General features: G+C 38.6%; 1 protein-coding gene across 1 annotated transcript; it reads right to left on the reverse strand.

Annotated features, from left to right (window-relative positions):
* Positions 1-30603: 30603 nt before the first annotated feature.
* On the reverse strand, positions 30604-32157 carry RTL3 (retrotransposon Gag like 3). The gene is given in 6 exon segments (XM_019823431.1): positions 30604-30733; positions 30735-31104; positions 31107-31469; positions 31505-31697; positions 31754-31895; positions 32036-32157. Coding segments are annotated over 6 exon segments (1320 nt in total).
* Between the last annotated feature and the right edge of the window lie 39932 nt (positions 32158-72089).

The following is a 72089-nucleotide window of genomic DNA, read 5'->3' on the forward strand; positions in this document are numbered from 1 at the left end:
CTTTGTATCTCTCAGAATTTCCTCGTGAAATGTAATTATCTGTGGAAGAGGAAGTACTTGGAATTCTAATCAAGTAAAACCTTGGAGAGAAGGTTGTAATACATTATACCAGAGAACACAACTTTATGGGGATGGAACACAAGGAAACTGCTTGCTCAAAAGCTGTAGATATGGAGGTTGTGGTAGACGAACAAAAACATTGTTGTTTTGGTCATAGTTGCAGTCTACCATATAAATCTTCATTCTAGTCCCTTTGGGTTAAGGATAGGTTAGGGTTAATTTTGAATACAAGGAGAAACATTACTAATGGGGTCAGTAGAATAGTTCAGAAACCCTACTGCGGTTGCCCCAATCTAAGCAAATGTAAAACAGCCCATCTAAGCCTCACTTTCCTACTGCTGAAGGTTCTTGTCCCTCTTTATCCTGTCTCATTTTCAGAGCATTGCTGTGTTAGGTATTAGAAAAGCAGCTTCAGGCTATACATCAATGTGAGTATCGCTAATAGTCCCCAGAGTGCATTTTCTTCTCTTTCTTTTCAAATTGATTCCTTACCTGAATGCTGAGTCCCCAGACTGATTTTGGTAGGCTAGCTTTTGGAGTTTGCAGGAGGAGGTAGGAACAGAACACTGATTTGCTTTCCTCTTTCACTGTTTTTTTTTTTTTCTATCTAAAACAGAGGACTAAACTATGTTGGTTTCTCTGGGCCATTTTCAGATATCAACTTCCATAGCCAAAGGGTGAGATCAGGATGCCTTATACCCAATGACTCTATGGATTTTATTGTCCACTCTGTTCTAGGTGCCAACATCTTGGAACTGGCCTGTGGGTTAGTGGAGACTGGGATTTCAAGAAAACCTTAACTAGAGGTGTTATCATTTATTATATATTTTCTACCTTGCAAACTCATATTATCTCATTTTTTCCTCCCAGTGAAGTATGATATTATTATTATTCAATATTTAGATAAAACACCTTTACTAAGGTTACCTAGCTAGTGGACCTAGGATTGGAACCTAAGTCTGTCAGACTCCATATTTCTAGCTTGGTCACTTACAATCCCTGGGGCTACAAATCTAGGTGGTTTAAGAACAGCTTCTCCCTTCTCCTAAGTGATTCTTTTTAAAAAAAAAATATTTAAATCCAAGTTAGTTAACATATACTACAATAATGATTTCAGGAGCAGAATTTAGTGATTTATCACTTACATATAACACCCAGTGCTCATCCCAACAAGTGCTCTTCTAATGATTCTTTGCCTGGGAGACTACAGATTTATGTTCTCTGCCTCCCTGCTCTTTCCCTATACTTTTATTCTCTTAGGGGCTGGGCTGTGTCTCATTGAGATAGATCTGGTCCCCAGTTTTCTGTTTCCTTGGGCAATTGCATAGGAGAAAGTTTGAGCCCCAGAAAGCTGCTTCTACTTTACTACCCCAAATAAATGATTAAAGTAGTATAGCTGTCAGCAGAACATCCTTGGGAGAAATGTAAAAGTTGTCATTTGTTTTTTATAATCACCTTACAGAAAAATAATGCTTGTGAAAACTATTAACCATTCATCGGATTGACTTTGTACTGAGTGTTTTTTGATTATAACCCTGAGCTCTGTCCGTAGAAGTTCAGTCTTAGTTTTTATTTGTTTGTTTGGTTTTTGTTCATTTGACATAGATGGAATTGCCTAAAGATATCCACAGAAGGTTTGTGGTGGTAAGAATCTTAGACATCATGTCATGTAATCCCTTCTCACTGAAGATAAGAAAAATAGGGGAAGATAGAACTTGCCCAAGGTCAGACACCAGTCATTCAGGCTTCCAGCTTTTTTTTTTAAATTTTAAATTTTTAAATATTCTTATTTTTGAGAGAGAGAGAGAGAGAGAGAGAGAGAGAGAGAGAGAATGAGCAGGAGAGGGGCAGAGAGAGAGGAAAACACAGAATCTGAAGCAGGCTCCAGGCTCTGAGCTGTCAGTACAGAGCCCAATGTGGGGCTGGAAATCAGAAACCAAGAGATCATGACCTGAGCCAAAGTCGTATGCACTTGTAATTTCCATCACCTATTTCACTCATACCCCCCAGTCACCTCTCATCTGTTTGTTTCTTTAGAGTTAAGAGTCTGTTTCTTGATTTCTCTCTCTCTTTTCTTTTGCTTGTTTGTTTTATTTCTTAAATCTCACATCCTATAAATTTTAGAATAAACTTGCTCATGTCTCCAAAAATCCATGCTGGTGCTTTTACAGAAATTGCATTAAACCTGTAAATCAATTTGGAGAGAATTGATATCTTTTTTATGTTGAGTATTCCACTTCATGACCATGATATTTAGGTCTTTTTTGATTTATTTAACCAGAATTTTATAATTTTCATCATATTGATTCCCATGCATATTTTGTTAAAAGTACACCTGAGCATTTCATTTTCTTTAGAGTGATTATAAATGATATTTTCTTTTTAATTTCAGTTTATACGTGTTCATTGTTAATATATAGGAATGTAATTGATTTTCATGTCTTTATGTATGAAAGTGTTGAATCACTAAATTGTACACCTGTAACTAATGTTACACTGTATGTTAACTAACTGGAATTGAAATAAAATTTTAAAAAAGAAAAAAGGAGATAAAGCTGAAATAAAAACAAAATGAAAAAGAAATAACAGCCAGAAAACAAAACAATTGAAATTAATAAATAAATTTAAATACATAAACTCAAAATGATTATTATCAACCAGCAACAACAAATTAGAAAATAAAATTAAATGAATAAAATCAGACTTGGGAAATGCCCATCTACAAGAAAGATGGGCCAATAAATTTACAAAATATCCAAAGAAAAAACTTCAAAATCAATATAAGAAAAGAACAAATGCTTCAACAAAAAAAGGAGCAGAGAATATGAGGAGCAAGAAAAGTGCAGAGACTTAGAAAAAAACACTAAATGTAGAATATTAAGAGCAATAAAAGTGTAGACTCTAAGAAAAAAACACTAAATTTAACTCAACTGAAGTTGATTATTTCAAACTAAGGGTGAGAGGATCCCCATGGGAATGGCAAAGACAGTGTTCCAGGAGGAAGTACTAGCAGGAGGGTGACAGTTGGGGCTGCTAAGACAGTTGGGGCTCCAGAATTGTGGGGTTCCTTTGTACCTGCTGCCCAAATTATCTCTGCTCACTCCTCCACCAGGTACAGACCCAAGTTACTGCCCACCCACCCTCATGTCAGAGAGGATTCTATTTGGCTGCATCTTCCAGGACTTCATGCATGTGAACTGCATCATACATAGGAAAACGTGTTTCTCTGATTTGTGTCCTGTTTGATCACTCCCAGTTCATGTCACTCCAAAAGATTTTGTCACCTTCTCCCCTCACCCTCCAGGGCCAAGACCCAAGAGTCCCTTCCTTGGGTGTGGTGTAAGAGAGCACTTTTGTCAATTGTCACATCTCATGGGGAAGCAGTCTTTTATCATCAACTACTAAAATAAAGGTAAAATGAAGTCACTCAAGATAAATAAAAACTGAGATAATCTTTTGCTAGAAGACCCATCTTACAAGTAATAGTAAACAATGTTCTTCAGATTGAAATCCAATGAGCTCATATAATAATATAAATGCACATTAAAAAAAACCAAGAGCACAATTAAAAGTTATTATGTCACTATAAGGCAGTATAAATGGATATTTGTTTTCTTAAATGATTTCTAAAAGCAATTATATTAAACATGTCAGTAATTATACATTGGGGGCACTAGCATTTGAAGAGACTTGTACAAATCACTAGCTAACCATTTATTTATTTATTTATTATTCTTTTTTTAAATGTTTATTTATTTTTGTCAACGTTTATTTATTTTTGGGACAGAGAGAGATAGAGCATGAACGGGGGAGGGGCAGAGAGAGAGGGAGACACAGAATCGGAAACAGGCTCCAGGCTCTGAGCCATCAGCCCAGAGCCCGACGCGGGGCTCGAACTCACAGACCGCGAGATCGTGACCTGGCTGAAGTCGGACGCTTAACCGACTGTGCCACCCAGGCACCCAAATGTTTATTTATTTTTGAGACAGAGAGAGAGCATGAACAGGGGAGGGTCAGAGAGACAGGGAGACACAGAATCCGAAACAGGCTCTGGGCTCCTAGCTGTCAGCACAGAGCCTGATGCAGGGCTCAAACCCACAGACGGAGAGATCATGACCTGGGCCGAAGTCGGACGCTCAACCGACTGAGCCACCCAGGCGCCCCTACTTATTATTCTTAACGTTTTATTTATTATTGAGAAACAGAAAGACACAGAGCATGAGCACGGGAGGGGTAGAGAGAGGGGAGACACAGAATCTGAAGTAGGCTCCAGGCTCTGAGCTGTCAGCACAGAGCCCGATTCGGGGCTGAAACTCACAAACCATGAGATCATGACCTGAGCCGGAGTTGGTAGCCCAACCAACTGAACCACCCAGGCGCCCTCACTAGCGGACCATTTAACTAGTGGAATGGATAGTTCAATGGACATGCATGATCAAACATATAGTCTTTACTAAAAGAATAGAAAAACAAACCTATGATCAACAATTAGTGAAAGAAGAAAGAAAGAAAGAAAGAAAGAAAGAAAGAAAGAAAGAAAGAAAGAAAGAAAGAAATGAAGGAAAGGGAGACAATCTGCTTTCCAAAGCTACCATATTGTAATATTCGAAAACATCCAATTTTCTTTTTTTATTACAATTCCAGTATAGTTAACATACAGTGTTATATTAGTTTCAGGTGTTCAATATGGTGATTCAACAATTCTACAGATCACCCAGTGATCATCACGATAAAGGTACTCCTTAATTTCCATCACCTGTTTCACTCATACCCCCACCCACCTCACATCTGTTTGTTTCTTTATAGTTATGAGTCTGTTTCTTGGTTTCTCTCTCTCTTTTCTTTTGCTTGTTTGTTTTACTTCTTAAATTTCACATCCTATAAATTTTAGAATAAACTTGTCCATGTCTCCAAAAATTCTTGCTGGTACTTTTATAGAAATTGCTTTAAACCTGTAAATCAATTTGGAGAATTGATATCTTTTTTTATGTTGAGTTTTCCACCTCATGATCATGATATTTAGGTCTTCTTTGATTTATTTAACCAGAATTTTATAATTTTCAGCATACTGATTCCCATGCATATTTTGTTAAAGGTATAGCTGAGCATTTCATTTTCTTTGGAGTGATTATAAATGGTATTTTCTTTTTTTTTCTTTTTTTTGATATAATTATACTTTTTTTTCTTTAAAAAAGTTTTGAGGTTTCTTTTTTTTAATTATTAACTTGTTTTATTTTTTATTTTTTATTTTTTAAAATTTACATCCAAATTAGCATATAGTGCAACAATGATTTCAGAAGTGGATTCCTTAAGGGGCACTAAGGTATTTTCTTTTTAACTTCAGTTTCATTGTTAGTATATAGGAATGTAATTGGTTTTCATTTCTTTATCTTATATCTTGTGATCTTGCTGAATACACTTATTAGTGCTAGAAGTATTTTTTAGATTCCTTGGGATTTCTTTTCTTTTTTAAAAAAAATGTTTTTTAAATGTTTATTTTTGAGAGACAGAGAACAAGCAGGGGAGGGGTAGAGAGAGACAGAAACACAGAAACGGAAGCAGGCTCCAGGCTCTGAGCTGTCCACACAGAGCCCGATGCGGGGCTCAAACTCACCGACCATGAGATCATGACCTGAGCCGAAGTCAAATGTTTAACTGGCTGAGCCACCCAGATGCCCCCCTTGGGATTTCTATAAAGACAATAATGTCTGCAAATAGACACAGTTTTATTTCTTCTCTTCCAATTTGCCTTTTATTTATTTTCCTTGCCTTATTGCAGCAGATAGATCTTCCAGCGTTATGTGAAATAAAAGTGATCAGGGTGCATATCTTTGCCTTCTTCCTGATCTTAGAGGAAAAATATTCAGCCTTTCATCATTAAATATGATGATACCAGTAAGTTTTTTTGTACAGTGGGTGAGATAAAGATGTACTTTATCAAGCTGAGAAAGTCTCTCTCTTTTCCTATTTTTCTGAGTACTTTTATCATGAATGGGTGGTACATACGTGATTTAAAATTCTTTAAAAGCCTTATAAAAAGTTTTTTTAAAAGTAATACTAATTGTAATTACTTTATTTAACCCTGTATATACAAATTTTTGTTTTTTATGTAAAAAAGTATAAAATTATTAATGAGATATTTTATAGTTTTTGTACTAAATCTTAGAAACCTGGTGTATGTTTTAAACTTACAGCACATCTCAATTTGGACCAGCCACATGGTGGCTCATAGATGCTATATTGAACAGTGTAGGTCTAAAGTGGTGACATCTTAGGGAAGAAGCAGTTTTAGAATCTTTTTAACCAAGAGACTTAAGTTGATCTATTTTATTTTTTTCTATTTAATCTTTATGAAAATCCCATGGTGAACAGGATGGCATAGCCCATCTGAACATTGTGCATTTTCAATTCAAACCAAAAATACAATACAACAATTTTATGCTTTGAAAAATGTAGATCTTTTCACTTTGATATTCAGGAAATGAATAGACAGAGGAATTATTCTTGGTGGCAATATTTTATTCATATGAGCAACTAATATAGCTACAGTCCCTGGATTAACAACATGAGCATGACCTAAAATTGTAGGATAACAGTGGAGTCGGAAGGGTGTCGAAATCTAAAATTACAGATCTCACCAAACAGTCATGTGATCTTGGATAAATTCCTTGACTTCCATGGACATCAGGTTACCTATATGAAAAATAAGGGCCCTATGTTCTCTTCAAATTCCAGGACTATAACAGAACTCTTTGATTCATGCTTTTTATCAATAAATATATGTGAAAGCTCTGTTATGTGGCAGACTCTGTATTAGCATTTGCATATAAACGAACTTTGTTCTTTACTCTTGGCTTTATTGGAGCTTATACTCTACTCAGAAAGATGAGATTAAAGAAATAATTACAAAAATGTTAAAGTGATGAAAATGCTGTGAAGAAAAAATCTAAGATTATCTAACCTACTTGGAAGAATGTGGAGATCAAGAAATGATTTAAGGAAAGCATGGCAGTCATCAACTTTTGTCCCATTGTTAAACCCACTTATGCTAAAAACTAAAATGTCAGTTATTTTAAGCATATTTAGTGATCATATTCTAAATGCCAATTAGGTGGCACAAAAACAGACACATAGACCAATGGAATAGAATAGAAACCCCAGAACTAGACCCACAAACGTATGGCCAGCTCATCTTTGACAAAGCAGGAAAGAACATACAATGGAAAAAAGACAGCCTCTTTAACAAATGGTGCTGGGAGAACTGGACAGCAACATGCAAAAGGTTGAAACTAGACCACTTTCTCACACCATTCACAAAAACAAACTCAGAGTGGATAAAGGACCTGAATGTGAGACAGGAAACCATCAAAACCTTAGAGGAGAAAGCAGGAAAAGACCTCTCTGACCTCAGCAGCAGCAATCTCTTACTCGACACATCCCCAAAGGCAAGGGAATTAAAAGCAAAAGTGAATTACTGGGACCTTATGAAGATAAAAAGCTTCTGCACAACAAAGGAAACAACCAACACAACTAAAAGGCAACCAACGGAATGGGAAAAGATATTCGCAAATGACATATCGGACAAAGGGCTAGTCTCCAAAATCTATAAAGAGCTCACCAAACTCCACACCCGAAAAACAAATAACCCAGTGAAGAAATGGGCAGAAAACATGAATAGACACTTCTCTAAAGAAGACATCCAGATGGCCAACAGGCACATGAAAAGATGTTCAGCGTCGCTCCTTATCAGGGAAATACAAATCAAAACCACACTCAGGTATCACCTCACGCCAGTCAGAGTGGCCAAAATGAACAAATCAGGAGACTCTAGATGCTGGAGAGGATGTGGAGAAACGGGAACCCTCTTGCACTGTTGGTGACAATGCAAACTGGTGCAGCCACTCTGGAAAGCAGTGTGGAGGTTCCTCAGAAAATTAAAAATAGACCTACCCTATGACCCAGCAATAGCACTGCTAGGGATTTATCCAAGGGATACAGGAGTCCCGATGCATAGGGCCACTTGTACCCCAATGTTCATAGCAGCACTCTCAACAATAGCCAAATTATGGAAAGAGCCTAAATGTCCATCAACTGATGAATGGATAAAGAAATTGTGGTTTATATACACAATGGAGTACTACGTGGCAATGAGAAAAAATGAAATATGGCCTTTTGTAGCAACGTGGATGGAACTGGAGAGTGTGATGCTAAGTGAAATAAGCCATACAGAGAAAGACAGATACCATATGGTTTCACTCTTATGTGGATCCTGAGAAACTTGACAGGAACCCATGGGGGAGGGGAAGGAAAAAAAAAAGAGGTTAGAGTGGGAGAGAGCCAAAGCAGAAGAGACTGTTAAAAACTGAGAACAAACTGAGGGTTGATGGGGGGTGGGAGGGAGGAGAGGGTGGGTGATGGGTATTGAGGAGGGCACTTTTTGGGATGAGCACTGGGTGTTGTATGGAAACCAATTTGACAATAAATTTCATATATAAAAATAAATAAATAAATAAATAAATAAATAAATAAATAAATGCCAATTAGGTAAATATAGTACTACAAGACAGAGGACTTTTTGTGTACAGAAACTATATGATATTATTATTATTATTATTATTATTATTATTATTATTATTTTGAGGAAAACAATAATTCTGTGGGGCTTTTAAAATATGTCTATTACATAACTCTCAAAGGGACTTGGTCTGTTTAATCTGGAGAAGGCTTGAGGTTTCAGTGGAATAGGGGATACAGTATATTTATTCAGAGAGCTGAAATGTTATCATAGGGCAATGACAACAGTTTTGTTCTATGTAATCCCAAGAATGAAGACACAGAAAGAAAAATATAAGCTAAATCTAAGAAAATCCTTTCTAATAGCCAGAGGGATGCAGTTAGGGTGAGGAGATTGAGGGAGTTGAGGGAGATTAAAATTTCAACATGTGGACTGAATTTGATGACCTTCATAGCTTCTTTGAACTTTGAAATTCCACTAAATTCAACATCATTTAGAAAGATGAAAAAACAAATCCAAACTGGAATATTGACAAAATACAGATATGGGGTAGGAAAAAATAAGAGGTGGAATTTAAAGATTAATAACTCAGAAAACCCTGGAAACTATCTAAAATCTCAGGATACAGATGGCTGAAAGTAAAAAAAAATACTAGAAACTTGGGGAAAAAACAAGCAACCACAGCATAACTATCTAGTGAAACCAGAGAGGCTAAGGCAGGAAGAGAAATAATCTTTTAAAGACTGTAAAGACAGTCAAAATATGGGGAACTGGGAATCAAACAACTTGTAAAGCTTGAGGTGGGAATTTCTAGGAATCCAGGATGCCATAGGGGTTGGAACAGGAAGACTTCCAGATGAGACACAGAATTTAGGAGCGTGGGGGTTTGATCCAGGGAAGGAGAGATAAATGCTTATCTCTGTCCTTTGTTTTATCATTCCAATTTTTTATTGTTTCATAATTCACCAATCCTTGTGTTCCTCCATCCAAGTATATCTCTCTTTCAATAAAACTGTGTTATTATTTTTACATTTATTTTAAGAAAACTTTGTTTTCTAAACTTAAAAAGCAGAGGAATTGAACACTTGCTCACTACTCTTCACAAAACTTGAATTAGTAAATATAATTCTGACTTGTATATTGACTTCCATTTAATTCCCCCCAACCACTTGAGTCAATAACACTTGATACAAAAAGTTTTCCTAGTTCTGTTTTAGTGCTACAGCCAGACTGAGATTATCGTTGATCAGGGTAAGAATGGGAAAGGCAGATAATCAAAGGTCTCTATTCCTCTAGCCTGTTCATAGTGGTGGTACCCATTAGTTTCATAGTTCCTCAAATGAGAAGGGTGTCTAGAAAGTCAGTTATCTGCTTTGGAATGATAGTATGGGTGAAAAAGTATTTGAAGAAGGACACCAAGAAATCCCTTGCTTGACTGGAAGAAAATGAGTGGATTTTCAAGAGATTACTTTATGAACCTGCAATAGTTGTATTTATGCTTTATTCAAAACTCAAGAAGAGTAATTCTTAAGTCTTCCTCCCTTCCCTAATCTCTCTTTAGTGGCACCCTGGAATGGAGTCACTTCTTTACTTAAGACTTCATATAAACCATTCGTTTTTATAGCTAAGAATTGAAGCTATGTTCAAAAGAAGTTATAATCAGCAAAGGTTCTCTATTAGTAGGATGTATTTAATATTCTTCCCATAAAATGGAATGAAGGATGATGCAAATAATTAAATTATGATCAGACATGGTTGTGCAACATTCCCAAACTCATTCATCAAATCCCTTGCTGATACACTTGTTATTTCACTGGTAAATGGCTCACCCAAATATTGGCAGCTTGAAGATTAGGGAATAAATCTCGCCATTTGAGATTTCTCTACTTGATTTAACTTTGAGCAATTAATTATTAAAGGAAAATAGTGACCAGACAATATTGGTATTATTGCCACCAGATTTGGACACTTATAGGCATTCAAGGTCAAATGGAAGCCATCCCACACCATCCAGGTGTAGAACCGGGGGGAGTGGGAGCTATTTTGTGTTCTCCAGCTATTTCAGGAGGTAGAAATTCAGATTTTTTTGAAGGTTTACCTGGTCAAGCATGGGAACTTGCTTCTCAATAAGTATAAATGGCCTAATACAAAAAAATTGACACCATTGTACTCAAATTAAGATGCATGAAGGCAATTTTTTCACTACCAACCGTTAATTAAGGAGAACTATCTATCCTGCTACTGGAAGTCAAAAGAAAGCTGGAGTAGCCATACTTATATCAGACAAACTAGACTTTAAATTAAAGGCTGTAACAAGAGATGAAGAAGGGCATTATATAATCATTACAGGGCCTATCCGTGAGGAAGAGCTAAACAATTATAAATGTCTATGCGTCGAATACGGGAGCCCCCCAAATATATAAAACAATTACTCACAAACAGAAGCAACCTTATTGATAAAAATGTGGTAATTGCAGGGGACTTTAATACTCCACTTACAACAAATGATAGATCATCTACACACAGAATCAATAAAGAAGCAAGGGCCCTGAATGATACATTGGATCAGATGGACTTGACAGATATATTTAGAACTCTGCATCCCAAAGCAACAGAATATACTTTCTTCTCCAGTGCAAATGGAACCTTCTCCAAGATAGATCACATAGTGGGTCAAAAAACAGCCCTTCATAAGTATACAAGAATTGAGATCATACCATGCATACTTTCAGACCACAATGTGATGAAGCTTGAAATCAACTTCAAGAAAAGGTCTGGAAAACCTCCAAAAACATGGAGGTTAAAGAACACCCTACTAAAGAATTAATGGGTCCACCACGCAATAAGAGAAGAAATTAAAAAATATATGGAAATAAATGAAAATGAAAACACAACAATCCAAAAGCTTTGGGATGCAGTGAAGACAGTCCTGAGAGGAAAATACATTACAATCCAGGCCTATCTCAAGAAACAAGAAAAATCCCAAATACAAAATCTAACAGCACACCTAAAGGAAATAGAAGCAGAACAGCAAAGACAACCCAAACCAAGCAGAAGAAGAGAAGTAATAAAGATCAGAGCAGAAATAAACAATATGGAATCTAAAAAATCTGTAGAGCAGATCAATAAAACCAAGAGTTGGTTTTTTGAAAAAATAAAAAAAAAAATGATAAACCTTTAGCCAGGCTTCTCAAAAAGAAAAGGGAGATGACCCAAATAGATAAAATCATGAATGAAAATTGAATTATTACAACCAATCCCCCAGAAATACAAGCAATTATCAGGGAATACTATGAAAAATTATATGCCAACAAACTGGACAACTTGGAAGAAATGGACAAATTCCTAAACACCCACACACTTCCAAACTCAAACAGGAAGAAATAGAAAGCTTGAACGGACCCATAACCAGCGAAGAAATTGAATCAGTCATCACAAATCTCCCAACAAATAAGAGTCCAGGACCAGATGGCTTCCCAGGGGAGTTCTACCAGACGTTTAAAGCAGAGATAATACCTATCCTTCTCAAGCTGTTCCAAAAAAAAAAAAAAAAAAGAAAGGGAAGGAAAATTTCCAGACTCATTATATGAAGCCAGTATTACTTTGATTCCCAAACCAGACAGAGACCCAGTAAAAATGAGAACTACAAGCCAATATCCCTGATGAATATGGATGCAAAAATTCTCAATAAGATACTAGCAAATCGAATTCAACGGCATATAAAAATAATTATTCACCATTATCAAGTGGGATTCAGGGCTGGGATGCAGGGCTGGGTCAGCATTCGCAAATCAATCAACGTGATACACCACATTAATAAAAGAAAAGAGAAGAACCATATGATCCTGTCAATCGATGCAGAAAAAGCATTTGACAAAATCCAGCACCTTTTCTTAATAAAAACCCTTGAGAAAGTCGGGATAGAAGGAACATAGTTAAACATCATAAAAGCCATTTATAAAAAACCCACAGCTAATATAATCCTCAATGGGGAAAAACTGAGAGCTTTCTCCCTGAGATCAGGAACACGACAGGGATGTCCACTCTCACTGCTGTTGTTTAGCATAGTGTTGGAAGTGCTAGCATCAGCAATCAGACAACAAAACGAAATCAAAGGCATCAAAATTGGCAAAGATAATTTAAACTTTCACTTTTTGCAGATGACATGATATTATACATGGGAAACCTGATAGACTCCACCAAAAGTCTGCTAGAACTGATACATAGGTGTAAAAAAGGATTCCTTTTCTGGATCTATACTTCCAGGGCAAAGGACTCACTTTACATACCAGATTCATCTTTCACTGGATTGGGTTAGGCCTACCATTCACAATAGTGTGTGTGTGTGTGTGTGTGTGTGTGTGTGTGTGTTTAAAAAAATGAGTTGGTAAGGATAGGTTTAAGAACAATACATCTGCACCCATCTTGAGCTTCCCAGGCATGGGTGCATGAAGAAAGACTAAATTTCTTAACCTGTATAAATTCTGGGCTTTTCTTGGCTTCCAGAGATAACTTTATATATATATATATATATATATATATATATATATATATATATGAAATTTATTGACAAATTGGTTTCCATACAACACCCAGTGCTCATCCCAAAAGGTGCCCTCCTCAATACCCATCACCCACTCTCCCCTCCCTCTCACCACCCATCAACCCTCAGTTTGTTCTCAGTTTTAACAGTCTCTTCTGCTTTGGCTCTCTCCCACTCTAACCTCTTTTTTTTTTTTCCTTCCCCTCCCCCATGGGTTCCTGTTAAGTTTCTCAGGATCCACATAAGAGTGAAACCATATGGTATCTGTCTTTCTCTGTATGGCTTATTTCACTTAGCATCACACTCTCCAGTTCCATCCACGTTGCTACAAAAAGCCATATTTCATTTTTTTCTCATTGCCACATAATATTCCATTGTGTATATAAACTACAATTTCTTTCTCCATTCATCAGTTGATGGACATTTAGGCTCTTTCCATAATTTGGCTATTGTTGAGAGTGCTGCTATGAACATTGGGGTACAAGTGGCCCTATGCATCAGGACTCCTGTATCCCTTGGATAAATCCCTAGCAGTGCTATTGCTGGGTCATAGGGTAGGTCTATTTTTAATTTTCTGAGGAACCTCCACACTGCTTTCCAGAGTGGCTGCACCAGTTTGCATTGCCACCAACAGTGCAAGAGGGTTCCCGTTTCTCCACATCCTCTCCAGCATCTAGAGTCTCCTGATTTGTTCATTTTGGCCACTCTGACTGGCGTGAGGTGATACCTGAGTGTGGTTTTGATTTGTATTTCCCTGATAAGGAGCGACGCTGAACATCTTTTCATGTGCCTGTTGGCCATCTGGATGTCTTCTTTAGAGAAGTGTCTATTCATGTTTTCTGCCCATTTCTTCACTGGGTTATTTGTTTTTCGGGTGTGGAGTTTGGTGAGCTCTTTATAGATTTTGGAGACTAGCCCTTTGTCCGATATGTCATTTGCGAATATCTTTTCCCATTCCGTTGGTTGCCTTTTAGTTGTGTTGGTTGTTTCCTTTGCTGTGCAGAAGCTTTTTAATCTTCATAAGGTCCCAGTAATTCACTTTTGCTTTTAATTCCCTTGCCTTTGGGGATGTGTCGAGTAAGAGATTGCTACGGCTGAGGTCAGAGAGGTCTTTTCCTGCTTTCTCCTCTAAGGTTTTGATGGTTTCCTGTCTCACATTTAGGTCCTTTATCCATTTTGAGTTTGTTTTTGTGAATGGTGTGAGAAAGTGGTCTAGTTTCAACCTTCTGCATGTTGCTGTCCAGTTCTCCAAGCACCATTTGTTAAAGAGGCTGTCTTTTTTCCATTGTATGTTCTTTCCTGCTTTGTCAAAGATGAGTTGGCCATACGTTTGTGGGTCTAGTTCTGGGGTTTCTATTCTATTCCATTGGTCTATGTGTCTGTGTTTGTGCCAATACCATGCTGTCTTGATGATGACAGCTTTGTAGTAGAGGCTAAAGTCTGGGATTGTGATGCCTCCTGCTTTGGTCTTCTTCTTCAAAATTACTTTGGCTATTCGGGGTCTTTTGTGGTTCCATATGAATTTTAGGATTGCTTGTTCTAGTTTCGAGTAGAATGCTGGTGCAATTTTGGTTGGGATTGCATTGAATGTGTAGATAGCTTTGGGTAGTATTGACATCTTGACAATATTTATTCTTCCAATCTATGAGCAGAGAATGTCTTTCCATTTCTTTAAATCTTCTTCAATTACCTTCATAAGCTTTCTATAGTTTTCAGCATACAGATCCTTTACATCTTTGGTTAGATTTATTCCTAGGTATTTTAGGCTTCTTGGTGCAATTGTGAATGGGATCAGTTTCTTTATTTGTCTTTCCGTTGCTTCATTGTTAGTGTATAAGAATGCAACTGATTTCTGTACATTGATTTTGTATCCTGCAACTTTGCTGAATTCCTGTATGAGTTCTAGCAGACTTTTGGTGGAGTCTATCGGATTTTCCATGTATAATATCATGTCATCTGCAAAAAGCGAAAGCTTGACTTCATCTTTGCCAATTTTGATGCCTTTAATTTCCTTTTGTTGTCTGATTGCTGATGCTAGAACTTCCAGCGCTATGTTAAACAGCAGCGGTGAGAGTGGGCATCCTTGTCGTGTTCCTGATCTCAGGGAAAAAGCTCTCAGTTTTTCCCCGTTGAGGATGATGTTAGCTGTGGGCTTTTCATAAATGGCTTTTATGATCTTTACGTATGTTCCTTCTATCCCGACTTTCTCAAGGGTTTTTATTAAGAAAGGGTGCTGGATTTTGTCAAAGGCCTTTTCTGCATCGATTGACAGGATCATATGGTTCTTCTCTTTTTTTTTTGTTAATGTGATGTATCACGTTGATTGATTTGCGATTGTTGAACCAGCCCTGCATCCCAGGAATGAATCCCACTTGATCATGGTGAATAATTTTTTTAATGCTGTTGAATTCGATTTGCTAGTATCTTATTGAGAATTTTTGCATCCATATTCATCAGGGATATTGGCCTGTAGTTCTCTCTTTTTTACTGGGTCTCTGTCTGGTTTAGGAATCAAAGGAATACTGGCTTCATATAATGAGTCTGGAAGTCTTCCTTCCCTTTCTATTTCTTGGAATAGCTTGAGAAGGATAGGTATTATCTCTGCTTTAAACAGCTGGTAGAACTCCCCTGGGAAGCCATCTGGTCCTGGACTCTTATTTGTTGGGAGATTTTTGATAACCGATTCAATTTCTTTGCTGGTTATGGGTCTGTTCGAGCTTTCTATTTCCTCCTGATTGAGTTTTGGAAGAGTGTGGGTATTCAGGAATTTGTCCATTTCTTCCAGGTTGTCCAATTTGTTGGCATATAATTTTTCATAGTATTCCCTGATAATTGTTTGTATCTCTGAGGCATTGGTTGTAATAATTCCATTTTCATTCATGATTTTATCTATTTGGGTCATCTCCCTTTTCTTTTTGAGAAGCCTGGCTAGAGGTTTGTCAATTTTGTTTATTTTTTCAAAAAACCAACTCTTGGTTTCGTTGATCTGCTGTACAGTTTTTTTAGATTCTATATTGTTTATTTTTGCTCTGATCTTTATTACTTCTCTTCTTCTGCTGGGTTTAGGCTGCCTTTGCTGTTCTGCTTCTAGTTCCTTTAGGTGTGCTGTTAGATTTTGTATTTGGGAATTTTCTTGTTTCTTGAGATAGGCCTGGATTGCAATGTATTTTCCTCTCAGGACTGTCTTCGCTGTGTCCCAAAGCATTTGGATTGTTGTATTTTCATTTTCGTTTGTTTCCATATATTTTTTAATTTCTTCTCTAATTGCCTGGTTGACCCACTCATTCGTTAGTAGGGTGTTCTTTAACCTCCATGCTTTTGGAGGTTTTCCAGACTTTTTCCTGTGGTTGATTTCAAGCTTCATAGCATTGTGGTCTGAAAGTATGCATGGTATAATTTCAATTCTTGTAAACTTATGAAGGGGTATTTGTGACCCAGTATATGATCTATCTTGGAGAATGTTCCATGTGCACTCGAGAAGAAAGTATATTCTGTTGCTTTGGGATGCAGAGTTCTAAATATATCTGTCAAGTCCATCTGATCCAATGTCTCATTCAGGGCCCTTGTTTCTTTATGGACCGTGTGTCTAGAGGATCTATCCATTTCTGTAAGTGGGGTGTTAAAGTTCCCTGCAATTACCACATTCTTATCAATAAGGTTGCTTATGTTTATGAGTAATTGTTTTATATATTTGGGGGCTCCGGTATTCAGCGCATAGACATTTATAATTGTTAGCTCTTCCTGATGGATAGACCCTGTAACTATTATATAATATCCTTCTTCATCTCTTGTTACAGCCTTTAATTTAAAGTCTAGTTTGTCTGATATAAGTGTGGCTACTCCAGCTTTCTTTTGGCTTCCAGTCGCATGATAAATAGTTCTCCATCCCCTCACTCTCAATCTAAAGCTGTCCTCAGGTCTAAAATGAATCTCTTGTAGACAGCAAATAGATGGGTCTTGTTTTTTTTATCCATTCTGATACCCTATGTCTTTTGGTTGGCGCATTTAATCCATTTACATTCAGTGTTATTATAGAAAGATACGGGTTTAGAGTCATTGTGATGTCTGTATGTTTTATGCTTGTAGTGATGTCTCTGGGACTTTGTCTCACAGGGTCCCCCTTAGGATCTCTTGTAGGGCTGGTTTAGTGGTGACAAATTCCTTCAGTTTTTGTTTGTTTGGGAAGACCTTTATCTCTCCTTCTATTCTAAATGACAGACTTGCTGGATAAAGGATTCTCGGCTGCATATTTTTTCTGTCTAGCACCCTGAAAATCTCGTGCCAATTCTTTCTGGCCTGCCAAGTTTCAAAAGAGAGATCAGTCACGAGTCTTATAGGTCTCCCTTTATATGTGAGGGCACGTTTATCCCTTGCTGCTTTCAGAATTTTCTCTTTATCCTTGTATTTTGCCAGTTTCACTGTGATATGTCGTGCAGAAGATCGATTCAAGTTATGTTTGAAGGGAGTTCTCTGTGCCTCTTGGATTTCAATGCCTTTTTCCTTCCCCAGTTCAGGGAAGTTCTCAGCTATTATTTCTTCAAGTACCCCTTCAGCACCTTTCCCTCTCTCTTCCTCCTCTGGGATACCCATTATGCATATATTATTTCTTTTTAGTGTATCACTTACTTCTCTAATTTTCCCCTCATACTCCTGGATTTTTTTATCTCTCTTTTTCTCAGCTTCCTCTTTTTCCATAACTTTATCTTCTAGTTCACCTCTTCTCTCCTCTGCCTCTTCAAGCCGAGCTGTGGTGGTTTCCATTTTGTTATGCATTTCGTTTAAAGCGTTTTTCAGCTCCTCGTGACTGTTCCTTAGTCCCTTGATCTCTGTAGCAAGAGATTCTCTGCTGTCCTGTATAGTGTTTTCAAGCCCAGCGATTAATTTTATGACTATTATTCTAAATTCACTTTCTGTTATATTATTTAAATCCTTTTTGATGAGCTCATTAGCTGTTGTTATTTCCTGGAGATTCTTCTGAGGGGAATTCTTCCGCTTGGTCATTTTAGATAGTCCCTGGCATGGTGAAGACCTGTAGGCCACTTCCCCTGTGCTGTGGTGTATAACTGGAGTTGGTGGGCGGGGCTGCAGTCAGACCTGATGTCTGCCCCCAGCCCACCGCTGGGGCCACAGTCAGACTGGTGTGTGCCTTCTCTTCCCCTCTCCTAGGGGCGGGATTCACTGTGGGGTGGTGTGGCCCGTCTGGGCTACTTGCACACTGCCAGGCTTGTGATGCTGGGGATCTGGCATATTAGCTGGGGTGGATAGGCAAGGTGCACAGGGGCAGGAGGGGCAGGCTTAGATCGCTTCTCCTTAGGTGATCCACTTCAGGAGGGGCCCTGTGGCAGCGGGAGGGAGTCAGATCCGCTGCCGGAGGTTTGGCTCCGCAGAAGCACAGAGTTGGGTGTTTGAGCAAGGGACTGGTTCTCTTTGGGATTTTGGCTGGGGGATGGGCAGGGGAGATGGCGCTGGCGAGAGCCTTTGTTCCCCACCAAACTGAGCTCTGTTGTCTGGGGGCTCAGCAGCTCTCCCTCTCTTTGTCCTCCAGCCTTCCCGCTTTCTGAGCAGAGCTGTTAACTTATGACCTCCCAGACGCTAAGTCGCGCTTGTTGTGGGAACACAGTCCGTCAGGCCCCTCCGCTTTTGCAAGCCAGACTCGGTGGCTCTGCTTGGCCGGGGAGCCACCCCTCCGCCCTGGCTCCCTCCTGCCAGTCTGTGGAGCGCGCACCGCCTCGCCGCCCTTCCTACCCTCTTCCGTGGGCCTCTCATCTGTGTTTGGCTCCAGCGACTCCGTTCTGCTTATCTTCTGGTGGTTTTCTGGGTTATTTAGGCAGGTGTAGGTGGAATCTAAGTGATCAGCAGGACGTGCGGTGAGCCCAGCGTCCTCCTAAGCTGCCATCTTGCAAAAAAAAAAAAAAAAAAAAACTTCCAGAGATATCTTAAACCATGTCTTCTTTGTGGTGCCCAGAGTTAGTGTTCTGCCCTGCTGCATCAGTGATTAGTGTAGTGGTAGCTAAAGGAGAAAATAAGGTTTTATTTACATGCTGTGAGATCACCACAAACCTACCTTCCTGTATTGAAACAGGGCAAATGCAATAGAACACACTGGGTAATGGGTGTCTGATCTTGTGTTCTTTTCTCTCCCAATTGCTGCCCCCTTCTAGTTATGGTATTTGTCTGAGTTTTGCAAGACTTCATTAATGTCTGATTGTTAGGTAAGATTGCTAGGTGGCCTGATTTGTGTAAATATAATGTGTTGTTTTTTTTTCCATGTTATTTTGGGATTTTATCGTTTACAAACTTCTTTTTGTATTGAGAAAAATAGCTAAATCATCTTTAACAAAAAGTTCTGCACCAGGAAAAGAATCTGAAACACAGCTTGGTGACCCCTCTTGAAGTGTGGACATCTTGAGCCATCCTTTCTTGTGTGTTCCCATTCTCTTCTTTCCTATTTTGGGCCAGATCTTCTGTCCTAAAAACTTGACTCCTACCATATCCTCTCTTCCATTCCCCTTCCCAATAAAAGCCCTTACACATACATATTTGATTTGTGGGGTATCTTCCCACCACTCTTAAGTAATTGGTGCAAAAATCCTGAAGAAGCTAACAACACTCCATCCCTTGTTCCCAGTGTCTGGTGTCAAAACCATTCCTTTATGTGATTTATACTAATACACTTGTATTTGGGTGGACCAAACCTATGTTAATCTCTAATCTTAGGGTTGAGAGAAGCAGAATCAGTGAGGGAGGTGTTTCCATGCAGAAAGTAGGGTCAGGTGACTAAGAAAGAGAAGATGAATGTATATCCAAGTCACTCAAGAACTTAAAAGTTTCACCTATTTCACCCATTTCATTTATGAAATGGGAATAATAATACTTGCTTTATCTACCCAATGAAGTTAGAGGAAGTATCAAATGAAAAAAAAAACTCATGTTAAAAAACCATCATGAAAGTTAAAAATGTTGGTTAAATAAAAATATTATAATATCTTATGTTTGTAACGATGACCCCAAAGACCTTCATGGTACTAAAATGTCTGCTCCAAGCTTCCAGTTAGGGAACGAATCAGTCATAGGAATAAAAGACACAGCATAGGGAATATAGTCAATGATAATTTTATACTGTTGTAAGGTAGCTATGCTTGTGGTGACAATAGCATAAGGTACAGAGAAGTTGAATTACTATGTTGTACACCTGAAACTAATGTAATATTGTGTGTCAGCTCTACTCAAATGAAAAAAAAATTAAATAAAGTAAAGCAATCAACAGAACAATAATTTTAATAAATATGACAAAAGTTAATATTAGTTATATGGAGTACATAACATTGTTAAGACAATAAGATCTACCTCAATAAATGGATGTACAAAAGACCATATACAAAAGAAAATGCCATTAGAAAATAAACGAATAAGAATTTAGCTCATAGTAATAAATACATATTTAATAATGAAAAAATAAATAAAATACCTGTTTAAATTAATTTGAATTAATTAATTTAAATCACAAACCTCTGGTATTTGTTATCCATCAGGTATTCTATATTGTCAATCAAAGCAAGATCCGATAAAGTTTTATATAATTGTTTTACTGAGTAGCCTTGGTATAATTATAATCAAATTATTTGAAAATAGAAATAACAACTTTGGCATATATATTTATATTTGGCATATATAGATTTATATTTTTCAAATATATGTATTATATAATACATATATATGTAATATACGTAAGCACTCTTTATTAGAATGTTACATTATTTATTTTATTTATTTATTTATTTATTTATTTATTTTTCAATATATGAAATTTATTGTCAAATTGGTTTCCATACAACACCCAGTGCTCATCCCAAAAGGTGCCCTCCTCAATACCCATCACCCACCCTCCCCTCCCTCCCACCCCCCATCAACCCTCAGTTTGTTCTCAATTTTTAACAGTCTCTTATGCTTTGGCTCTCTCCCACTCTAACCTCTTTTTTTTTTCCTTCCCCTCCCCCATGGGTTTCTGTTAAGTTTCTCAGGATCCACATAAGAGTGAAACCATATGGTATCTGTCTTTCTCTGTATGGCTTATTTCACTTAGCATCACACTCTCCAGTTCCAACCACGTTGCTACAAAAGGCCATATTTCATTCTTTCTCACTGCCACGTAGTACTCCATTGTGTATATAAACCACAATTTCTTTAGCCATTCATCAGTTGATGGACATTTAGGCTCTTTCCACAATTTGCTTATTGTTGAGAGTGCTGCTATAAACATTGGGGTACAAGTGCCCCTATGCATCAGTACTCCTGTATCCCTTGGATAAATCCCTAGCAGTGCTATTGCTGGGTCATAGGGTAGGTCTATTTTTAATTTTCTGAGGAACCTCCACACTGCTTTCCAGAGCGGCTGCACCAATTTGCATTGCCACCAACAGTGCAAGAGGGTTCCCGTTTCTCCACATCCTCTCCAGCATCTAGAGTCTCCTGATTTGTTCATTTTGGCCACTTTGACTGGCGTGAGGTGATACCTGAGTGTGGTTTTGATTTGTATTTCCCTGATAAGGAGCGACGCTGAACATCTTTTCATGTGCCTGTTGGCCATCCGGATGTCTTCTTTAGAGAAGTGTCTATTCATGTTTTCTGCCCATTGCTTCACTGGGTTATTTGTTTTTCGGGTGTGGAGTTTGGTGAGCTCTTTATAGATTTTGGAGACTAGCCCTTTGTCCGATATGTCATTTGCGAATATCTTTTCCCATTCCGTTGGTTGCCTTTTAGTTGTGTTGGTTGTTTCCTTTGCTGTGCAGAAGCTTTTTAATCTTCATAAGGTCCCAGTAATTCACTTTTGCTTTTAATTCCCTTGCCTTTGGGGATGTGTCGAGTAAGAGATTGCTACGGCTGAGGTCAGAGAGGTCTTTTCCTGCTTTCTCCTCTAAGGTTTTGATGGTTTCCTGTCTCACATTTAGGTCCTTTATCCATTTTGAGTTTGTTTTTGTGAATGGTGTGAGAAAGTGGTCTAGTTTCAACCTTCTGCATGTTGCTGTCCAGTTCTCCCAGCACCATTTGTTAAAGAGACTCTCTCTTTTCCATTGGATATTCTTTCCTGCTTTGTCAAAGATGAGTTGGCCATACGTTTGTGGGTCTAGTTCTGGGGTTTCTATTCTATTCCATTGGTCTATGTGTCTGTGTTTGTGCCAATACCATGCTGTCTTGATGATGACAGCTTTGTAGTAGAGGCTAAAGTCGGGGATTGTGATGCCTCATGCTTTGGTCTTCTTCTTCAAAATTACTTTGGCTATTCGGGGCCTTTTGTGGTTCCATATGAATTTTAGGATTGCTTGTTCTAGCTTTGAGAAGAATGCTGGTGCAATTTTGATTGGGATTGCATTGAATGTGTAGATAGCTTTGGGTAGTATTGACATTTTGACAATATTTATTCTTCCAATCCATGAGCAGGGAATGTCTTTCCATTTCTTTATATCTTCTTCAATTACCTTCATAAGTTTTCTATAGTTTTCAGCATACAGATCTTTTACATCTTTGGTTAGGTTTATTCCTAGGTATTTTATGCTTCTTGGTGCAATTGTGAATGGGATCAGTTTCTTTATTTGTCTTTCCGTTGCTTCATTGTTAGTGTATAAGAATGCAACTGATTTCTGTACATTGATTTTGTATCCTGCAACTTTGCTGAATTCCTGTATGAGTTCTAGCAGACTTTTGGTGGAGTCTATCGGATTTTCCATGTATAATATCATGTCATCTGCACAAAGCGAAAGCTTGGCTTCATCTTTGCCCATTTTGATGCCTTTGATTTCCTTTTGTTGTCTGACTGCTGATGCTAGAACTTCCAGCGCTATGTTAAACAACAGCGGTGAGAGTGGGCATCCTTGTCGTGTTCCTGATCTCAGGGAAAAAGCTCTCAGTTTTTCCCTATGGAGGATGATGTTAGCTGTGGGCTTTTCATAAATGGCTTTGATGATGTTTAAGTATGTTCCTTCTATCCCGACTTTCTCAAGGGTTTTTATTAAGAAAGGGTGTTGGATTTTGTCAAAGGCCTTTACTGCATCGATTGACAGGATCATATGGATCTTCTCTTTTTTTTTGTTAATGTGATGTTTCACGTTGATTGATTTGCGATTGTTGAACCAGCCCTGCATCCCAGGAATGAATCCCACTTGATCATGGTGAATAATTATTTTTATATGCTGTTGAATTCGACTTGCTAGTATCTTATTGAGAATTTTTGCATCCATATTCATCAGGGATATTGGCCTGTAGTTCTCTTTTTTTACTGGGTCTCTGGTTTAGGAATCAAAGGAATACTGGCTTCATAGAATGAGTCTGGAAGTTTTCCTTCCCTTTCAATTTCTTGGAATAGCTTGAGAAGGGTAGGTATTATCTCTGCTTTAAACGTCTGGTAGAACTCCCCTGGGAAGCCATCTGGTCCTGGACTCTTATTTGTTGGGAGATTTTTGATAACCGATTCAATTTCTTTGCTGGTTATGGGTCTGTTCAAGCTCTCTATTTCCTCCTGGTTGAGTTTTGGAATAGTGTCGGTGTTTAGGAATTTGTCCATTTCTTCCAGGTTGCCCAATTTGTTGGCATATAATTTTTCATATTATTCCCTGATAATTGTTTGTATCTCTGAGGGGGCAGGAGGGGCAGGTTTAGCTGGATTCTCCTTAGATGATCCACTTCAGGAGGGGCCCTGTGGCAGCGGGAGGGAGTCAGATCTGCTGCCAGAGGTTTGGCTCCACAGAAGCACAGAGTTGGGTGTTTGCGGGGAGCGAGTAAGTTCCCTGGCAGGAACTGGTTCCCTTTGGGATTTTGGCTGGGTGATGGGCGGGGGACATGGCACTGGGGAGCGCCTTTGTTCCCACCAAACTGAGCTCTGTAGTCTGGGGGCTCAGCAGCTCTCCCTCCCTTTGTCCTCCAGCCTTCCCGCTTTTGGAGCAGATCTGTTAACTTATGACCTCCCAGATGCTAAGTCCTGCTTGCTGTCGGATCACAGTCAGGCCCCTCTGCTTTTGCTAGCCAGACTCGGGGGCTCTGCTTGGGCGGCGACCCGCCCCTCTGCCCCGGCTCCCTCCCACCAGTCCTTGGAGAGCGCACTGCCTTGCTGCCCTTCCTACCATCTTCAGTGGGCCTCTCGTCTGCGCTTGGCTCTGGAGACTCCGTTCTGCTAATCCTCTGGCGGTTTTGTGGGTTATTTAGGCAGGTGTAGGTGGAATCTAAGTGATCAGCAAGACGCGCAGTGAGCTCAGCGTCCTCCTACGCTGCCATCTTCCCTCTTCCTCCTACATTATTTAAAATGCTACCTCTTTCCTGAGGTATATCACCTAAGTGATAATTTTCTAAAATTGGCCTGAGCTTATTTCTTCATCTATTTAGCTCAACCTAAAGGAAACAAGTCTGAACAGACTAATTTTCATGTCCCACCAAAAGAAATTAAATTAAAAAGTAAAACTCATAAGACTGTCATATTTTCCATTTTGAATTTATTTCTATAATTTCTAGGTAAAAACAATTGACAGTTAAAAGGTCAAACTTAACTGGCCTCTGAGTAAGTCATAATGTCTACAGAAAACAACTACCATCATCATTTAATATGATTAACAGGGCCATTACTTTGGTTATTATTCTGCCTCAAAATAATTCAAATATGTGAGAAAGTTTGGTGAAGTGTTTTAGTTTGGAAAATGTGTTACATATTCCAATCAGGTTGATAGTGGGGGTGGGGAACAAATGCTAACAGTAGTCAAAATGTGCCTGGCTTGGCTCAAATGGGAGAACCATTATGTATTCTGATATAGATGAAAATGGGATATTACACAGCAACACAAAATAGTCATATGTACACAGGATATCTGGTAACCTAAAATTTGCATGGGAAAAAGAAAGCATGAAATTTTACAACCACACAGAACAGAATGTCTGAAACTCTACACCTGAGCTCACTGTTTTTCTTAGCCTTTCACATTGCTTTTTCCTGTCAGTTATACCACAAATACCACATAATAAGCAACGAATGAACCAGCTGTATTGCCAGTGAAGCTCTTATGGTTATTCGAAAAAAGGCAGCTGAACTCCAACATTATTTAAAGGCATTCCCCAAAAGGTAAATGCCAAAGGGAATTTCCATATTTCAACTTCTTTTTAACACTGACTTTCATTGTAAAATTGTACTTGTGTCCGAAATAATGAGAAAGAGACCAATTAGGGACAAGGCAAAATAAAATCACACTTAAGAATTAACAATTTTGAATGGAAAACTATTAATATGTTCCAGTATTTTTATTTTTTAATCAATAAGTTTTTATTTTTTCATTGTATTTTCCCAGGGTACAGAGAGAAGGGAAAAGGGTCAGTATATGTGTTACAAAATAATAGCAAGTTAGAAAGGAAGTACCCAATGCAGCAAAATTAACCTTCAAATAAACACTCCCTAGTGGTGGACTCAAGAAGGACGAAGGGGGCTCAGTCTCCTGCAGTTCAGAAATGAGAGGAAGGGATGAGGGAAAGAACAGATAGGTACAAGTTTTCGTACCCACTCACTGTCCTAATAAATTTCATGATTTCACACAAAGGTTTGGTTTCTAGCAGTAAACAAGGAGTTATATTTGTCTGTCTCCTATTAAACAATCTTGTGGCCACTTTGACATAAGTTTCTTGCACCTGCATTTATGCATTTATACAAATATAAATCTGTATATGCCAAATATAAATATATATGCCAAAGTGAAATGAAAATGAAACAGGTCATACAGCAAGTAAGCAATGAACTCAGAAGCTTAATCCTGACTTCTAATTCTCTGATCCTTATATTACTTTTGTCATTTAATATTTGATATCTAGTAATATGCTAGATGTCAAAGTGTATTACAGTAGGATTTAAAAAAATCATCTGTCCCTACAAAATATTTATTTATTTATTTATTTATTTATTTATTTATTTATGTTTTTATTTTTTTAATATGTAATTTATTGTCAAACTGGTTTCCATACAACACCCAGTGCTCATCCCAACAGGTGCCCTTCTCAATACCCATCACCCACCCTCCCCTCTCTCCCACCCCCCATCAAACCTCAGTTCTCAGGTTTTAAGAGTCTCTTATGTTTTGGCTCCCTCCCTCTCTAAACTACAAAATATTTTAAAAAACTTTTAGGGGCATCTGGGTAGCTCTGTCAATTGAACATCTGATCTTGGCCTAGGTCATGATCTTACATTTCGTGAGTTCAAGCCCCACATCATACTCTGTGCTGACAGCTCAGAGCCTCAAGACTGCTTCAGATTCTGTGTCTCCCTCTCTCTGTGCTCCTCCCCCTCTCTCTCATGCTCTATCTCTCTCTGTCTCTCAAAAGTAATTCAACATTTAAAAAAGTACAACAATAAAATACTTTTAGAAATGCACAGGTTCTTTAAGGACATGGTTTTAGAAATATACAGACCTTTAGAAATAAACAGTTATTTTAAGGATATATAAATTCCTCCATAGAATGACCATGACTACTTCAGGTGTACTTTGATAGCATGAAATATGAAATATTTTTAAGGAAACAAACCAGGAAGAGAGGCTACCAAAAGATATAAGGATTATTTTTTCTATTAAAGTTTAACAGTAGAAAACTTAGCTAAATAGGGAAACAGGGAACTATTTTCTTTGTATCTGTGCCAATATTGCAGAATATATATTTTTTAGAAAATTCTTTCCATTTAAAATCTTTAAAATTTGAAATGCCCAAATGGAAAAGCAGTTTTTTATAATTCATGAACTTTTTATCCATTATTAGACTATAAATTTTTGTGATGGTTGGGATATCCTGCAAATGTGTGTATATACTTCAATGTCTTGCTCATACTAAGGACTCAACATAAATATTTGAGGAAAATTAAACTTAATTTATTTCTAATTCTTTGTCTTTGATGGTTTGAGCCCATCTTAATAAAATCTAAGAAAGTAAAAAATAATGGGGGTACTTTATCACTTTGCCTTTTATTTTCTACATTGCTATGAAATTTCTAAAATATATATGAGTCATGTTTCTTTCTATTTAAATTCTAATTTGTGAGTTAAGGGACATATTATTTTTATGTTATAAACTTCTGATATATATGAATTTGTTACAATGAATGTGTATTACTTTGCCACAAGAAAGGAAAAAAAAAAACACAAATCTAATGCGGGGGGGTGGGAAAGACAGGAAAAAAAAAGATTTCAAATTGCCCATAGGATAAAGTTTAAATGCTTTATCCAGGTAGATAGGTCTTTTACCTGAGACTTCCAACTTTCTTGTTAAGTGTCATCTCCCCACTGGCACCCACCACTCACCCTGTACATATGTACACATATCCCTACTCTCCAGTGAAATGAACTATCTTTTCTAATGACACTATTATTTTTCCTTCCAACTTGTTTTTTGGTGAGCACTTTGTTCAATCTAGAAAAACATGCTCTCCCTTTTGTTTTCAATGAGATTCCTTCAAGACCCAGCTCAAAACACACTTTTTAGTCCACAGCAAAATTAGTGCTCTCTTCTGTATACCAGAAGTGCTATATTGCACAACAGCTTCCCCTGTTAACTGTGGTCAGAGCAAGAACTGTGAGTCATATACATAAGGCATCTTTGTGCTTCTCTTCCTTTTCCTCGATGCCTGTGCCTGGCACACTACAAGCATTCAGTAATGCTTGCTAAGTGAATAAATAAATGCACTAACAAATTAATATCTTTTTTCTAAAGTAATAGAAATCATGTCTAGTGAATATTGTTAAAGTGGTTAATAAAGAGTAAAGTTTACTTAGCCTGAGAAGTAGTGCGGTGTATTGGGTAGAATTCCAGCTTTGAAATGAGACAGATCAGGGTTTGTTTTTAGAATCCACTAATTCCTAGCAGTGTGACCTTTGGCAAGTGACCTCATCTCAGTGGGTTTCACTTCTTTGATTTATATAAAGAGGCCAATAATATCTACCTTGCAGCCATTTGAAAATACCCGAATCACTTAGTCCAATGTCTGGCAAAATCCAAGTGCTCATTAGATGGTAGTTATTACTGTTAATTTTATCATCTTGTACAGAGTTTCAGTTTGGCTTATTTGTTACTGTCACACATTTTATTATCTATGCTAACTGTCTGAAATGAACATTCAGCTGTGTCATTAGTTTAACAAAAGGAGATCTTCCAAGAGATGAAATAAGAAGTTTGGGAGTTAATGGGGTGGTGAGGGGATTGGGGGTGAGATCAAGGGAACAGGAGAAACATAAATACTACCCAAATGGTCCCTGAAATTTTTATTCTAAACCCCACCCTACCTTTTTAGGTTTATCTCAATTAGCTCTCTGCTGCAACAATCTTATTTGGCCCTTACACCTCCCCATTAGGGACACTAGCATGCTGTAGGAAAAAGGGCACAGGCTGTGAAGACCCAACAGGTCTCTGCTACTTACTAACTTTGTGACTTTAGGCAAGTGAACTGGCCTTGTTGGGACTCTGCTCATTGACAAAATAGGAGCAAACATACTTTCTTCACTGGGTTATTCTGGGGCATAAGTTAATGTGTATGATATGCCTAATATTGTAGCTGGAACATATTAGGGGCTCAATGAATGGTAGGCTCCTCATTTATCTCATTCTAGGGTTATGACTATGTATTTGATTATTTGTCTAAGTCAGAATCTCCTTCAAGTGGCCTTAGAAAGAGACCTTCAAAGGAATGTTGAAAACACAGAGGAAAAGCATTAGAGTTTACTTTGATCATTTTTTTATATCTTACCTAAAGCTCCCACCCTGGATTCCCCTCACCCTGTAGTTTGTGGGAATGTGTATGTTTGTGTGATTTTAAGTTAGGACACTACCCCCTCTCAGGCCCATAAGAACATAAGTTCCTTTCATTGACTTGGCTCTCTGTGTGTCATGCAAGCAGCATGGTTAGCAGGGCAGAGCAACCTGTATATGTAGAGAGGTATAGTTGGCTACTAATGAACTGCATGTGTTGAAAGTTGATCCCTGCCACCTCATGTCTATGCATCAGCAAAAAGAGATTAACAGTCTTGAGCCCTAGGGCAAATTTCCCTGGCGCAGAGAATAAGAACTTGTCACTTTACTGAGAAATTTGGGTCACTGAGGGGCCTCACTACCTTCTTCAGTGCTTTTGTTTGGTTAACTTATGAAGTCCAAAAAATTTCTTTAAAAGCTGCTCAATATCTCTGTTTATGCCCCCTTTATTTTTGTAGGAATTTCCCCTTCCTGTCACCCCTGCCCTCAGCACCACCTAGCTCTCAACTGAAACCTTTCCAACTTTTCCTCCCAATCTTCCCTAAACCCTCTTCTCAACTTCCCTCTACCTTTCCCCTAAACCCTCCATACCTTAACAAATTTCCATTTACCACAACTATTCCCCTACTCTCTCCATTGCCCCCTACCCCATCACCCACTGATCTGACTATTCCTGGAATATTCAGAACCTCACCCAAACGTTAAGCCTTTTCCAATCCCCTGTCTCCCAATTTACTTGTCCCTTTCCTCTTCCCTCAGCTAAGCCATGAAATAATTCAAACAGCATTAGAAATTGTCAATGTTTATTGTGTTTTTAAAAAATATCACTTGCAATTTTATTTTCTTCATTGAGAAAATGTTGCAATTGTTGTGCTAAAGAAAATCTTGATAAAAAGTCAAGTCAGGCTAACAATTACACTTTTTCAATGTTAGTTTCTAACATTTATTTTCATGCATATTGTTAACATCAATTATAATTAAAACAGCCCCACATTAACACAGGGTTCAAGGTGGGGGCATGCAGAGTTGGTGAAAAAAAAACACAGCTCAAAGTCATCAGGTTTATTGCCTGATGTGATATCATTGCATGATCAGAGAGGCAGTGTCATTGCACAAGTACCTTATTTCATTCTTAGAGATTCAGTGGAAGATTCTGAGAGCAGCAAATGCTGACGACAACTGAGGTATCAGAAGACAGGTCATTAGGAGCAGTCACTAGGACACAAGATCTATTCAGCACTTATTTCATCATGACATCTTCTATGCCACCTGTGTCTGAAGCAATTGTAGTGACAATAATGGGATGGAAAGGACACAATGCACTCCACTCAGTATTTGGATCATGTGTTTCAAGCCAGTGAGTTCCAAGAATCAGAGGGTACCATGGCACATGAATAATGGCAAACTGGAGCTCTTCAACATGGTTTACAATTTTAACTTCCATAGTTGGTGTTTCCTTGGTTATGGGTCCATTAATCAGTGGACGCTCATTTACCATTTCAAGCATCAGAAGGAAGATATTATTGCAGATGGGCAGCTTCTCTCTAAGAACCACAAAATGGTCAATGCTGTTTCTGTAGCAGCCTGAATCCACCATTGCTTGCTCAAAGAACTGTCGTCTTCCCAGTAGGATTTCAACAGTAAGCCATAGGGTATGAGACATGGATATTGGAAGTGAGGGGGATGCATATTTGTAGATTGGCCCACTGGGGTTCCCCCTTACTGCTGGGCCTCAAATGTTTCCTGCCTGCTGTGCATGATGAAGCTTGACAGGACAATCTCTGGCAACATGACAAGGATGACCACAGCAGAGGCACAAGTGGGCTTCACAGCAGTGGGCCTGTTCAGCTTCACTGAGGTGTGCAATTGCTTGAAGGTTGCACAGGCTGGTTTTCAGCTAGTGAGCTTTCAGGCCCAGGTCTCTCCTCAGAGTGCCTTGCTCCTTGTGGATTTGGATCAGGCTTACAGCTTAGCTTATCTTCTAGGCATTGAGTGATCAGATTAGATAGGACAGTGGCTGGGCTTGTGTGAGACAATTCATCTGGTATAGGATTGTCAAGCCCTTCCTGAAATTGTATGCAGAGAGTGCTTTCATTCCAGTTTAGCTCTTGAGCAATGAGATGGAAGTGGATCACATACTGATGTGCAGGATCCTCCCTTTGGCAGAGCTGATGGATGCAGTGACTGACATATTCCATGTTTTCTGGATTGTAAAAAGTATCCTGGAGCACTGTATGAGATTTTCAAATTGCTCCAGCAGGGGGCTTTGTATATCTAGTAAGGGCTGAAATCACATCCCTGCCTCATCTGAGAAGCACTTGCCAACAAAGCTCATCACAGATGCTTCAGTAGGTTACATGTAACTGACTCTCATGTAACTATTCAATTGAACCAGGAACTCAGAAAGCTTCTAGACATCTCCACTGAAGGCTAAACAGTATTCTAGGGAGAAAGCTTCAGCCTCTAGCTCACTGGGTGACTTTGGGAACTCTGAACCTGCTGATGTCAAAGCAGCTATTAGACACTTTAGGGACTCCTGGAGTGTGGAGGGCTCTAGGAATTCTTGGGCATCTAAAGGATCCAGGGGCTCATGGAGCACTCTAGGTTCCAGTAACTCCTGGAGAGTTGGAAGCTTAGGGGTTCCAGGTGCGTTGCGGTTTCCTGGTACCTCCTGGGGCTCCTGGAACTTGGAAGATCTTGGTGCTCTGAATTCTGGGCCTTCTGGGCCACTGGGACATCCCGGGTATCTGGGAGCTCCTGGGCCTTCTTAACTTCTAGGGCTTTGTAGGCCTCCTGGGCCATTGGATGCTTCTGGAGCTTTTTGACCTGTAGGAGATTTTGGAATTTCAGGCTGCTGAGAGCTCATAGACCACTGAAGGTGCCTGGGACTCATGAGTTCCTGGAAGCTCCAGGGACTCTGGGGCTGCTGAGGGTTCCAAAGTCTTCTTTGTCTCCTGTACCACTGGTGTTTTCTGATGCTCCTGGGAAGCTAAGGGCTCCCAGGCTGGGAGCTTCTGGGGGTCTCTGAGATATGAGGGATCCTCAACTCCTGGGAATTCTTGGTGCTCTCAGACTGTTGGGAGGTCCAGGGGTTCTGGGGGTTCCTAGGATCCTGGGTCTCTGAAGGATTCTGGAGTGGTTGAACCTCCTTGGTTGTTCAGGGCTTCTGGAGCTCTGGGATCTGAGCCTATAGGACAACATTTTGTTCCATTGGCCACTGCACTTGGGCCTTCAGAATTTCATTCTTGAACTTCAAAGCAATACAGGAGGCTGCTAAGTCCACCATCTGTGGAAATGGGCTTGGTTTGGCAGTTTGTTACCAAGGGAAAATTGGGTAGTTCTTCTAAAAGCTCCTTTTAGAAAAAGATCCTTTCTAAAAGATGTCAGGATCTGTGAATTTTCCAGGCGGTAGGGATTTGGGCCCCAGCATGGTTGATTTCCAGGTCACCTGGAGCCTCCGGTGGTCAGCAAAGAAGGTGTGAAATACACTGTAAAGAGAGTGGGATCTGAAGATGAGAAACTGTGGAAGGCACTCATGAGGAGGAACAAAATAAATCAGAACAAAGCCTGCCTAACAATGCTGGGTTTCTGTTACTACAGGTTCATATTCATGAGGTGAGTCATATATGCTGGTTCTGACCCCATGACATTTTAAGTACAACATCTGATCCAGACTGTGTATGCCAATTTGCATTCTTCTTTTAGTTTTTAATTTTTAAAAATTTGTTTAAAGTTCATTTATTTTTGAGAAAGAGAGAGAGAGAGAGAGAGCAGGAGAGGGGCAGAGAGAGAGGGAGATACAGAATCCAAAGAAGGTTCCAGGCTCTCAGCTTTCAGTACAGAGCCTGATGCAGGGCTTGAACTCATCAACTGTGAGATCATGACCTGAGCTGAAGACAGAAACCCAACTAACTGAGCCACGCAGGCACCCCTGGCCTTCTTCTTTTAAAATTTAATATTAGAATCAATTTCACCATAATCTTTTCTGTTTTACACAGTCTTTATTATATCTGCTTAATATCCCAATATAATATTTGTTTTTTAACAGCTGCTTTTGGTGATTAAATCAAATGTTGGAAGATGTGGAGATTTTAGGTTCTGTGGTGGGCCAACCCAAGAGATATTTTTGGGTGGCTGAGGTAGAAACTCTTTCTGACACCTCAGAAATCATACCACATAAGTAACCACACAAGACCAGCCTCAGGAGAAAATAAGCAAAAGTTGACTAAATATATATATGCGCTTAGCAGACACATGCATATTATTTATAAAATGCCTCAAACTTAGTCCAGGAGCTCGGCTATCTGTGTACCCATCGTTGAGGAGGAAAATGTTTAAATGGCTGTGGAGGCTTGCCTTTCCTGCACACACTGAACTAAACCAAATACACCCACTACCAGAACACATTCCAACTTCCCTCTGTAACCTAGCTATTTAGAATGTGGAAGAGGTTTTTTTGTGTTTGTTTGTTTGTTTGTTTGCTTGTTTGTTTTTCATAGTACCTCACAGTTTAGGACCACAGGGAAAATGAGATGCTGCACTGATGTGAGGTAGCCTGATATACTCTGTCCTTGGTTAATTTAATAAATATTTGACTAGGAAATTGGGAATAATACCACAGCCCCTGTAAAAAGTTGCAAACATTTCTGAATGACCACAGTGGTTTGGGACATTATTTTTTATGTCTGTCTCATGTAACCTCCCCTTGATCCATCCACACTAGGCCATTTGTTTAATTCTTAGAGTGCAGCCTAAAGTCCCTCAGCCCCTTCCACATCCCACCTACTCAGTCCCTAGGATCCCTTCCTGACATGTTTTCTTGGGATCTTTGCCATGAATAGATCTAGGCAAGGTATAATAGGGTAAGATTGTGGATGAGGCCAATTCTGTTGTACTTGTTGCAGTCTTGCAGGGATCCTGACTTATTCTGAATGTCTTGGCCCAGGGTTCTCATTCTTTCCTGAGCCACTCAGGTGCACCAAACAAACCCCAGGTACCCCAGGCCTCTTGAGAAGTGACCTTCTTTTCTCATGACAAATTATAATCACATCCTGAATCTGGGCCACGTGACCATTTTAGGTTGGGCAATGGGAGAGATATTTTTGCCCTAGTAAAGAGTAGGGTTGGGGATTGACTTTGCCAACTTCAAATCACACATCTAATCAGTCATGTTCCCAAGTCTCCTTTTAAAATGGTCGGTTCCGAAGATGGCGGCTTAGGAGGATGCTGGGCTCACCGCGCATCGTGCTGATCACTTATATTCCACCTACACCTGCCTGACTAACCCAGAAAACCACCAGAAGACTAGCAGAATGGAGTCTCTGGAGCCAAGCGCAGACGAGAGGCCCACAAGAGGGTAGGAAGGGCGGAGAGGCAGTGCGCACTGCACGGACTGGTGGGAGGGAGACGGGGCAGAGGGGCAGCCCGCCAGCCAAGCAGAGCCCCGAGTCTGGCTGGCAAAAGTGGAGAGGCCAGACGGAGTGTGTTCCCACAGCAAGCAGGACTTAGCGTCTGGGAGGTCATAAGTTAACAGCTCTGCTCAGAAAGCGGGAAGGCTGGAGGACAAAGGGAGGGAGAGTTGCTGAGCCCCGGGATGACAGAGCTCAGTTTGGCGGGGAACAAAGTCGCTAGCCAGCGCCATCTCCCTTGCCCATCCCCCAGCCAAAACCCCAAAGGGAACCAGTTCCTGTCAGGGAACTTGTTTGCTCTGTGCAAACACCCAATGCTGTGCTTCTGTGGAGCCAACCCTCCAGCAGCGGGTCTGACTCCCTTCTGCTGCCACAGGGCCCCTCCCCAAGTGGATTACCTAAGGAGAAGCGGGCTAAGCCTGCCCCTCCTGCCCCCATTCACCTTGCCTACCCACCCCAGCTAATACGCCAGATCCCCAGCACCACAAGCCTGGCGGTGTGCAAGTAGCCCAAATGGGCCACACCACCACACAGTGAATCCCGCCCCTAGAAGAGGGGAAGAGAAGGCACACCCCAGGCTGACTGTGGCCCATCGGTGGGCTGGGGGCAGACGTCAGGTCTGACTGCGACTCCGCCCACCAACTCCAGTTATACACCACAGCACAGAAGTGCCCTGAAGGTCAGTACCGCTCCAGGGACTATCCAAAATAACCAAACGGAAGAATTCCCGTTAAAAGAATCTCCAAGAAATAACAACAGCCAATGAACTGATCAAAAAGGATTTAAATAATATAACAGAAAGTGAGTTTAGAATAATGGTCATAAAATTAATTGCTGGGCTTGAAAACAGTATACAGGACAGCAGAGAATCTCTTGCTACAGAGATCAAGGGACTAAGGAACAGTCACGAGGAGCTGAAAAACGCTTTAAACGAGATGCAAAACAAAATGGAAACGTCCACGGCTCGGCTTGAAGAGGCAGATGAGAGAATAGGTGAACTAGAAGATAAAGTTATGGAACAAGAGGAAGCTGAGAAAAAGAGAGACAAAAAAATCCAGGAGTATGAGGGGAAAATTAGAGAACTAAGTGATACACTAAAATGAAATAATATATGCATAATTGGTATCCCAGAGGAGGAAGAGAGAGGGAAAGGTGCTGAAGGTGTACTTGAAGAAATAATAGCTGAGAACTTCCCCGAAGTGGGGAAGGAAAAAGGCATTGAAATCCAAGAGGCACAGAGAACTCCCTTCAGACGTGACTTGAATCCATCTTCTGCATGACATATCACAGTGAAACTGGCAAAATACAAGGATAAAGAGAAAATTCTGAAAGCAGCTAGGGATAAACATGCCCTAACATATAAAGGGAGACTGATAAGACTCGTGACGGATCTGTCTACTGAAAATTGGCAGGCCAGAAAGGAATGGCATGAAATCTTCAATAAGATGAACAGAAAAAATATGCAGCCGAGAATCCTTCATCCAGCAAGTCTGTCATTTAGAATAGAGAGATAAAGGTCTTCCCAAACAAACAAAAACTGAAGGAATTTGTCACCACTAAACCAGCCCTACAAGAAGTCTTAAGGGGGATCCTGTGAGACAAATTACCAGAGACATCATTACAAGCATAAATCATACAGATACCACAATGACTCTAAACCCATATCTTTCTATAATAACACTGAATGTAAATGGATTAAATGCACCAACCAAAAGACATAGGGTATCAGAATGGATAAAAAAACAAGACCCATCTATATTCTGTCTACAAGAGACTCATTTTAGACCTGAGGACACCTTTAGATTGAGAGTGAGGGGATGGAGAACTATTTATCATGCGACTGGAAGCCAAAAGAAAGCTGGAGTAGCCATACTTATATCAGACAAACTAGACTTTAAATTAAAGGCTGTAACAAGAGATGAAGAAGGGCATTATATAATAATCACAGGGTCTATCCATCAGGAAGAGCTAACAGTTATAAATGTCTATGCGTCAAATACCGGAGCCCCCAAAATATAAAACAATTACTCACAAACATAAGCAACCTTATTGGTAAGAATGTGGTAACTGCAGGGGACTTTAACACTCCACTTACAGAAATGGATAGATCATCTAGACACACGGTCAATAAAGAAACAAGGGCCCTGAATGACACATTGGATCAGATGGACTTGACAGATATATTTAGAACTCTGCATCCCAAAGCAACAGAATATACTTTCTTCTCGAGTGCACATGGAACATTCTCCGAGATAGATCATATACTGGGTCACACAACAGCCCTTCATAAGTTTACAAGAATTGAAATTATACCATGCATACTTTCTGACCACAATGCTATGAAGCTTGAAATCAACCACAGGAAAAAGTCTAGAAAACCTCCAAAAGCATGGAGGTTAAAGAACACCCTACTAAAGAATGAGTGGGTCAACCAGGCAATCAGAGAAGAAATTAAAAAATATATGAAAACAAACAAAAATGAAAATAAAACAATCCAAATGCTTTGGGATGCAGTGAAGGCAGTCCTGAGAGGAAAAAAATATTGCAATCCAGGCCTATCTCAAGAAACAAGAAAAATCCCAAGTACAAAATCTAACAGCACACCTAAAGGAAATAGAAACAGAACAGCAAAGGCAGCCAGATGGCTTCCCAGGGGAGTTCTACCAGACTTTAAAGGAGAGAAAATACCTATCCTTCTCAAGCTATTCCAAGAAATAGAAAGGGAAGGAAAACTTCCAGACTCATTCTATGAAGCCAGTATTACTTTGATTCCCAAACCAGACAGAGACCCAGTAAAAAAAGAGAACTACAGGCCAATATCCCTGATGAATATGGATGCGAAAATTCTCAATAAGATACTAGCATATCGAATTCAACAGCATATAAAAAGAAGTATTCACCATGATCAAGTGGGATTCATTCCTGGGATGCAGGGCTGGTTCAACATCCGCAAATCAATCAACGTGATACATCACATTATTTAAAAAAAAGAGAAGAACCATATGATCCTGTCAATCGATGCAGAAAAGGCCTTTGACAAAATCCAGCACCCTTTCTTAATAAAAAACCCTTGAGAAAGTCGGGATAGAAGGAACATATTTAAAGATCATAAAAGCCATTTCTGAAAAGCCCACAGCTAATATCATCCTCAATTGGGAAAAACTGAAAGCTTTTTCCCTGAGATCAGGAACACGACAGGGATGCCCACTCTCACCGCTGTTGTGTAACATAGTGTTGGAAGTTCTAGCATCAGCAACCAGAAAACAAATGGAAATCAAAGGCATCAAAACTGGCAAAGATGAAGTCAAACTTTCGGTTTTTGCAGATGACATGATATTATACATGGAAAATCCGATAGACTCCACCAAATGTCTGCTAGAACTGATACATGAATTCAGCAAAGTTGCAGGATACAAAATCAACGTACAGAAATCAGTTGCATTCTTATACACTAACAATGAAGGAACAGAAAGACAAAGACTGATCCCATTCACAATTGCACCAAGAAGCCTAAAATACCTAGGAATAAATCTAACCAAAGATGTAAAAGATCTGTATGATGAAAAGTATAGAAAGCTTTTGAAGGTAATTGAAGAAGATATAAAGAAATGGAAAGACATTCCCTGCTCATGGATTGGAAGAATAAATATTGTCCAAATGTCAATACTACCCAAAGCTATCTACACATTCAATGCAATCCCAACCAAATTTGCACCAGCATTCTTCTCGAAGCTAGAACAATCAATCCTAAAATATTAATGGAAACACAAAAGGCCCCGAATAGCCAAAGTAATTTTGAAGAAGACCAAAGCAGGAGGCATCACAATCCCAGACTTTAGCCTCTACTACAAAGCTGTCATCATCAAGACAGCATGGTATTGGCACAAACACAGACACATAGACCAATGGAATAGAATAGAAACCCCAGAACTAGACCCAGAAACATATGGCCAACTCATCTTTGACAAAGCTGGAAAGAACATCCAATGGAAAAAAGACAGTCTCTTTAACAAATGGTGCTGGGAAAACTGGACAGCAACATGCAGAAGGTTCAAACTGGACCACTTTCTCACACCATTCACAAAAATGAACTCAAAATGGATAAAGGACCTGAATGTGAGACAGGAAACCATCAAAACCCTGGAGGAGAAAGCAGGAAAAGACCTCTCTGACCTCAGCCGTAGCAACCTCTTACTCGACACATCCCCAAAGGCAAGGGAATTAAAAGCAAAAGTGAATTACTGGGACCTTATGAAGATAAAAAGCTTCTGCACAGCAAAGGAAACAACCAACACAACTAAAAGGCAACCAACGGAATGGGAAAAGATATTTGCAAATGACATATCGGACAAAGGGCTAGTGTCCAAAATTTATAAAGAGCTCACCAAACTCCACACCCGAAATACAAATAACCCAGTGAAGAAATGGGCAGAGAACATGAATAGACCCTTCTCTAAAGAAGACATCCGGATGGCCAACAGGCACATGAAAAGATGCTCAACGTCACTCCTCATCAGGGAAATACAAATCAAAACCACACTCAGATATCACCTCACGCCAGTCAGAGTGGCCAAAATGAACAAATCAGGAGACTATAGATGCTGGAGAGGATGCGGAGAAACGGGAACCCTCTTGCACTGTTGGTGGGAATGCAAATTGCTGAAGCCACTCTGGAAAACAGTGTGGACGTTCCTCAGAAAATTAAAAATAGATCTACCCTATGACCCAGCAATAGCACTGCTAGGAATTTACCCAAGGGATACAGGAGTACTGATGCATAGGGGCACTTGTACCCCAATGTTTATAGCATCACTCTCAACAGTAGCCAAATTATGGAAAGTGCCTAAATGTCCATCAACTGATGAATGGATAAAGAAATTGTGGTTTATATACACAATGGAGTACTACAAGGCAATGAGAAAGAATGAAATATGGCCCTTTGTAGCAATGTAGATGGAACTGGAGAGTGTGATGCTAAGTGAAATAAGCCATGCAGAGAAAGACAGATACCGTATGTTTTCACTCTTATGTGGATCCTGAGAAACTTAACAGAAACGCACAGGGGAGGGGAAGGAAAAAAAAGCGGTTAGATTGGGAGAGAGCCAAAGCATAAGAGACTCTTAAAAACAGAACAAACTGAGGGTTGATGGGGGGTGGGAGGGAGGGGAGGGTAGATGATGGGTATTGAGGTGGGTACCTTTTGGGATGAGCACTGGGTGTTGTATGGAAACCAATTTGACAATAAATTTCATATATTGAAAAAAAATAAAAAATGATTCACAAAATAAAAAAAAAAATAAAATAAATAAAATGGTCGGTTCCACATTAGTCAGCATAATGGATAAACACTGTTGATGGAATATGCCCCAACCACAGCAAAATTCCTGGACTAACTGGATCAGAATACAGAGGCTTTGACAAGGAAAGTAAAATACTTTGCAAATCAGGTTATATTCCCTCTCCCTTTCATGGTTTAGTCTTTAGAAACACACCACAAATTAAAAATACTACCGTTATCAGGGAATAATGCGTTCTATTTTTATGACTTTTTCAGATAACTTAAGACTTCCTTTTGAGAATCCAAAGCACACAGTTGAGATTTACCTTACCAATTAAAAAAAATAAAGAAATATTTATAGCATGCATTGCACTTCTTTCTCCATTCTTAACTAAATGCTTCCGAACATAATTTAATTTATTTTTAATGGTTTGGGGGTCATAGTTACACAAACCAACTCCTTTACTTGTTTTGGTCCACCATGTTACCTTCTGAAACCTGTTGAGAGGTATAAAGTGGTCTGTCTCCAAATTAAATACCTCCAAATTGCTATTCTTTCAAACTGCATGTAATTTCTTTTTCTTTTAATTTTTTTCCTAATATTTTGCTCTTAGGCTGTCTCATAACCCTTCACACAGTTACCTATATGCCTGTCCATACTAAGTATAGACAAATGTGAAAATTATTTAGTCCTAAAATTTAGACTAAAATTCAGTTTATGAAACTGTAAAATGAAGCTATAAATTATATTTAAATTTACGGACTTGTTGCAAAGATTTAGTGAAATAATGCATGTAAAAGGCTTAGCACAATGTTTAGTAGCTAGTAACAAGAAATAAATATTGATAATAAGCTGTAGCAGCAGTAACTTCATTTTAATTTATTATTTTTAAACATCTGTGCATTGGTAAACTGGATAGGTAAACTGGCTAGAATTGTGTAGGTGGCTGAACAGTGGCTCTCATATGAAGAAATCTTCAATGCATGGTTTTTATGACATTGATTTTTCACCACTCAGAAGCATTCTTTTTTTTTTTTTTTGTCCTTCCTAGCTGGGTTATGAATGATTTAGTTTACCAAATAATGCTTCAGAATCAGAATTGGAGGCACCTGAGCAGGAAGATGAGGTGATTACCAGGGAGATTGTGGAGTAACCAAGATACATTTTTAAAAAGTCTGCGGACTAAAGTAGTAAACAGCACCTTGCGTACAGGCTTTTTTTACCAAGTGGATAAATATAGGGACCTTTCTCCTCATCCCCACCCTCCTGCTGAAGAACAAACAAATTCAGTGTATTACAGACAAGTTCCAAACTGCCTAAACTCACAGAATTTTTCTCCTTTGTGTAGAATAAAAGAGCTACACTGACATTTGTCAGAACTACTAAAGTAGTTTTAATATCTTGAATTAGTCAAAGTAAGAATAGGGAAATAATCACATTGAAATTCTTATGTTTGGGGACACATGGGTGCCTCAGTTGATTGTCTGACTTCATCTCAGGTCATGATCTCAGGGTTTGTGAGTTTGAGCCCCAAATGGGGCTCACTGCTGTCAGTGTGGAGCCTGCTTCAGATTCTCTGTACCCCCTTTCTCTGCCCCTCCCCCACTGGCACTCTTTCAAAAATAAATGAACATTTATTTATTTTTAAAGGGGTAATTATGCTGGTATTTAAACAAAAAAAATGAAATTCTCATGTTTCACTTATACTTTAAATCCTCTTCTTACACTCACAACACTTAATGGAGCCTTTATAATGCTTACAAAAACATTTTATTTTAATTTATTTTATTTTATTTTATTTTATTTTATTTTATTTTATTTTTTGCATCTTTTTTTAAATATGAAATTTAGGGGCACCTGGGTGGCACAGTCGGTTAAGCGTCTGACTTCAGCCAGGTCACGATCTCGTGGTCCGTGAGTTCGAGCCCCGCGTCGGGCTCTGGGCTGATGGCTCAGAGCCTGGAGCCTGTTTCTGATTCTGTGTCTCCCTCTCTCTCTGCCCCTTCCCGGTTCATGCTCTGTCTCTCTCTGTCCCAAAAATAAATAAACGTTGAAAAAAAAATTTTAATATGAAATTTATTGTCAAATTGGTTTCCATAAAACACCCAGTGCTCATCCCAACAGGTGCCCTTCTCAATACCCATCACCCACCCACCCAACCCTCCCACTCCCCATAAACCCTCAGTTTGTTCTCAGTTTTTTAGGAGTCTCTTATGTTTTGGCTCCCTCCCTCTCTAAACATTTTTTTCCTTCCCCTCCCCCATGGTCTTCTGTTAAGTTTCTCAGGATCCACATAGGAGTGAAAACATATGGAATCTGTCCTTCTCTATATCAGTTATTTCACTTAGCATAACACTCTCCAGTTCCATCCACGTTGCTACAAAAGGCCATATTTCATTCTTTCTCATTGCCACGTAGTATTCCATTGTGTATATAAACCACAATTTCTTTTTTTTTTTATTTTTATTTTTAAATTTTTTTTTAACGTTTTATTTATTTTTGAGACAGAGAGAGACAGAGCATGAACGGGGGAGGGGCAGAGAGAGAGGGAGACACAGAATCGGAAGCAGGCTCCAGGCTCTGAGCCATCAGCCCAGAGCCCGACGCGGGGCTCGAACCCACGGACCGCGAGATTGTGACCTGAGCTGAAGTCGGACGCTTAACCGACTGAGCCACCCAGGCGCCCCACACAATTTCTTTATCCATTCATCAGTTGATGGACATTTAGGCTCTTTCCATAATTTACCTATTGTTGAGAGTACTGCTATAAACATTGGGGTATAAGTGCCCCTATTCATCAGTACTTCTGTACCCCTTGGGTAAATTCCTAGCAGTGCTACTGCTGGGTCATAGGGTAGGTCTATTTTTAATTTTTTGAGGAACTTACACACTGTTTTTCAGAGCGGCGGCACCAGTTTGCACTCCCACAAACAGTGCAAGAGGGTTCCCATTTCTCCATATCCTCGCCAGCACCTATACTCTCCGTTTTGTTTATTTTGGCCACTCTGACTGGCGTGAGGTGATGTCTGAGTGTGGTTTTGATTTGTATTTCCCTGATGAGGAGCAACGTTGAGCATCTTTTCATGGGCCTGTTAGCCATCTGGATGTCTTCTGTAAAGAAGTATCTATTCATGTTTTCTGCCCATGTCTTCACGGGATTATTTGTTTTTCAGGTGTGGAGTTTGGTGAGCTCTTTATAGATTTTGGATACTAGCCCTTTGTACAATATGTCATTTGCAAATATTTTTTCCCATTCCGTTGGTTGCCTCTTAGTTTTGTTGGTTGTTTCCTTTGCAGTGCAGAAGCTTTTTATCTTCACGAGATTCCAATAGTTCATTTTTGCTTTTAATTCCCTTGCCTTTGGGGATGTTTCAAGTAAGAAACTGCTGCGGATGAGGTCAGAGAGGTTTTTTCCCGCTTTCTCCTCTAGGATTTTGATGGTTTCCTGTCTCACATTCAGGTCCTTTATCCACTCTGAGTTTGTTTTTGTGAATGGTGTGAGAAAGTGGTCTAGTTTCAATCTTCTGCATGTTGCTGTCCAGTTCTCCCAGCACCATTTGTTAAAGAGACTGTCTTTTTTTCCAGTGGATATTATTTCCAGCTTTGTCAAAGATTAGTTGACATACTTTTGTGGGTCTAGTTCTGGGGTTTCTATTCTATTCCATTGGTCTATGTGTCTGTTTTTGTGCCAATACCATGCTCTCTTGATTACAGCTTTGTACTAGAGGCTAAAGTCTGGTATTGTGATGCCTCCTGCTTGGTCTCCTTCAAAATTACTTTGGCTATTCGGGGCCTTTTTTGGTTCCATACAAAATTTAGGATTACTAGTTCTAGCTTCGAGAAGAATGCTGGTGCAATTTTGATTGGGATTGCATTGAATGTGTAGATAGCTTTGGGTAGTATGGACATTTTAACAATATTTATTCTTCCAATCTATGAGCACAGAATGTTTTTCCATTTCTTTATATCTTCTTCAATTTCCTTCATAAGCTTTCTATAGTTTTCAGCATACAGATCTTTTACATCTTTGGTTAGGTTTATTTCTAGGTATTTTATGCTTCTTGGTACAATTGTGAATGGGAGCAGTTTTTTCTTTGTCTTTCTGTTGCTTCATTATTAGTGTATAAGAATGCAACTGATTTCTGTATATTCATTTTGTATCCTACGACTTTGCTGAATTCATGTATCAGTTCTAGCAGACTTTTGGTGGAGTCTATCGGATTTTCCGTGTATAATATCATGTCGTCTGCAAAAAGTGAAAGCGTAAATTCATCTTTGCCAATTTTGATGCCTTTGATCTTCTTTTGTTGTCTGATTGATGATGCTAGCACTTCCAACACTATGTTAAACAACAGCGGTGAGAGTGGACATCCCTGTCGTGCTCCTGACCTCAGGGAGAAAGCTCTCAGTTTTTCCCTATTGAGGATGATATTAGCTGTGGGCTTTTCATAAATGGCTCATGATGTTTAAGTATGTTCCTTCTATCCTGACTTTCTCGAGGGTTTTTATTAGGAAAGGATGCTGAATTTTGTTAAATGCTTTATTTGCATCGATTGACAGGATCATAAGGTTCTTATATTTTCTTTAATTAATGTGATGTATCGCATTGATTGATTTGCGAACCAGCCCTGCATCACAGGAATGAAACCCACTTGATCATAGTGAATAATTCTTTTTATATGCTGTTGAACTCAATTTGCTAGTATCTTATTGAGAATTTTTGCATCCATATTCATCAGGGATATTGGCTTGTAGTTCTCATTTTTACTGGGTCTCTGTCTGGTTTGGGAATCAAAGTAATACTGGCTTCATAGAATGAGTCTGGAAGTTTTCTTTCCCTTTCTATTTTTTTTTTTTTTGGAATAGCTTGAGAAGACAGGTATTTTCTCTGCTTTAAATGTCTGGTAGAATTCTTCTGGGTAGCCGTCTAGTCCTGGACTTTTATTTGTTGGGAGATTTTTGATAACTGATTCAATTTCTTCATTGGTTATGGGTCCGTTCAAGCTTTCCATTTCTTCCTTTTTGAGTTTTGGAAGTGTGTGGGTGCTTAGGAATTTGTCCATTTCTTCCAGGTTGTCCCGTTTGTTGGCATATAATTTTTCATCATATTCCGTGATAATTGCTTGTATTTATGAGGGATTGGTTGTGATAATTCCATTTTCATTCATGATTTTATCTATTTGGGTCATCTCCCTTTTCTTTTGGAAAAGCCTGGCTAGAGGTTTATCAATTTTATTTATTTTTTGAAAAAACCCACTCTTTGTTTCATTGGTCTGCTCTACAGTTTTTTTAGATTCTATAGTGTTTATTTCTGCTCTGATCTTTATTATTTCTCTTCTGCTGGGTTTGGGGTGTCTTTGCTGTTCTGCTTCTATTTCCTTTTGGTGTGCTGTTACATTATTATTTGGGATTTTTCTAGTTTCTTGAGATAGGCCTGAATTGCAATGTATTTTCCTCTCAGGACTGCCTTCACTGCGTCCCAAAGCGTTTAGATTGTTGTCTTTTCATTTTCGTTTGTTTCCATATATTTTTTAATTTCTTCTCTATTTGCCTGGTTGACCCACTCAGTCTTTAGTAGGGTGTTCTTTAACCTCCATGCTTTTGGAGGTTTTCCAGACCTTTTCTTGAAGTTGATTTCAAGCTTCATCGCATTTTGGTCAGAAAGTATGCATGGTATAATTTCAATTCTTGTAAACTTATGAAGGGCTGTTGTGTGACCCAGTATATGATCTATCTCGGAGAATGTTCCATGTGCACTCGAGAAGAAAGTATATTCTGTTGCTTTGGGATGCAGAGTTCTAAATATATCTGTCAAGTCCATCTGATCCAATGTCTCATTCAGGGCCCTTGTTTCTTTATTCACCATGTGTCTAGATGATCTATCCATTTCTGTAAGTGGGGTGTTAAAGTCCCCTGCAATTACCACATTCTTATCAATAAGGTTGCTTATGTTTATGAGTAATTGTTTTATATATTTGGGGGGTCCGGTATTCGGCGCATAGACATTTATAACTGTTAGCTCTTCCTGATGGATAGACCCTGTAACTATTATATAATGTCCTTCTTCATCTCTTGTTACAGTCTTTAATTTAAAGTCTAGTTTGTCTGATATAAGTATGGCTACTCCAGCTTTCTTTTGGCTTCCAGTCGCATGATAAATAGTTCTCCATCCCCTCACTCTCAATCTAAAGCTGTCCTCAGGTCTAAAATGAGTCTCTCGTAGACAGCAAATAGATAGGTCTTGTTTTTTTATCCATTCTGATACCCTATGTCTTTTGGTTGGCACATTTAGTCCATTTACATTCAGTGTTATTATCGAAAGATACGGGTTTAGAGTCATTGTGATGTCTGTATGTTTTATGCTTGTAGTGATGTCTCTGGGACTTTGTCTCACAGGATTCCCCTTAGGATCTCTTGTAGGGCTGGTTTAGTGGTGACGAATTCCTTCACTTTTTGTTTGTTTGGGAAGACCTTTATCTCTCCTTCTATTCTAAATGACAGACTTGCTGGATAAAGGATTCTTGGCTGCATATTTTTGCTGTTTAGCACACTGAAAATCTCCTGCCAATCCTTTCTGGCCTGCCAAGTTTCAAAAGAGAGATCTATTACGAGTCTTATAGGTCTCCTTTTATATGTTAGGGCACGTTTATCCCTTGTTGCTTTCAGAATTTTCTCTTTATCCTTGTATTTTGGCAGTTTCACTATGATATGTCGTGCAGAAGATCGAGTCAAGTTACGTCTGAAGGGAGTTCTCTGTGCCTCTTGGATTTCAATGCCTTTTTCCTTCCCCAGTTCAGGGAAGTTCTCAGCTATGATTTCTTCAAGTACCCCTTCAGCACCTTTCCCTCTCTCTTCCTCCTCTGGAATACCAATTATACGTATATTATTTCTTTTCAGTGTATCACTTAGTTCTCTAATTTTCCCCTGCTACTCCTGGATTTTTTTATCTCTCTTTTTCTCAGTTCCTCTTTTTCCATAATTTTATCTTCTAGTTCACTTATTGTCTCCTCTGCCTCTTCAATCTGAGCCGTGGATGTTTTCATTTTATTTTGCATGTCGTTTAAAGCGGTTTTCAGCTCCTCGTGACTGTTCCTCAGTCCCTTGATCTCTGTAGCAAGAGATTCTCTGCTGTCCTCTATACTGTTTCCAAGCCCAGGGATTAATTTTATGACTATTATTCTAAATTCACTTTCTGTTATTTAAATCCTTTTTGATTAGTTCATTAGCTGTTGTTATTTCCTGGAGATTCTTCTGAGGGGAATTCTTCCATTTCATCATTTTGGATAGTCCTTGGAGTGGTGTGGACCTGCAGGGCACTTCCCCTGTGCTGTGGTGTATAACTGTAGTTGGTGTGCAGGGCCACAGTCAGACCTGATGTCTGCCCCCAGCCCACCGATGGGGCCACAGTCAGAGTGGTGTGTGCCTTCTCTTCCCCTCTCCTAGGGGCAGGATTCACTGTGGGGTGGCGTGGTCCATTTGGGCTACTTGCACACTGCCCGGCTTGTGGTGCTGGGGATCTGGCGTATTAGCTGGGGTGGGTAGGCAAGGTGCACGGGGGCAGGAGGGGCAGGCTTAGCTTGCTTCTCCTTAGGTGATCCACTTCAGGAGGGGTCCTGTGGTAGCGGGAGGGAGTCAGACCCACTCCCGGAGGGTTGGCTCCGCAGAAGCATAGCGTTGGGTGTTTGTGTGGAGCAAGCAAGTTCCCTGGCAGTAACTGGTTCCCTTTGGGGTTTTGTCTGGGGGATGGGTGAGGGAGATGGCATTGGCTGGAGCCTTTGTTCCCCACCAAACTGAACTCTGTCGTCCCGGGACTCAGCAACTCTCCCTCCCTTTGTCCTCCAGCCTTCCCGCTTTCTGAGCAGAGCTGTTAACTTATGACCTCCCAGATTCTAAGTCCTGCTTGCTGTGGGAACACACTCCATCTGGCCCCTCCGCTTTTGCAAGCAGACTCGGGGGCTCTGCTTGGCCGGTGGGCTGCCCCTCCGCCTCGGCTCCCTCCCGCCAGTCTGTGGTGCGCGCACTGCCTCACTGCCCTTCTTACCCTCTTCCACGGGCCTCTCCTCTGCTCTTGTCTCTGGGGACTCCGTTCTGCTTATCCTCTGGCGGTTTTTTGGGTTATTTAGGCAGGTGTAGGTGGAATCTAAGTTATCAGCAGGAAGCACGGTGAGCCCAGCGTCCTCCTATGCCGCCATCTTCCCTCTTATGCTTCCCTTTTGAATGATCATAAACTGTCTGAAATGAGTGATGCAAAATGGTTGGGAAATTTAAAAATGTAAAAGCACCTAAAACTTAGAAATATTATTTTTTAAAGTTTATTTATTTTGAGAGAGAGAGAGAGCGAGTGCATGCATTGGAGGAGGGGAAGAAAGACACATACAGAGAGAGAGAGACAGAGAGAGAGAGAATTCCAAGCAGGCTTCATGTTGTCAGTGTGGAGTCCAATGCAGGGCTCAATCTCACAGTTCATGAGATCATGACCTTAGCCAAAATCAAGAGTTGGATGCTTAAGCGCTTTCAACAATAACCAAATTATGGAAGGAGCCAAAATATCCATCAACTGACGAATGGATAAAGAAGATGTGGTTTATATATACAATGGAATACTACTTGGCAATGAGATATGGCCACTTGCAACAACATGGATGGAACTGGAGGGTATTATGCTAATTGAAATAAGTCAGGCAGAGAAAGACAGCGTATGTTTTCACTTATATGTGGATCTTGAGAAACTTAACAGAAGACCATGGGGGAGGGGAATGAGAAAAAATGTTACAGAGAGGGAGGGAGGAAAACCATAAGAGTCTCTTAAATACTGAGAACAGAGGGTTGATGAGGGGGGTGGGGGAGAGGGAAAAGTGGATGATGGGCAGGGAGGAGGGAACTTGTTGTGATGAACACTTGGTGTTGTAAGGAAACCAATCTGACAATAAATTATATTATATTATATTATATTATAAATTATATTAAAATTATACTACTATAATTTATTATATTATATAAATTATATTAAATAAAGAGTTGGATGCCTAACCAACTGAGCCACCCAGGCACCCCTTCAAAATATTATTATAATTTGATATTATAAACTATAATATAAACAATTATATAGAAAACCATAATGTTGAATTATGCTATAAAATAATATGTGTAGATAGATATAGATATAGATATAGATGATATAGATATAGATAGAATGTGGTGTGTGTGTATGTGTGGTGTATGTGTGGTGTATATGTTTTCTTGTGGGAGTAACAGTGGGGGGAAATAGTTGATACTGTCAGTACTGACAGTAAATTCTTACAATTAGACTTCTAAATCAGTGCTTTAGCAAGATGAGTTAGATAAGTGTAAACTCCCCTTGGTCTATTGTTTTATTTTTTTATGTTTATTTATTTCTGAGAGAGAGAGTGTGAGTGGGGGAGGTGCAGAGAGAGAGGGGAACAGAAGAACTGAAGCAGGCTCTGCACTGACAGCAGAGAGCCCCACGTGGGGCTCAAACTCACAAACTGCAAGGTCATGGTCTGAGCCGAAGTCAGACATTCAACCAACTGAGCCACCCAGGCACCCCCATTGTTTTATAATGTTAAGACACAGACTCAAAGTACATCTAGTCTTATTTGGAACTTCTTTTTTCTTTTTTTTAAATGTAATTTATTGTCAAATTGGTTTCCATAAAACACCCAGTTTTCATCCCAAGTGCCCTCCTCCCTGGCCAGCACCCACTTTCCCCTCTCCCCCACCCCCCATCTACCCTTAGTTTGTTCTCAGTCCTTAAGAGTCTTTTATGGTTTGCCTCTCTCTCTCTCTGTAACTTTTTCCCCTTTCTCCTCCCCCATGGTCTTCTATCAAGTTTCTCAGGATCCACATATGTGTGAAAACATATGGCATCTGTCTTTCTCTCCATGGCTTATTTCACTCAGTATAATACCGTCCAGTTCCATCCACGTTGCTGAAAATGGCAGGATTTCATTATTTCTCATTGCCAAGTAGTATTCCATTGTATATATAAACCACATCTTCTTTATCCATTCGTCAGTTGATGGACATTTCATCTCTTTCCATAATTTGGCTATTGTTGAAAGTGCTGCTATAATCATTGGGGTACAAGTGCCCCTATGCATCAGCACTCCTGCATCCCTTGAATAAATTCCCAGAAGTGCTATTGCTGGGTCATAGGGTAGATCTATTTTTAATTTTTTGAGGAACCTCCACACCGTCTTCCAGAGTGGCTGCGCCAGCTTGCAGTCCCACCAACAGTGCAAGAGGGTTCCCATTTCTCCACATCCTCTCCAGCATCTATAGTCTCCTGATTTGTTCATTTTAGCCACTCTGACCGGCGTGAGGTGATAGCTCATTGAATTTCTTTTTCAAAAAAACCCAAAAAACAAAAACAAAACAAAACAAAACAAAACGTTTATAGACATTTTTTTCTTTCTTATTTTTTTCTCTCCAGTAAAACATGTATAAAAGAGAATGTAATCTGCACTACACTACACTGCACTGCACTACACTATATTCACTTGTTTGTGTTAGTGAATAAAATCACATTGTATACTTTCACTTTTGATATTTCTGTCTTTCTGAGACAGGCAAGGATAAAATATTTTTGTATCTAAGACAGATTATTTAGGCATCTAGCCCTAATTTAAAAACTAAAAAGAAGACCCTCAATTAAACTTTTGAATTTACCAAAAGCTGGGATTTTTTAAACTAATAAAAATTCAGGTGCATTCTATCTCCAGGTCTGCCCCCCCAACTCATTCTCTATTTCTTGTTTCCCTTATTTTGTTTGCTCATTTATTAAATATTTTTTGATCATTCAGTGTTTTAGCCCCTCATTATGTGTAAATACTTTTCTTTCATTAGGCCTCACTTTTATCATATGTGCAATGAGAAGGTTGGATTAGATAATTTCTAAAATTTCTTGCATTATTTAAAGTTTCTCTTTTTTTATGCAACAAAAATCACAGATCTTTGCAGGCAAATAAAATTATCCTTCATAAAAATGAACTCACAGGAAAATTCCTGTGTGGGATGGTGTGATACTTGTATATGAAAAACACATCTTTGTGTTAGTATTGCAAAAATATCTTGTTAATTAAAATTGGAACATAGTTGAATACTGTGGTAATTATAGAAAAGCTATTTTAATATTTCATGAAAATGTGAATAACAATTTTACCAAAAGCTTAATTTACTAGATTCTAACAAGTTCAATAGTACTCAAGCATGAAGGGTTAGGAAATGGTTAAAACTAAGTGGAGAATTTTTGATCAACTAGTACTTAGAAGAGTTTCAATTTTAAGTTCTCAAGTAAATTGAATAACACTCACTTATAACTTTATGAAGATAATTTTTTACATAATATGGAAACAATATCCTTTACTCCATTTTTTCTTTCTAATTGCTTTGTGCCCTTAAGAAAATTCTTAAAAGGATCACATGCAAAATTAACAAACACAATGCAAAAACAACAACCAGAATAAATGGAACCATGTTGGTGGGGATTGTGAAAAGTAAATAATATTCAAGTTTGCAAGTGAATGCCATATTTGTCTGGAATTGATTACAGCATGAAATGGCCTCATCCAAAAAAAGAAAGAAAGAAAGAAAGAAAGAAAGAAAGAAAGAAAGAAAAAGGAAAGAAAGAAAAAAGAAATGACCTCATACCTTACACAGACACAAATTTTGGATTAGGCCTGGCAATGAAATAAATGGGATTTTTTTCATATCTCTTTCTATGTATTCTGCTATAGAACTTCAAAGTTTTACCAATCTAAATTAGTTTAGAATTTAGATCTTTGTCATTCGTACATAATCTATAAAAGAAAACATATTTATAAAAATTTCAATACCATGTAGCCAGAGGCTTAATATTTGAGCACATTTAAATTACATTTTATATATACCAAGATGGTAGGTTCATTATCTGAGACATATTCAGAACCTGAATGATTTAAGTTTGTGAATTTATCTGTCTTCTTTTGTAACAACTCTTTCCCATTGCTGACACTTCCCACAAAAGAACAAACCAAACCCTAGAAGTACATTCACTAAGGAGAAAGACAGAACTTGATTGAAAAATGGATTATGTTGTCTTTTGATTTTGATGGAAGAGTTGTCACAAGAAACAGACACTATCTGAAAATTCAAAAACTACTTAGACTCCTGAGAAATACATATGATTTAACAGAATGTTAACAAGGTATTTTCAGAGATGTGTTGTTAATCAATTGATGACATGGCTCAAATACTGTCTATTTCATTTTTAAGTAGATATTCATTTTTATTTTCCTTAGAAAATGTATTGCTTCACTGAAGACAATGCTCAGACATCTGTCACAACAACATAGATCCAGGAAAAATTCTATAGCATTGGAGCTCACTTTTCAATATTCAGAGTAAGCAAAAGGAAAATAAATTTGTGCTGACAGAGAAAAGTTGTCATCACACTAAATACTCCTTTGAAAATAAACCAGTTGGAGAAACACCGTGTCCTTCTATCGGTTCATTTTTGATAGAAACTATGACTTACTATCTATAGGATACCAGAAATGCTCTACTGATTTAAGGGGAAAGTTAATCAATTCAGCTGTTCAATGAAAAACAGATTATTTAAGGTAGTGCTTTTGTTTTTGCCCTGCACTCATAGTTATTACTATACCTTGAGTTCTCAATATAATGAAAATAAATGGATTTTGCATAGGGAGATTTTGCATTAGATTTTAATTTGTCATACTGGTTAAAAGTTACTACAATTATAAAACTGAAAATACTCCCTCTGACCAAGTATTTTGACATATAAATATTTTTGACATATAAGGTTGGGAATTAAATGATGGACTTTCTTCAAAATATGTAAGATTTTATGAGTTCAAGAAGATGGCAGCAGAGTAGGAGGATGCTAGGCTTGGCTCATCCTATGAACACAACTAGATAACTATCAAATTATTTGAAATTCCCCAGAAATAAACCTGAAGACTAACAGAACAAATTCCACAACTAACGGGAGAGAATAAGCCACATTGAAGAAACTATGAAGTGTGGAGATCTGGTTTCAGGGAGAATGGATTTCAGGTGCTGTGGAGGGGAGGGAACCATGATTAGAGATAAAGGTAAGGGAAAAACGAGCACACAGGGGAACACAAAAGGAGAACATTTCCCCAAAGCCATTGGCTGGGAAGAAAATAGAGGCTGATAGTCGAGAGATCTTACATCCAATTTGAATTAAAGCACAGAGTTTTATTTATTTATTTATTTATTTATTTATTATGAAATGTATTGTCAAATTGGTTTCCATACAATACCCAGTGCTCATCCCAACAGGTGCCATCCTCAGTGCCCATCACCCAATTTCCCCTCCCTCCCACCCCCCATCAGCATTTTATTCTCAGTCTTTAAGAGTTTCTTAGGGTTTGCCTCCCTCCCTCTCTGTTTTTTCCCCTTCCCCTACCCCATGGTCTTCTGTTAAGTTTCTCAAGATCCATATACGAGTGAAAACATATGGTATCTGTCTTTCTCTGTATGCCTCATTTCACTTAGCATAATACTCTTCAGTTCCATCCACATTGCTACAAAAGGCCATATTTCATTCTTTCTCATTGCCAAGTAGTATTCCATTGTATATATAAACCACAACTTCTTTAGCCATTCATCAGTTGATGGACATTTAGTCTCTTTCCATTATTCGGCTATTGTTGAAAGTGCTGCTATAAACATTGGGGTACACATGCCCCTATGCATTAGTACTCCTGTATCCCTTGGGTTAATTACTAGCAGTGCTATTGTTGGGTCATAGGGTAGATCTATTTTTAATTTTTTGAGGAACTTCCACACTGTTTTCCAAAATACTAGCAAATGTAACACAACAATACATTAAATACATTAAATATATACAATACATTAAGAATAAAAGGAAGGAAGGAAAAACCTCCCTTCTAAACCTATTTTCTTGAGGGCTTTCATCATGAATGGATGTTGTATTTGTCAAATGCTTCTTCTGCATCTATTGAAAAGATCATGTGGTTCTTATCATTTCCTTTTCTCATGTGACATATCATGTTGATTGAGTTGCAAACATTGAACCACCCTTGCAATCCAGGAATAAATCCCACTTGATCCTACTAAATGATTTTTTAAAATGTATTATTGTGTTATGTTTGCTAGTATTTTCTTGAGGATTTTTGTATCTATTCTCATTAGATTTATTGCCTGTAGTTCTCCTTTTTGGTGGTTTCTTTATTTGGTTTTGGTCTCAGGGTAATTCTGGTTTCATAGAATGAATTGTTAAGTTTTCCTTCCCTTTCTATTTTTTGAAGTAGTTTGATAAGAATAGATGTTTACTCTTCTTTAAATGTTTGGTAGAATTATCCTGTGAAGCCATCTGGCCCTGGACTTTTGTTTGTAGGGAGTTTTTGGACTACTGATTTAATTTTTTGCAGGTTATTAGTCTGTTCAAGTTTTGCATTTCTTCCTGCTTCAGTTTTGGTCTTTTATATGTTTTTAAGAAATATATAATTATCAATTTTTTCTAGGTTGTCCAAAGAGTTGGCATATAGTTTTTCATAATATTCTCTTATAATTGTTTGTATTTTTGTGTTTGGTTCTTATTTCTCCTGTCACATTTGTGATTTTTAGGTCCTTTTGCTTTTCTTTTTGATAAGCCTGTTAAGATGTTGATCAATTTTATTAATGTTTTCAAAGAAACAGCTCCGGTTTCATTGATTTGTTCTATTGCTTTCATTATTGTTGTTTTGCTTTTGTTTTGTTTTGTTTTTGTTTTGTTTTTTTAGTTTCCAAATTATTTACTTCTGCTCTAATCTTTATAATTTCCTCCCTTCTGCTGGCTTTAGGCTTGATTTGCTCTTCTTTTTCTCTCTCCTTTAGGTGTAAGGTTAGGTTGTTTATTTTAGGCTTTTCTTGCTTCTTGAGGTAGACCTATACTGCTAAATGCTTCTTTCTCATGACCTCTTTTGTTGCATTCCAAAGGTATTGGACAATTCTGTTTTCATTTTCATTGTTTCCATGCAATCTTTTGTTATCTGGTTGACCCATTCATTGTTTAGTAGCTTGTACTTTAACCTTAATTTATCTGTGGTCTTTCCATATTTTTTATTGTTGTGGTTGATTTCTACTTTCATAGCATTGTGGTCAGAGAAGGTGCATGGTATGACATCAATATTATTGTATTTGTTGAGGCCTATTTTATGGCCTAATGTGTGACCTATTCTGGAGAATGTTCTATGTGGATGTGAAAAAAATGTGTATTCTGCTGTTTTAAGATGAAATTTTCTGAATATATCTGTTCAGTTAATCTGTTCCAGTGTGTCATTCAATGTTTTTTTTTTTTTTCTGGTAGATTTTCTATTTACAAATCTGTCCATTGATGTCAGTGGGGTGTTAATGCTGCTACTATTATTGTATTCGGTTTGTTCTTACTTGTTTCATATATTTAGATGCTCCCATGTTGGTTGCATAAATATTTAAAATTGTTATGTCTTTTTGTTGGGTTCTCCACTTTATTATTATACAGGGCCTTTATTTGTCACTTGTTCCAATGTTTGTTTTAAACTCTAGTTTGTTAACACCCACACGCTTCCAAAACTCAATCAGGAGGAAATAGAAAGCTTGAACAGATCCATACCAGCGAAAAAATTGAATCAGTCATCAAAAATCTCCCAAGAAATAAGAGTCCAGGACCAGATGGCTTCCCAGGGGAGTTCTACCAGACGATTAAAGCAGAGATAATACCTATCCTTCTCAAGCTATTCCAAAAAATAGAAAGGGAAGGAAAACATCCAGACTCATTCTATGAAGCCAGTATTCCTTTGATTCCTAAACCAGAGACCCAGTAAAAAAAGAGAACTACAGGCCAATATCCCTGATGAATATGGATGCGAAAATTCTCAATAAGATACTAGCAAATCGAATTCAATGGCATATAAAAAGAATTATTCACCATGATCAAGTGGGATTCATTCCTGGGATGCAGGGTTGGTTCAATATTCGCAAATCAAACAATGTGATACATCTCATTAATAAAAGAAAAGAGAAGAACCATATGATCCTGTCAATCGATGCAGAAAAGGCCTTTGACGAAATCCAGCACCCTTTCTTAATAAAAACCCTTGAGAAAGTCGGGATAGAAGGAACATACTTAAAGATCATAAAAGCCATTTATGAAAAGCCCACAGCTAACATCATCCTCAATGGGGAAAAACTGAGAGCTTTCTCCCTGAGATCAGGAACACGACAGGGATGCCCACTCTCACCGCTGTTGTTTAACATAGTGCTGGAAGTTCTACCATCAGCAATCAGACAACAAAAGGAAATCAAAGGCATACAAATTGGCAAAGATGAAGTCAAGCTTTCGCTTTTTGCAGATGACATGATATTATACATGGAAAATCTGATAGACTCCACCAAAAGTCTGCTAGAACTGATACATGAATTCAGCAAAGTTGCAGGATACAAAATCAATGTACAGAAATCAGTTGCATTCTTATACACTAACAATGAAGCAACAGAAAGACAAATAAAGAAACTGATCCCATTCACAATTGCACCAAGAAGCATAAAATACCTAGGAATAAATCTAACAAAAAATGTAAAGGATCTGTATGCTGAAAACTATAGAAAGCTTATGAAGGAAATTGAAGAAGATATAAAGAAATGGCAAAACATTCTGTGCTCAAGGATTGGAAGAATAAATATTGTCAAAATGTCAATACTACCCAAAGCTATCTATGCATTCAATGCAATCCAAATCAAAATTGCACCAGCATTCTTCTCGAAACTAGAACAAGCAATCCTAAAATGCATATGGAACCACAAAAGGCCCCGAATAACCAAAGTAATTTTGAAGAAGACCAAAGCAGGAGGCATCACAATCCCAGACTTTAGCCTCTACTACAAAGCTGTCATCATCAAGACAGCATGGTATTGGCACAAACACAGACACATAGACCAATGGAATAGAATAGAAACCCCAGAACTAGACCCATAAACGTATGGCCAACTCATCTTTGACAAAGCAGCAAAGAACATCCACTGGAAAAAAGACAGTCTCTTTAACAAATGGTGCTGGGAGAACTGGACAGCAACATGCAGAAGATTGAAACTAGACCACTTTCTCACACCATTCACAAAAATAAACTCAAAATGGATAAAGGACCTGAATGTGAGACAGGAAACCATCCAAACCTTAGAGGAGAAAGCAGGAAAAGACCTCTCTGACCTCAGCCGTAGCCATTTCTTTCTTGACACATCCCAAAAGGCCAGGGAATTGAAAGCAAAAATGAACTATCGGGACCTCATGAACATAAAAAGCTTCTGCACTGCAATGGAAACAGTCATCAAAACTAAATGGCAACCAACGGAATGGGAAAACATATTTGCAAATGACATATCGGACAAAGGGCTAGTCTCCAAAATCTATAAAGAGCTCAACAAACTTCACACCCAAAAAACAAATAACCCAGTGAAGAAATGGGCAGAAAACATGAATAGACCCTTCTCTAAAGGAGACATCCGGATGGCCAACAGGCACATGAAAAGATGCTCAACGTCACTCCTTATCAGCGAAATACAAATCAAAACCACATTCAGATATCACCTCATTCCAGGTAGAGTGGCCAAAATGAACAAATCAGGAGACTATAGATGCTGGTGAGGATGTGGAGAAACGGGAACCCTCTTGCACTGTTGGTGGCAATGCAAATTGGTGCAGCCACTCTGGAAAACAGTGTGGAGGTTCCTCAGAAAATTAAAAATAGACCTACCCTATGACCCAGCAGTAGCACTGCTAGGAATTTACCCAAGGGATACAGGAGTACTGATGCATAGGGGCACTTGTACCCCAAAGTTTATAGCAGCACTCTCAACAACAGCCAAATTATGGAAAGAGCCTAAATGTCCATCAACTGATGAATGGATAAAAAAAATTGTGGTTTATTTATTTATTTATTATTACTTTTTATATATGAAATTTATTGTCAAATTGGTTTCCATACAACACCCAGTGCTCATCCCAAAAGGTGCCCTCCTCAATACCCATCACCCACACTCTCCTCCCTCCCACCCCCCATCAACCCTCAGTTTGTTTTCAGTTTTTAACAGTCTCTTATGCTTTGGCTGTCTCCCACTCTAGCCTCTTTTTTTTCCCTTCCCCTCCCCCATGGGTTCTTGTTAAGTTTCTCAGGATCCACATAAGAGTGAAACCATATGGTATCTGTCTTTCTCTGTATGGCTTATTTCACTTAGCATCACACTCTCCAGTTCCATCCACATTGCTACAAAAGGCCATATTTCATTTTTTCTCATTGCCACGTAGTATTCCATTGTGTATATAAACTACAATTTCTTTCTCCATTCATCAGTTGATGGACATTTAGGCTCTTTCCATAATTTGGCTATTGTTGAGAGTGCTGCTATGAACATTGGGGTACAAGTGCCCCTATGCATCAGGACTCCTGTATCCGTTGGGTAAATTCCTAGCAGTGCTACTGCTGGGTCATAGGGTAGGTCTATTTTTAATTTTCTGAGGAACCTCCACACTGCTTTCCAGAGTGGCTGCACCAGTTTGCATTGCCACCAACAGTGCAAGAGGGTTCCCGTTTCTCCACATCCTCTCCAGCATCTAGAGTCTCCTGATTTGTTCATTTTGGCCACTCTGACTGGCGTGAGGTGATACCTGAGTGTGGTTTTGATTTGTATTTCCCTGATAAGGAGCGACGCTGAACATCTTTTCATGTGCCTGTTGGCCATCCGGATGTCTTCTTTAGAGAAGTGTCTATTCATGTTTTCTGCCCATTTCTTCACTGGGTTATTTGTTTTTCGGGTGTGGAGTTGGGTGAGCTCTTTATAGATTTTGGAGACTAGCCCTTTGTCCGATATGTCATTTGCGAATATCTTTTCCCATTCCGTTGGTTGCCTTTTAGTTTTGTTGGTGGTTTCCTTTGCTGTGCAGAAGCTTTTTATCTTCATAAGGTCCCAGTAATTCACTTTTGCTTTTAATTCCCTTGCCTTTGGGGATGTGTCGAGTAAGAGATTGCTACGGCTGAGGTCAGAGAGGTCTTTTCCTGCTTTCTCCTGTAAGGTTTTGATGGTTTCCTGTCTCACATTCAGGTCCTTTATCCATTTTGAGTTTATTTTTGTGAATGGTGTGAGAAAGTGGTCTAGTTTCAACCTTCTGAATGTTGTTGCCCAGTTCTCCCAGCACCATTTGTTAAAGAGACTGTTTTTTTTTCCATTGTATGTTCTTTCCTGCTTTGTCAAAGATGAGTTGGCCATACGTTTGTGGGTCTAGTTCTGGGGTTTCTATTCTATTCCATTGGTTTATGTGTCTGTTTTTGTGCCAATACCATGCTGTCTTGATGATGACAGCTTTGTAGTAGAGGCTAAAGTCTGGGATTGTGATGCCTCCTGCTTTGGTCTTCTTCAAAATTACTTTGGTTATTCGGGGCCTTTTGTGTTTCCATATGAATTTTAGGATTGCTTGTTCTAGTTTCGAGTAGAATGCTGGTGCAATGTTGATTGGGATTGCATTGAATGTGTAGATAGCTTTGGGTAGTATTGACATTTTGACAATATTTATTCTTCCAATCCATGAGCAGGGAATGTCTTTCCATTTCTTTATATCTTCTTTAATTTCCTTCATAAGCTTTCTATAGTTTTCAGAATACAGATCCTTTACATTTTTTGTTAGATTTATTCCTAGGTATTTTAGGCTTCTTGGTGCAATTGTGAATGGGATCAGTTTCTTTATTTGTCTTTCTGTTGCTTCATTGTTAGTGTATAAGAATGCAACTGATTTCTGTACATTGATTTTGTATCCTGCAACTTTGCTGAATTCATGTATCAGTTCTAGCAGACTTTTGGTGGAGTCTATCGGATTTTCCATGTATAATATCATGTCATCTGCAAAAAGCGAAAGCTTGACTTCATCTTTGCCAATTTGTATGCCTTTGATTTCCTTTTGTTGTCTGATTGCTGATGGTAGAACTTCCAGCACTATGTTAAACAACAGCGGTGAGAGTGGGCATCCCTGTCGTGTTCCTGATCTCAGGGAGAAAGCTCTCAGTTTTTCCCCATTGAGGATGATGTTAGCTGTGGGCTTTTCATAAATGGCTTTTATGATCTTTAAGTATGTTCCTTCTATCCCGACTTTCTCAAGGGTTTTTATTAAGAAAGGGTGCTGGATTTCGTCAAAGGCCTTTTCTGCATCGATTGACAGGATCATATGGTTCTTCTCTTTTCTTTTATTAATGAGATGTATCACATTGTTTGATTTGCGAATGTTGAACCAACCCTGCATCCCAGGAATGAATCCCACTTGATCATGGTGAATAATTCTTTTTATATGCCATTGAATTCGATTTGCTAGTATCTTATTGAGGATTTTCGCATCCATATTCATCAGGGATATTGGCCTGTAGTTATCTCTTTTTTACTGGGTCTCTGTCTGGTTTAGGAATCAAAGTAATACTGGCTTCATAGAATGAGTCTGGAAGGTTTCCTTCCCTTTCAATTTCTTGGAATAGCTTGAGAAGGATAGGTATTATCTCTGCTTTAAACGTCTGGTAGAACTCCCCTGGGAAGCCATCTGGTCCTGGACTCTTATTTGTTGGGAGATTTTTGATAACTGATTCAATTTCTTTGCTGGTTATGGGTCTGTTCAAGCTTTTTATTTCCTCCTGATTGAGTTTTGGAAGAGTGTGGGTGTTCAGGAATTTGTCCATTGCTTCCAGGTTTTCCAGTTTGTTGGCATATACTTTTTCATAGCATTCCCTGATAATTGTTTGTATCTCTGAGGCATTGGTTGTAATCATTCCATTTTCATTGATGATTTTATCTATTTGGGTCATCTCCCTTTTCTTTTTGAGAAGCCTGGCTAGAGGTTTGTCAATTTTGTTTAATTTTTTCAAAAAACCAACTCTTGGTTTTGTTGATCTGCTGTACAGTTTTTTTAGATTCTATATTGTTTATTTCTGTTCTGATCTTTATTATTTCTCTTCTTCTGCTGGGTTTGGGCTGTCTTTGCTGTTCTGCTTCTATTTCCTTTAGGTGTGCTGTTAGATTTTGTATTTGGGATTTTTCTTGTTTCTTGAGATAAGCCTGGATTGCAATGTATTTTCCTCTCAGGACTGCCTTCGCTGCGTCCCAAAGCGTTTAGATTGTTGTATTTTCATATTTGTTTGTTTCCATATATTTTTTAATTTCTTCTCTAATTGCCTGGTTGACCCACTCATTCGTTAGTAGGGTGTTCTTTAACCTCCATGCTTTTGTAGGTTTTCCAGACTTTTTCCTGTGGTTGATTTCAAGCTTCATAGCATTGTGGTCTGAAAGTATGCATGGTATAATTTCAATTCTTGTAAACTTATGAAGGGCTGTTGTGTGACCCAGTATATGATCTATCTTGGAGAATGTTCCATGTGCACTCGAGAAGAAAGTATATTCTGTTGCTTTGGGATGCAGAGTTCTAAATATATCTGTCAAGTCCATCTGATCCAATGTCTCATTCAGGGCCCTTGTTTCTTTATTCACCATGTGTCTAGATGATCTATCCGTTTCTGTAAGTGGGGTGTTAAAGTCCCCTGCAATTACCACATTCTTATCAATAAGGTTGCTTATGTTTATGAGTAATTGTTTTATATATTTGGGGGCTCCGGTATTTGGCGCATAGACATTTATAATTGTTAGCTCTTCCTGGTGGATAGACCCTGTAACTATTATGTAATGTCCTTCTTCATCTCTTGTTACAGCCTTTAATTTAAAGTCTAGTTTGTCTGATATAAGTATGGCTACTCCAGCTTTCTTTTGGCTTCCAGTAGCATGATAGTTCTCCATCCCCTCACTCTCAATCTAAAGCTGTCCTCAGGTTTAAAATGAGTCTCTTGTAGACAGCAAATAGATGGGTCTTGTTTTTTTATCCATTCTGATACCCTATGTCTTTTGGTTGGCCGTTTAATCCATTTACGTTCAGTGTTATTATAGAAAGATACGGGTTTAGAGTCATTTTGATGTCTGTATGTTTTATGCTTGTAGTGATGTCTCTGGGACTTTGTCTCACAGGGTCCCCCTTAGGATCTCTTGTAGGGCTGGTTTAGTGGTGGCAAATTCCTTCAGTTTTTGTTTGTTTGGGAAGACCTTTATCTCTCCTTCTATTCTAAATGACAGACTTGCTGGATAAAGGATTCTCGGCTGCATAGTTTTTCTGTCTAGCACACTGAAAATCTCGTGCCAATTCTTTCTGGCCTGCCAAGTTTCAAAAGAGAGATCAGTCACGAGTCTTATAGGTCTCCCTTTATATGTGAGGGCACGTTTACCCCTTGCTGCTTTCAGAATTTTCTCTTTATCCTTGTATTTTGGCAGTTTCACTATGATATGTCGTGCAGAAGATCGATTCAAGTTACGTCTGAAGGGAGTTCTCTGTGCGTCTTGGATTTCAATGCCTTTTTCCTTCCCCAGTTCAGGGAAGTTCTCAGCTATGATTTCTTCAAGTACCCCTTCAGCACCTTTCCCTCTCTCTTCCTCCTCTGGGATACCAATTATGCATATATTATTTCTTTTTAGTGTATCACTTAGTTCTCTAATTTTCCCCTCATACTCCTGGATTTTTTTTATCTCTCTTTTTCTCAGCTTCCTCTTTTTCCATAACTTTATCTTCTAGTTCACCTCTTCTCTCCTCTGCCTCTTCAAGCCGAGCTGTGGTGGTTTCCATTTTGTTATGCATTTCATTTAAAGCGTTTTTCAGCTCCTCGTGACTGTTCCTTAGTCCCTTGATCTCTGTAGCAAGAGATTCTCTGCTGTCCTGTATAGTGTTTTCAAGCCCAGCGATTAATTTTATGACTATTATTCTAAATTCACTTTCTGTTATATTATTTAAATCCTTTTTGATCAGCTCATTACCTGTTGTTATTTCCTGGAGATTCTTCTGAGGGGAATTCTTCTGCTTGGTCATTTTGGATAGTCCCTGGCGTGGTGAGGACTTGCAGGTCACTTCTCCTGTGCTGTGGTGTATAACTGGAGTTGGTGGGCAGAGCCGCAGTCAGACCTGATGTCTGCCCCCCCCCACCGGTGGGGCCACAGTCAGACTGGTGTGTGCCTTCTCTTCCCCTCTCCTAAGGGCAGGATTCACTATGGGGTGGCGTGGCCCGTCTGGGCTACTTGCACACTGCCAGGCTTGTGATGCTGGGTATCTGGCATATTAGCTGTGGTGGGTAGGCAAGGTGCACAGGGGCAGGAGGGGCAGGCTTAGCTCGCTTCTCCTTAGGTGATCCACTTCAGGAGGGGCCCCTCTTCCGTGGGCTTCTCGTCTGCGCTTGGCTCCAGCGACTCCGTTCTGCTAATCCTCTCACGGTTTTCTGGGTTATTTAGGCAGGTGTAGGTGGAATCTAAGTGATCAGCAGGACGCGCGGTGAGCCCAGCATCTTCCTACGCCGCCATCTTCCTGGATGCTCTCAAAAATTGTGGTTTATATACACAATGGAGTACTACGTGGAAATAAGAATGAATGAAATATGGCCATTTGTAGCGACAGGGACGGAACTGGAGAGTGTGATTCTAAGTGAAATAAGCCATACAGAGAAACACAGATACCATATGCTTTCATTCTTATATGGATCCTGAGAATCTTAACAGAAACCCATGGGGGAGGGGAAGGAAAAAAAAAAGAGGTTAGAGTGGGAGAGAGCCAAAACATAAGAGACTCTTAAAAACTGAGAACAAACTGAGGGTTGATGGGGGTGGGGGAGGGAAGGGTGGGTGATGGGTATTGAGGAGGACACCTTTTGGGATGAGCACTCAGTGTTTTATGGAAACCAATTTGACAATAAACTTCATATTTTGGAAAAAAATAAAAAAAATAAAGTGTTAAAAAAAATAAAGTCTAGTTTGTTAGAATTTTCCAAGGAAGCATCTCGTCCTGGACTCTTATTTGTTGGGAGATTTTTGATAACTGATTCAATTTCTTCACTTGTTATGTGTTTGTTCAATTTTCAATTTTTTCCTGTTTGAGTTTTTGAAGTGTGTGGGTGCTTAAGAATTTGTCCATTTCTTCCAGGTTGTCCAATTTTTTGGCATATAATTTTCATAATATTCCCTGATAATTGCTTGTATTTCTGAGGAATGGTTCTAATAATTCCATTTTCATTTATGATTTTATCTATTTGGGTCATCTCCTTTTTCTTTTGGAGAAGCCTGGCTAGAGGTTTATCAATTTTGTTTATTTTTTCTAAAAAACAACTCTTGGTTTCTTTGATCTGCTCTACTGTTTTTTTTAGATTCTATATTGTTTATTTCTGCTTTGGTTTTTATTATTTCCCTTCTTATGCTGGGTTTGGACATTGAAAGCAGAGATAATACCTGTCCTTCTCAAGCTGTTCCAAAAAATAGAAAGGGAAGGAAAACTTCCAGACTCATTCTATGAAGCCAGCATTACTTTGATTCCCAAACCAGACAGAGACCCTACAAAAAGAGAACTACAGGCAAATATCCCTGATGAATATGGATGCAAAAATTCTCAACAAGATACTAGCAAATCAAATTCAACAGCATATAAAAATAATTATTCACCATGATCAAATGGGATTCATTCCTGGGCTCCAGGGTGGTTCAATATTCAAAAGTCAATCAATGTAATACATCACATTAATAAAAGAAAAGATAAGAACCATATGATCCTGTCAATCGATGCAGAAAAAGTATTTGACAAAATTCAGCATTCCTAAAAACCCTCGAGAAAGTCCGGATAGAAGGAACATACTTAAACCTCATAAAAGCCATTTATGAAAAGCCCACAGCTAATATCATCCTCAATGGGGAAAAACTGAGAGCTTTTTCCCTGAGCTCAAGAACAGGACAGGGATGCCCACTCTCACCACTGTTGCTTAACATAGTGTTGGAAGTTCTAGCGTCAGCAATCAGACAACAAAAGGAAATCAAAGCCATCAAAATTGGCAAAGGTTAAGTTAAGCTTTCACTTTTTGCAGATGACATATTTATTATACATGGAAAACCCAATAGACTCCATCAAACGTCTACTAGAACTGATACATGAATTCAGCAAAGTCGCAGGACACAAAATAATTGTACAGAATTCATTTGCATTCTTATACACTAATAATGAAGCAACAGAAAGACAAATAAAGCATAGAGTTTTAACGGTCAGTGGGCTTGTCAAGGTTAGATCCCTGAGGGTACCGTGTTACTTCTGGAGAGAAGGCAGGCAAACAATCCGGGGAGCATAGAGCATGAAAAGAGCTATCAGAATAACACTTGGGGCACACAGTGGGGAGATTATTCTGTCCTCTTGGAGCATATCCCTGACAGGCAGAGTTCAGGGAGATGCCTCTTTGGGGACAAAGGAAATGGCTGACACTAATTCCCTCTCCTGTTCCTTAACATAAACATGGAGCCAGTTGTGGAAAGCAACACAGAACTGAACTGGCTGCCTAAATTGCTTAGACAAAACCCACACCCCTGTGCTCTGGCAACCCTGCCCTACTCAGTCAATGTTGCCTCAGGCCCAGTGTGGTGGGCCCCTCCCCCATAAGAACAGCACAAATCCCTGCCCACACCATGTTCTTGTAGTTTAACCTGTACTTTTAAAAGTCAGGATTGGCTGGGGTAAAGCCCAGATGGAGACCACTGTGCTGTTCCTGGAAAGAAGGCAGGTAAACAACCCAGAGGTGGACCTAATGGAAACAGTGATCTGAAAAACTCCTGGGATGCACAGGGAGGAAATTATTTGCTATTCTCAGAATGCTTCCCTCAGAGGCAGTGTGCACAGAGACACCTCTCTGGGGACAAAGGAACTGGGGGCACCATTTCCTTCCCCAGCCCATCAACATAAACAGAGGCACATGTGAGATGAAGCATAGCTTGGGCAATGGGAGCCTAACTTGCTTCAACCAAGCCCCATACCTCTGCACTCTGGTGGGACTCCCTTCTCTGTCATGCAAGCCTTGGTCCCAGTGTCGCAAGGTACTTTCCCAGATGAGCAACAGAAACACTTGCCCACACCATGTCTCCTGACCAGAGAGTTCTGCAGGGATTCAGTTTTACTGGAAGTATCAGGTCTCATTTAAGAAGAAGACCAGAATACTCCTAGTTAAAACTTGCCACACTCTGGCCAATGACTAAAAACTGCCCACTGCAAGCAAGGAGAGCCTCTGTAGACAACTGGTTTGAAGGATAGAATAGTCAAAACATAGCAGCAGAGTGCACACAGTATGCACTAGAGACACTCCTTGACGTGACAGGCACTGGACACTATGTGACCTCTTCATAAACCCATTGCTCTCAGAAGCAGGAAACATAACAAATATTTCCAATAGAGAGAAATTGGAGACTTAGACAAAGTGCCAAGATGGAGGAATTCATCTCAAATGAAAAAAAAAAAACAAAACAAGGTAAGGCCACAGCCAGAGATCTAAGCGAAACAGATATAAGTAACATGCCTGATGGAGAATTTAAAGGAAAAATCATAAGGATACACACTGAACTTGAGAAAAGAATGGAAGAATTCAGGAAGACCCTTACCACAGCGATAAAGGAATTAAAAAAGAATCAGTCAGAAATGAAAAATACAATAACTGAAATTGGTAACAGGCTTGATGCAATGAACACAAGACTAAAAGAAGCAGAAAGATCAATAAACTATATAGAAGAAAAAAGATAATGGAAAATAATGAAGCTGAACAAAAATGAGAAAGAAGAATTATGAAAGATGATAATAGACTTAGAGAAATCAGTGACTCCATCAAATATATTAATGTTCATATTACAGGAGTCCCAGAAGAAGAAGATGGAGAAAAGGAGGGGGTGTTATTTCAAGAAATAATAGCAGAAAACTTCCCTAATCTGGAGAAGGAAACAGATATCCAGATCCAGGAGGCACAGAAAACTTCCATCAAAATCAACAAAAGCAGGGAACACCAAAAGATATTATGATTAAATTTTCAAAATATAGTGATAAGGAAAAAAATATGAAAGGCAGCAAACCAGAGAAATCCTTCAATTACAAGGGAAAACCCATAAGGCTAGCTATATATATCTCAACAGAAATTTGCCAAGCCAGAAAGGAGTGGCATAATATATTCAAAGTGCTTATTGGGAAAAATTTGCAGCTAAGAATCCTCTACCTAGCAAGTCTATTATTCAGAAAAGAAGGGGAGATAACGACTTTCACAGACACAATAACTAAAGGCTTTCATGACCAGTAAATAAGCCCTGAAAGGAGTATTATAGTTCACTCTTTGAGAGGAAAGGAAGACCAAAAGTGACAAAGACAAGAAAGGATCAGAGAAAATCTAAAGAATAAATTATATAATAAATAATAAAATAGCAATAACTATATACCTATCAATAATTTCTGTGAATGTAAGTGGACTTAACACTCCAATCAAAAGACATAGGGTGTCAGAATGGATAAAGAAAAAACGAACCATCTATGTGCTGCCTACAAGAGACTCATTTTAGACTTAAAGACACCTGCAGATTGAAAGTGAGGGGATAGAGAACTATTAATGATCAAATGGATGTAGAAAAATAAAGCTGGAGTAGCAATACTTATACTAGACAAACTAGAATTTAAACCAAAGACTATAATAAGAGATGAAGATGAGCACTATATAATAATAAAGTGGACAATCCAAAAAGGTCTAATAATTGTAAATATTTATGAACCCCTCATAGGAGTAGCCAAATATATAAAACAATCAATAACAAACATAAAGGAACTCGTTGATAATACATAATATTAGGGGACTTTAACACCCATGTGCATCAAAGATCAGATTATCTAAACAGAAAATCAACAAGGAAACAATAGCTTTGAATGACACACTGGACCAGATGGACTTAACAGACATATACAGAACATTCCATCCTAAAGCAGATGAATACACATTCTTTTCAAGTGCATATGGGACATTTTCCAGAGTAGATCACATACTAGGTCACAAATCAGGCATCAACAAACACCAAAGGTTAAATATCACATCATACATCTTTTCTGAACACAACACTATGACACTTGAAGTCAACCACAAGAAAAAATTTGGAAAGGCCACAAATATATGGAGGTTAAACAACATGGTAGTACAGAATGAATTGTTCAACCAGAAAATCAAAGAAAATAAAAATTACATGGAAACAAATGAAAATAAAAAGTACAAAACCTTTGGGATGCAGCAAAAAAAGTCATAAGAGGGAAGTATATAGCAATACAGACCTACATTAAGAAGCAAGCAAAATCTCCAATAAACAACCTAACCTTACACCTACAAGAGCTACAAAAAGAACAACAAACAAAGCCTAAATCCAGCAGAAGGAAGGAAAGAATAAATATTAGGGAAGAAATAAATGATATAGAACCTAAAAGAACAATAAAATGAAAGCAGGAGCTGGTTCTTTGAAAAAAAAAATTGATAACCCCCTAGGGAGACTGATCAAAAAGAAAAGAGAAAGGACTCAAATAAAATCACAAATTAGTGAAGAGAAATAACAACCAACCAACAACCAATAACAACTCAAATAAAATCACAAATTAGTGAGGAGAAATAACCAACCAACAACCACAGAAATACAAATAATTATAAGAGATTATTATGCCAACTATATGCCAACAAATTGGACAACCTGGAAAAATGGATTGATATAAGCTACCAAACCTGAAACAGAAAGAAATAGAAAACTAAAACAGACTGATAACCAACCAGGAAACTGAAGCAGTAACAAAACAATCTCCTTACAAATAAAAGTCTAGGGCCAGATAGCTTCACAGGTTTATTCTATCAAACATTTAAAGAGTTAATACCTATTCTTCTCAAACTATACCAAAAGAAAGAAGAAAGAAAGAAAGAAAGAAAGAGAAAGAAAGAAAAGGAAGGAAACCTTCCAAATTCATTCTATGAAGCCAGCATTGCCCTGATACCAAAACCAGATAAGGACTCCACTAAAAAAGAGAACTACAGGCCAATATCCCTGGTGAATTTGGATGTTACATTTTCAATAAAGTATTGGCAAACCAAATCCAACAGTACATTAAAAGAATCATTTACCATAATCAAGTGGGATTTATTCCTGGGCTGCAAGTGTGGTTCAATATTCGCAGATGAAGCAGCCTATTACACCACATTAATAAAAGAAATGGTAGGAACTATATGATCCTTTCAATACATACCAGAAAAACATTAAACAAAGTACAACATTGATTCATGATAAAATACCTCAACAAAATAGGGATAGAGGGAAAATACCTCAACATCATAAAGGCCATATAAGAAAAATCCACAGTTCATATCATCCTCAATGTGGAAAAACTGACAGGTTTTTCTCTATGGTCAGAAAGAACACAAGGATGTCCACTCTCACAACTATTATTTAGCATAGTACTGGAATTCCAAGCCACAGCAATCAGACAACAAAAGAAATAAGAGGTATCCATACTGGCAAAGAAGTTGTCAAACTTTCACAATTGGCAGGTGACATAACACTCTACATAGAAAACCTGAAAAAACTGTACCAAAAAATTGCTATAACTGATACATGAAATCAGTAAAGCCACTGGATTAAAAAGATCAATGTATAAAAAATCTGTTGCATTTCTATACACCAATAATAAAGCATCAAAAAGAGAAACAAAGGAATCAATACCATTTACAATGGCACCAAAAACCATACATACTTATTAATAAACCTAACTGAAGAGGTGAAAGACCTGTCCTCTGAAAAATATAAAACACTGATGAAAGAAATTGAAGATGACACAAAGAAATGGAAAACTTTCCATGCTCACAGGTAAGAACCACAAATATTGTTAAAATGTCTATACTATCCAAAGTAATCTGCACATTTAATGCATCTCTATAAAAATACCAAGAACATTTTTCACAGAGCCAGAACAAACCATCTTAAAATTTGTATGGAACCACAAAAGAACCTGAGTAGCCAAAAACAACCTCGAAAAAGAAAAGCAAAACTGGAGGCATCAGAATTCCAGACTTACATCATATTACGAAGTTTTAGTGATCAAAACAGTATGATACTGGAAGAAAAAGAGACACCTGAATCAATGGAACAGAATAGAAAATCCAGAAAAGTACCCACAATTATGAGGTCAAGTAATCCTCAACAAAGCAGGAAAGACTATCCAATGGGAAAAAGTCTCACCAACAAGTGATGCTGGAAAAACTGTACAGCAACATACAAAATAATAAAATTGGAGCATTTTCTTACACCATACAGAAAAACACATTCAAAATGGTTTAGAGACAGGAAACCATTAAAATCGTAGAGAACACAGGCAGTAAATTCTTTGACATCAGCTGTAGCAATCTCTTACTAGATATGTCACCAGGGGCAAGGGAAACAAATGCAAAAATAAACTATTGAGAATCAACATGAAAAGTTTCTGCACAGGACAGGAAACAGTCAAGAAAACTAAGAGGCAACCTACAGAATGGGGGAAGATATTTGCAGATGACATATTTGACAAAGGGTCAGTATCAAAAATATATAAAGAACTTATCAAAAAACACCCCAAAACCAAATAATCCAATTAAGAAATGGGCAGAAGACATGAATAGACTTTTTTTTTCCACAGAAGACTTTTGAATGGCCAATAGACACATGAAAGGATGCTCAACATCATTGATCATTAGGGAAATACAAATAAAAACTACAATGAGATATCACCTCACACCTCTGAGAATGGCTAAAATCAACAACACAAGAAACAACATGTGTTGGAAAGGATGTGGTGGAAGAGAAATCTTCTTGCACTATTGGTGGGAATGCAAACTGGTGCAGCCAATGCGTAAAACAGTATTTAGGTTCCTCAAAATTTAGAAATAGAACTTCCCTATAATCGAGCAATTACACTACTAGTTATTTACCCAAAAATACAGAAGTACTAATTCCAAGGGATTCATGCACCCCATTGTTTATAGCAACATCATCTAGATTGGCCAAATTATAAAAAGAACCCAAAAAAGGCCATCGACTAATGAATGGATAAAGAAGTTGTGGTGTATATATACAATGGAGTATTAGTCACAAAAAAAGAATGAAATCTTGCCCTTTGCAATGATGTGGATGAATGTAGAGAGTATTAAACTCATCAAATAAATTATTCAGAGAAAGACAAATACCATGTGATCTGACTCATATGTTAAATTTAAGAAACAAAACAAATGAGCATAGGGAAAAAAGAGAAAGAGAGGCAAACAAAGAAACAGTCTTGTTTTTGTTTTGTGTTGTTTCGTTTTGTTTTGTTTGTTTTTTAAGTGGGCCCCATTGGCATGGAGCCCAGCATGGAGCTAAAACTCACGACCCTGAGATCAAGACCTAGGCTGAGATCAAGAGTTGGGTGCTCAACAGAATGAACCACTCAGGCACCCCCAATGAAACAGGATCTTAACTATAGAGAACAAACTGGTGGTTACCAGAAGGGAGGTGGATATGGGATTGGCTAAATAGAGGATGGAGAGTAAGGAGTGCACTTGTGATGACCACCAATATTGTATGTAAGCTTCAAATTGTACATTTGAAGCTACTATTTCATTGTATGTTAACTAAGTTGAATTTAAATAAAAACTTTAAAAAATATAGAGCATTTATAGCCACAAAAATATGTAGGGTTTAGACAGTAAGTCTTAAATGCTACCTCTAATATTGATTCCTGACCACGTCTCGAAAAACAGACTTAATCTCATTTTTTTCATTTATTTAGATTTTTAACTTCCTTTTATTCAACAAGATTTTCTCAGTCTGATTCAGTAATTTGCTCAATAAATTACAGACTGGGACTATGTGCTTTAGGTGGGATGTTTCAACTAGCTTTAGAACTTTTTACTCAGAACACATGCCCAAGTTTTCCCAGGAATTTCATAATTATTTTTGCTAATGGAAAATGAAAACATGCCATGGTAAATTTGGTTTCCTTTTATGAATGTTAACATGAATATCTGCATTTCAGAAGTAGATGATAAAAGAGGCCATAAAGTCTCAGTTTTAAATTTAACATTATGTGGTGGAAAGAACATTAAATCTAGGAGAAATCATATAATTTTTCTGATCCATAGTTTTATAATTTGTTAAATGGAGTAGCAGGACCTTTCTACCAACTCCCAGGGATGTTGCAAGGATCAAATGAGAGGAAATGGGAATATTTTTATAAAGTATAAATTCTATAGGCTATAAAATATTATTCATTCCATTTTTTGTTGGAAGCAACATTCTAGTCCAACATTTTCATATCACAGATAAGAAATCTGTGTCAACAGAGAGGTTTACTATCTTAACAAATTACCCAGCTAGAAAGTCACAGAGCCAGAACTGGAACCCAATTGATTTAATCCTTACTGTAGAGCTCTAAGAACTATAGAAGCTAAAGGAGCTTAAACTTTTAACTTTGTATATAATCCTTTAACACACTCTCCCATGTCCTTGTGAACTCCAGTTTTTGATCACTGTAATATAAGGAAACTTTCCATTTTTGTTGGAAAATACTTACATGGAAGCAAAAG

The sequence above is a fragment of the Felis catus genome, chromosome X, assembly GCF_018350175.1.
Source record: "Felis catus isolate Fca126 chromosome X, F.catus_Fca126_mat1.0, whole genome shotgun sequence".
Taxonomy (NCBI): domain Eukaryota; kingdom Metazoa; phylum Chordata; class Mammalia; order Carnivora; family Felidae; genus Felis; species Felis catus.